Source organism: Nicotiana tabacum, chromosome 23 (assembly GCF_000715075.1).
Source record: "Nicotiana tabacum cultivar K326 chromosome 23, ASM71507v2, whole genome shotgun sequence".
Taxonomy (NCBI): Eukaryota; Viridiplantae; Streptophyta; class Magnoliopsida; order Solanales; family Solanaceae; genus Nicotiana; species Nicotiana tabacum.
The window spans coordinates 2937115-3009203 of NC_134102.1; the positions used below are offsets into that span (position 1 = coordinate 2937115).

Below are 72089 nucleotides of genomic sequence, written 5' to 3' on the forward strand. Positions count from 1 at the left end.
CCACCGTACCACATAAAGTTTTGCTGGACCATTAAAAATGACCTATGGAAAAATAGTCACCGCCTCTCTAATTACTCGCTTTTGGCATTTTAGGGCCATAAAAATGGAATTTCGTTCGATTGTTAGATTTTCGTGTGCTATAGCGCACGCCTTCTGCATGGAGCCGGGCCACCAGACCGCCTAAAAATTTTTCGGACTATAAAAATAGACCTAAGTAACAATAGTCACCGCCTTGCCATGAACGTTCCTCGTTTTTATGCATTTTAGGGCTATAAAACTAGAATTCTGCCGAATTCCTAGATTTTCGTATGCTATAGCCCACACCTTCTGCATGGGCCCAGAACACCGGATCCGGACCGCCTAAAATTTTGCCGGACATTAGAAACAACCTTAAGGAACAATATTCACCGCATGTCCATGACCATTACTCATTTTTTGGCTAGGGCCATCGGACCCAGACCACCTAAAATTTTGCAAGATCATCTAAATCGACCTAAGGATATATAGTCAACACCTCTCCATAACCGTTAATCGATTTTTGCCGTTTTAGGAGCATAAATTTGGAATTTCGCCCGATTTCCAAATTTTCGTGTGCCGTAGCTCACGCCTTCGACATGGGCTTGGGCCACCGGACCTGGACCACCTAAAATTTTGCTGGACCATAAAAACGATATAAGTAACAATAGTCACTGCCTCGCTATAACCGTTATTCATTTTTTGGCATTTTACGTTCATAAAACTGGAATTCCGTTCAAGTTCCTAATTTTCGTGTGTTATAGCCTACGCCTTCTGCATGGGCCAGAGCCACCGCACCGGACCGCCTAAAATTTTGTCGGACCATCAAAAATTACATATGGAACAATAGTCACCGCCTCGCCATGACCGTTACTCTTTGTTTGGCATTTTAGTGCCATAAAACTGGAATTTTGCCCAATTTTCAGATTTTCGTGTGTTATAGCCTACGCCTTCTACATGGGCTCGGGCCATAGGACCCGGACTACCTAAAATTTTGCCAAACCATCAAAAATGACCCAAGAAACAATATGCACTGCCTCACCATGACCGCTACTCGTTTTTTGGCATTTTACGGTCATAGAACTAGAATTCTGCCTCATTCCCAGATTTTCGTGTGCTATAACCCACGCCTTCTACATGGGCCTAGGCCATCGGACCCGGACAACCAAAAAAAATTCAGAGCTTCAAAAACGACCAAAAGGAATAATAGTCATCGCCTCGCCATAACAGTTACTTTTTTTTGGCGTTAGACTGCCTTAAATCTAGAACTCCGTCTGAATCCTAGATTTTCGTGTGCTACAGCCCACGCCTTCTGCACGGGCCCGTGCCACCGGACTGGGAATGCCTAAAATTTTACGGACCAACAAAAATGACCCAAGGAACAATAGTCACCTCCTCGCCATGACTGTTCCTCATTTTTTGGCTTTTTGGGCCACTAAAACTGAAATTCGGCCCGATCCATATTTTCGTGTGTTATAGTCCTCGCCTTCTGCATGGATGTGGGCCACCGGACCTGGATAACCTGAAATTTTGTCGGACCATCAAAAACGACCTAAGAAAAAATATTCACCGCCTCGCCATCACCGTTACTCATTTTTTCGCGTTTTAGGATAATAAAACTAGAATTCCGTACTATTCCCAGATATTTGTGTTTTATAGCCCACGCCTTCTACATGGGCCCGGGCTACCTAATATGGACAGACTAATATTTAGTCGGACCATCAAAAATGACCTAAGGAACAATATTCACTGCCTCGCCATAACCGTTCCTCATTGTTTTGGCGTTTTAGAGCCACAAAACTGGAACTCCGCCCGATTCTTAGATTTTTATGTGCTATAGCTCACGTCTTCTGCATGGGCCCGAGCCGTCTAAAATTATGACGGGCCATAAAAAATGACCTTAGGAATAATAGTCACCGCCTTTCCATGACCGTTACTCATTGTTTGGTGTTTAATGCCATAAAACTAGAATTTCGCCCGATCCTAAGATTTTACATGTGCTATAGCCCACGCCTTCTATATGGGCACGGGCCATCAGACACGGACCGCCTAAAATTTTTTTGGACCATCAAAAATGACCTAAGGATCAATAGTTATCGCCTCACCATGACCGTTACTCATTTTTTGGCGTTTTAGGGTCATCAAACTAGAATTCCGCCTCATTCCCAAATTTGCGTGTGCCCATTTGGGAATGAGGCGGACCGCCTTCTGCATGGGCCTAGGACACCGAACCCAGACCACCTAATTTTTTGTCGGACCATAAAAAATGACCTATGGAATAATTGTCACCGCCTCTCCATGGCCGTTACTCATGTTTTGGCTTTTTAGGGCCATAAAACTGGGATTCCGCCCGATTCTCATATTTTCGTATTCCATAGCCCAAACCTTCTGCATGGGCCCGGGCCACCAGACCCGGACCACCTAAAATTTTGTCGAACTGTCAAAAAATACCTAAGGAATAATATTCACTGCCTCGCCATGACCGTTACTCATTTTTGGTGTTTTAGGGCCATAACGTTTGAATTATGCTCGATTGCGAGATTTTTGTGTACTATAGCCCACACCTTCTGCATGGGCCCTGACCACTGAATCCGGACCACCCAAAACTTTTACGGACCATAAATAATGACCTATGGGACAATAGTCAACGCCTCGCCATGACCGTTACTCAATTTTGGTGTTTTAGGGCCATAAAACTAGAATTGCACCTCATTTCTAGATTTTTGTGTGCTATAGCCCACGCTTTCTGCATGGGCCCGGTTCGCCTAAATCTTTTGACGGACCATCAAAAATGACCTAAAGAACAATAGTAACCTCCTCACAATTATTGCTTCTTGGTTTTTGGCATTTAGGGCAATATAAATGAAATTTCGCTCGATTTTCATATTTTCGTGTTCTATAGCCCACGCTTTCTGTATGGGCCCGGGCCGTCTAAAATTTTGCCGGACAATCAAAACTGAAATTTTGTCCGATTACCAGATTTTCGTGTGCTATAGCCCATGCCTTTTGCAAGGGCTCGGGCCACCAGACTCGGACCGCCTAAAATTTTGCCGGATCATAAAAAATGACCTATGGAATAATAGTCACCACCTCGCCATAATCGTTACTCGTTTTTTGGCATTTTAGGGCCATAAAACTGGAATTCCGCCTGATTCCCAAATTTTCGTGCGCTATTGCCCACACCTTCTACATGGGCTCGGGCCATCGGGACCAGACCGCCTAAAATTTTTAGGGACCGTAAAAAATGAACTAAGGAACAATAGTCACCGCCTTTCCATGACCGTTACTCATTTTTTGGCATTATAAGGCCATAAAACTGGAATTCCACCAGATTTCCAGATTTTCATGTGTGTTATGCATGGGCTCGGGCCATTGGACCCGGACCACCTAAAAATTTTCCGGACCATAAAAAATTATCTAAGAAACAATAGTCACCGCCTCTCCATGACCGATTCTCATTTTTTAGCGTTTTAGGACAATAAAATTTGAATTCTGCCAGATTCCAAAAGTTTCGTGTGCTATAGCCCACACCTACTGCATAGGCCCGGTCTACCGGACCCAGATCGCCTAAAATATTGTTGGGCAATCGAAAATGACCTAAGTAATAATAGTCAATGCCTCGCCATGACTGTTCCTCATTTTTTGGCATTTTAGGGCCATAAAACTGGAATTCCACCCGATTCCAAGATTTTTGTGTGCTATAGCCTATGCCTTCTACATTGGCTCGGGCCACCGGACCTGGACTGCCTAAAATTTTTCTAGACCATCAAAAATTACCTAAGTATCAATATTTATCGCCTCGCCATGACCGTTAATCATTTTTGGCATTTTAGTACCATAAAACTAGAATTCCGTCTCATTCCCAAATTTTCGTATGTTATATCCCACGCCTTTTGCATGAGCGCGGACCACCGGACCCGGACCGCCTAAAGTTTTGATGGACAATAAAAAACAACCAAAGGAACAATAGTCACCGCCTCGCCATGACCGTTACTCATTTTTTGACGTTTTAACGCCATAAAACTAGAATTTCGCCCGATTCACAAATTTACGTACTCTATAGCCCATGTCTTCTGCATGGGCCAGGACCACCGGACTCAGACGTACTAAAAATATTTTGGACTATCAAAAGCGATAAAAGGAATAATAATTACCGGCTCGCCATGACCGTTCCTCGTTTTTAGTGTTTTAGGACCATAAAACTGGAATTCAACTTGATTCCCAGATTTGCGTGTGTTATACCCCACACCTTTTGCATAGGCACGAGCCACCGGACCCAGACCGTCTAAAAGTTTTCCGAACCATAAAAAATGACCTAAAGAACAATAGTTACCACCTCACCTTGACCGTTCCTCATTTTTTGACGTTTTAGGGCCATAAAATTAAAATTTCACCTGATTCCTAAATTTTTCGCGTGCTATAGCCCACGGCTTCTGCATGGGCCCGGGCCACCGGACCTGGACCTCTTAAAAACCTTAGGCTATGATACCAAGTTTGTCAAGCCCCAAATTCGGAAAGTGCGACTAGCGCCCAACCGAGTAAACCTGGTCAAGCAAGCCTGTTAGATGCTTTTTACCCAACGCACACATGATCAAGAGAAGACATAATTTCGTTAATTAGACAGTAGGGAGATCATGTACACAATACTAAATCATTTCATTAGTTACTCCAATTTTAAGTCTCAAAATACACACTCTTATAGTTTGAGTGGAACAAGTCATCAAAATACAACATAACTTGTTTGACTTTTCTAGCACCCATGTACAACCCACATAGTGTCTACGGAGCCTCTAAAAGATACAAAAGAGTGTTATGATAGTGCCGGCAACAAGGCCCCGGCTATACCTCAAGACCTCATAATAATATGAACAAAAGATACAATACATGACCCCGGGATGAAGTGGGGCTCACCAAGTCTGCTGGGAAGAGGATGTACCACTATCGCTGATCAACACTGCCTGCTATGGAACCACCTGCATCCATTTAAAGATGCAGCGCCCCCGGCAAAAGGGACGTTAGTACTGTCGAATAGTACTAATATGTAAAACTAAACACCATCACAATAGAATGAATAATAATACATGGGGGAAACAATCAAGAAATCAATAATAGCTTCAAATAATACTAAAATATCAAGTTAAGGATCACATAAGTTTTCAAGTCAATTTACATGTTATTAGGTTGGGTAATCTTTAGTGTCCATATACCATAATTCACAATACCACCGTATTCTTACACGGAGTCCGATCACACCCGATCGGCTAGGTCGTCTCATTTGAGACATCAACCATAACCACAATTTCATTATAATTTCCAGCACAGTCACCATCATGTGTCCAACATGGCATCCAATCACGGCCCGATCAGCTAGGTCGTCTCAACCGAGACATTACCTTTTTTAGTCAATCATCTCACATCATACTTCTTTCATATCCTTTTGATTCATTGGCACTAGTGGCCACAATTATAAAGTCATTCTTGGCACTTGGCCGTATTTCATAATTTCAGTTTCCCTTTCCTCATTCAAACATCATTATCATTATCAACAATAATAAGGCTTCCCATTCAAGACATTAAATTCATACATGAGCAATTTGGGAATCTTAGGCACATAGAGTATTTTCATACAATTTGGCATAACAACTTTTATTTCGATCTTGACTTGAAGTCTTAACATTTTAAACACATATTCCATATTTTGAACACATCCTCAATGATAAAGTGATATGGTAAAGCATTTACAATACATATTGAGCATATATCCTTCAACACAAGCACATTCGGAATAGCCAATTCTATTATGATTAATTTGGGACTTACACCAATTACATGAACACCATGGGATTCGATTCTAAGAAGAAGGGGGTTTAGCCAACATACTTCAATTGAGCTTCCTTTAAACTCTAAAACGTTCCAGAATTCTTAGCAACTTTGATCTATTTTAGAAATATAACAAGTTGGACCAAAAATAGGAAGATGGTCATGATTCTAGCTTATTTGAGCACATTATCAAACATTAGGTGTGCATTAATATTTTTAAGGCCCTTTTGTGAAAGATTCCAACATTCCCCAACCCATTCTCTACCATTTTTAGTTCACAACCTACCCACATTCTTTGATAACACACGCATGCAAGATAACAACTCTCATACCCAAGAATTATCTTGCTAATTACCCACTCTTAGATAAATCTCGAAATTAAGGGCTAGGGTGTAGAATCTTACCTCTAGGATGAAGACCTAGTGAGTTTTCCTTGTTAATCTTCAAAGATTCGAGCAAGAATTGAAGAACAAATTGTTGAAGATCACTCTCCCACTCTAGGGCACTCCCTCACCATCAAAATATCAGATTTTACCTCAAAAGTGGTACAAATCGTCTATTTAACGAAGTAGGGTTGGGTTATAAAAACCCAAAAATGAAGCTCCGGAACAGGGTATGCGGTCGCATATATGACCGCATAATGCTTATACGGTCCGCAGAATAGGCCGCATAATTGCCCTCCAGAACTGGGAAAATCTGACTCGGTTTACGGTCATTATGCGGCACGCATACCTGTTCTGCGATCACAGTAATGCGCCGCAGAACCTCCCTCCAAAAAATCCTAAAGTTGCATATGCGTTCAGAGTGCGGCCCGCAAAATAGTTTTGCGGTCGCACAATGGGCCGTGAAAAATGACATAAAAAATGGCCCAAAAGACTGTCTTACTTTGCGACCATTATGCGGTCTGCAAAGTGATTCTGCTGCTGTATAATGGGCCGCAAAAGTGCATTTCTTCTGTCCAAATTTTTTTCCTTTACTTTCTAGTGTATTTCTCAACCTAAAAAGTCCGAGCTTGTGAACTGGTTCACAAGCTCGCCGCGAAGAATTTATACAATCCTAAAAAATATAAGCCCAGTTCGGCACCATGAAACATTATTTTCCTTTGAGAAATCTTTCGGGGCCTTACATTTTCCCACACTTAGGATCATTCGTCCTCGAATGAGGGTCAAAATCTATCATTAGCATCAAATGTGCCCCAACTGTTAATTCACACTTACTAGTAGTTTTATAATTTGGCTAACTCCCTAAATTTCCAAAACTTTCGCCAGAGTTACCCCTGTAACTGGGCTTATCCACCTGCCAGAGAACCTGAGAAACACATCCTAACAATATATACATAATCTAACAACGTAACATAAGACCAAACAACACCAACTGTGGCCTCACATACAATATATTTAGAAAGAAGCACCTTTACATTAACTAAACAAGTGATACAAGAATCCATAGGCGACAATTTTATAGAAAGGTTACATAGCTTATACAAACAAGTAAGGATACTTCTTTTTCATCTCTTCCTCGGCCTTCCAAGTAGCCTCTTCAACCTGCTGGTTTTGCCACAACACCTTCACATATGCAATTTCTTTATTCCTCGGCTTTCGGACTTGCCTATCAAGAATGGTAACTGGAATTTCTTCATATGACAGTTCTTCATTAACCTCAATGGTCTCAATCGACACAATAGCTGAGGGATCTCTAACTACCTTCTTCAACATAGACACATGGAATACCAGGTGCACTAATGACATCTCATGTGGTAGCTTAAGCTTGTACGCCACCTCACCGATCCTCTGAATGATTCTGTACGGTCTGACATACTTCGGACTCAATTTCCCTTTCCTTCCAAACTGCATTATACCCTTCATGGGAAAAACCTTCAAGAATACCCAATCATCTTCCTTGAACTCTAAGTCTCTGCGACGAACATCCGAATAGGATTTTTGACAACTCTGAGCAGTCTTCAACCGCTCCTTAATGATCTTAACTTTTTTCATAGCCTGATGCACGAGGTCTGGCCCTATCAACTCTGCTTCCCCAATCTCAAACCACCCAATGGGAGATCTATATCTCATACCATATAATGCCTCAAATAGTACCATTTGAATACTAGCATGAAAGTTGTTGTTATAAGCAAACTCTATGAGTGGCAAATGATCATCCCAGCTACCCTTGAAGTCAAGAATACAAGAACGTAACCTGTCCTCAAGTGTATGAATAGTCCGCTCTTCCTCCCCGTCGGTCTATGGATGGAAGGTTGTACTAAGATTCACCTGAGTACCCCAACCTTGCTGAAATTTCTTCCAAAACTTTGCCGTGAATTGAGCCACTAGATCGGAAATGATAGAAACTGGAGTGCCATGTAGCCTGACTATTTCCTTGATATACACCTGAGTATACTGTTCCGTTGTGTCGGTAGATTTAACTGGCAATAAGTGTACTGATTTCGTGAGTCAATCCACAATCACCCAAATTGAGTCAAACTTGCATGGAGTGCATCGTAATCCTATCACAAAATCCATATTAATTATTTCCCACTTCCATATTGAAATTTCTATGTTCTGTGCCAACCCACCAGGCCGTTGGTGTTCGGCCTTCACTTGCTGATAATTTGGACATCTCGCCACAAAGTACGCTACATTTCTTTTCATATCATTCCACCAATAGACTTCCTTAAGATCATGATACATTTTTGTAGAGCCGAAGTATGAGCCGAAGTCATGATTCTTTACCGGAGACCATTTATATTTGGAATACATAGACGCCATTGGTACCTTAGTGTACCATCATCCATGCCAAAAGAAAAGGACATGGTCTTATGTTTTTGAATCCCCTCCTTCAGTTGTACCAACAATAGATCGGCGTATTGCTTCTCTTTGACTTCCACAACAAGTGATGAGTCATCCCTATTTTGTACAATCATGCCTCCTTCACTAGAGTCCGCAAGACGAACTCCCAAACTAGCCAATCGATGAACTTCATTGTCCAATGGCCTTTGAAATGCCTCCAAGTGTGCTAAACTACCCATAGATTTCCGGCTAAGAGCATTCGCCACAACATTGGCTTTCCCCGGGTGATATAGAATATCGATGTCGTAATCCTTGAATAACCCAAGCCATCTTCTCTGCCTCAGATTCAGCTTATTTTGTTTGAAAATATATTGAAGACTCTTGTGGCCCGTGAATACATCCACATGGACCCCATACAAATAATGACGCTAAATTTTCAATGCAAAAACCACTACCGCAAGTTCCAAGTCATGTGTTGGATAGTTCTTCTCATGATTCTTGAGTTGCCTAGAAGCATATGATGTAACCTTGTCATGTTGCATTAACACACACCCAACCCCGATCCTTGAAGCATCGCAATATACCACAAACCCATTTGTACCCTCTGGCAGGGTCAACACCAGCGCCGTAGTCAATCTTGATTTCAACTCCTAGAAGCTCCTTTCACAAGCATCGGACCATTGGAACTTAACCGCTTTTTGAGTCAATTTAGTCAACGTAGAGGCAAGAGTAGAGAAACCCTCCACAAATTTTTTGTAATACCCTGCTAAGCCCAAGAAACTGCGAATTTTGGTTGGCGTTGTAGGTCTAGGCCAATTCTTCACCGCTGTAATCTTTCGAGGGTCAAACTTAATTCCTTCTCTAGAGACAACATGACCTAAGAATGTGACAAACTCGAGCCAAAATTCACATTTTGAAAATTTCGCGTACAATTGGTGTTGATGAAGAGTTTGCAAAACTGCCATAAGATGATCGGCATGGTCCTCTCAGCCTCGTGAATACATAAGCATATCGTCAATGACTACTATCACAAAGGAAACGAGAAAAGGCTTGTAAACCCGATTCATAAGATCCATGAAAGTCGCCGGGGATTTGTTATCCCAGAAGACATTACCAGAAATTCAAAGTACCATATCGGGTCCTGAAAGTTGTTTTTGGAATATCCTGCTCCCTGATCTTCAATTGGTGGTACCCGGACCGTAAATCAATTTTGGAGAAGTACCTAGCACCATATAACTGATCAAACAAATCATCTATTCTTGGTAATGGGTATTTATTTTTGATTGTGACTTTGTTGAAATACCGGTAGTCAATACACATCCTCAGTGATCCATCTTTCTTCCTCACAAAGAGAATCGATGCGCCCCATGGTGACACACTCGGTCAGATGAAACCCTTCTCTAACAAATCCTTCAATTGTTCATTTAGCTCCTTCAATTATGTTGGTGCCATCTTGTAGGGCGGAATAGATATAGGCTGCGTGCCTGTATCACATTAACCCCAAAATCAATCTCCCTGTCGGGCGGAATCCCAGGGAGCTCATCAGGAAAGACCTCTGGAAATTCATTCACAACTGGCACATACTCGAGTCAGGTGCCTCAGCATCGGTATCCATAACCCGGACCAAATGATAGATACAACCCTTATTAATCATCTTTGTGGCTTTAAGGTAAGAAATAAACCTACCTTTTGGCATTACATTATCCCCCTTTCACTCAACAACAGGCTCATTTGGAAATTCAAACCTCACAGTTTTAATTCGGCAATCGAGCTTGAAAACACATGAATAAAGCCAATCCGTTCCCATAATTACATCAAAATCGACAATCCCCAATTCAATGATATCGGTCACGGTGTCCCGACCACACACCGTGACAACACAACCCCTATAAACCCATGAGGCCACAATAGACTCGCCAACCGGAGTAGATACAGAGAATGGCTCAGGAAGCTGTTCAGTTTTATCCTACATTCCATAGCAACTTAAGGGGTAACATAGGACAAGGTGGAACCGGGATCAATAAGAGCATATACATCATGAGATTGGACAGTCAATATACATGTGACAATATCTGGAGAAGCCTTTGCACTCTGGCGATCACTCATAGCATAGAAACGGTTGGGTCCTCCTGAATTATACGCACCACACCTAGTTGCACCACACCCTGCCGGTGTTGGAGTGCCTTGAGCTGGAGGGGGTGCTGAAGATGTACCAGCTGCAGAACTGGATGGTTGTGTTGTGCCTCTGCCCACACCCTAGTGGGATGAATGACACTCCATTTGAATATGACCCCTCAATCCGCACCCGTAACATATAGGTAGGTCCATGTAGCAGATCCCCAAGTGCATCTTCCCACACCTAGGGCATGGGGGCCTCTGCTGCTACTGGAATCTCCCTCCTGATCGGCCCTATTGGTAGGGTTCCCTGCTGACCTGATTGGGCCTTAAACGACTCCCCTACTGCTGACTGAGCCCTGTTGGCGGTGCACTGGCTAAAGACTGAGCAAAGAACTGGGATGGCCCTGATGACCCTCCCCTAAAAGCTGATCTTCCCTCACCAAATGACTCCCCAAATTTCCCCGCGGACCGGGCCTTGCTGGTACCCTCTCGCTCCATTATGTTCTTCAATTAACGGTTCTCTTAGCTTGATAAAATGTTACCATCTTCCCATAGTTCATATCTGAATTCAAGGCAGCTGTAGCGGCCTCATTGATAACCAAGGGGCTAAGGCCCTGCACAAATCGGCGCACTCTAACCTCCATAGTAGGCAACATAAAAATGGCATATTTAGACAGACGCGCGAACTCCATGTGATACTCCCACACACTCTTACTTCCTTGCTTAAGGTTCTCAAACTCTGCGGCACGAGCTGCCCTAGTCTCAGCCGATAAGAAATAGTCCATGAAAGCGTCAACAAACTCACTCCACCTCGCTGGAGAGCTCCCCTCCTCCCGAGAGTCCTCCCACAACTCAAACCAAGAATAGGCCACCCCTTTCAGGCTGTAGGCGGCCAACTCCCCTCCCTCTGTATCAGTAGCGTGCATAACCCAGGGAGTTTTATGCATCTTATCAATGAATTCCTGTGGGTCCTCCTTAGTATTAACACATGTGAACACCGAAGGATCCAACTGAAGAAACATGTTCACCCTGGAACCACTAGAATCCCCTTGTTGGTTAGAAGATGTGGGTGCAACATTTGATCTCTAGGCTTGAGAAGCCACTATCTGTGTCAGCATCTGGATAGCTCCCCTAAGATACCCGTCCGAAATACTAGAACCAGAAGCTGGGGCTGGAGGTGGGACCGGAATATCAGTTGGAGGAACCGCTGCACCCTCAGTAGGTGTAGGAATTGGTGTGGCCTGGTCAGGTGTAGTGGAATCGGGCAGTGTAGCAGTCGAGGGATTATCCCCACCCCTCGGGTATTCACCAGCATCACCAAATAAAGGGTCAACTGCCACTCCTAAGGTGGGATTGGCTCCTTGTCCAGTTCTTGCTCTCTTCTTAGGTGCCATGTACTGAAAGTTAAAGGAATGCATGAGTTAGAGGAGGAACATTTTCACAATCAGTTTCATAGCATGATCCAGAATATCAAAGAAGGGTATTATTCCTAAATGTCCAAGTAGCATCCAACTTATAGATGTGGTCGACAACACACAGATAAAAAGGATTCTACTAGACACAACTCCGAGACATCCTAGGACACTTAAAAACCTTAGGCTATGATACCAAGTTTGTCAAGCCCCAAATTCGGAAAGTGCGACTAGCGCCCAACCGAGTAAACCTGGTCAAGCAAGCCTGTTAGATGCTTTTTACCCAACGCACACATGATCAAGAGAAGACATAATTTCGTTAATTAGACAGTAGGGAGATCATGTACACAATACTAAATCATTTCATTAGTTACTCCAATTTTAAGTCTCAAAATACACACTCTTATAGTTTGAGTGGAACAAGTCATCAAAATACAACATAACTTGTTTGACTTTTCTAGTACCCATGTACAACCCACATAGTGTCTACGGAGCCTCTAAAAGATACAAAGAAGTGTTATGATAGTGCAGGTAACAAGGTCCCGGCTATACCTCGAGACGTGATAATAATATGAATAAAAGATACAATACGTGACCCCGGGATGAAATGGGGATCACCAAGTCTGCTGGGAAAAGGATGTACCACTATCGTTGATCAACACTGCCTGCTATAGAACCACATGCATCCATTTAAAGATGCAGCGCCCCCCGGCAAAAGGGACGTTAGTACAGTCGAATAGTACTAGTATATAAAACTAAACACCATCTCAATAGAATAAATAATAATACAAGGGGGAAACATTTAAGAATTCAATAAGAGTTTCAAATAATACTAAAACATCAAGTTAAGGATTACATAAGTTTTCAAGTCAATTTACATGTGCCGATATACCATAATTCACAATACCACCGTATTCTTACACGGAGTCCGATCACGACCCGATCGTCTAGGTCGTCTCATTTGAGACATCAACCATAACAACAATTTTATTATAATTTCCACCACAACCACCACTATGTGTGCGGCATGGCGTCCGATCACGGTCCGATCGGCTAGGCCGTCTCACCCGAGACATTGCCTTTTTTAGTCAATCATCTCACATCATACTTCTTTCATATCCTTTCGATTCATGGGCACTAGTGGCCACAATTATAAAGTCATTCTTGGCACTTGGCCGTATTTCATAATTCTAGCTCCCCTTTCAACATTCAAACATCATTATCATTATCAACAAAAATAAGTCTTCCCATTCAAGACATTAAATTCACATATGAGCAATTTGGGAATCTTAGGCACATAGAGGCTTTTCATACAATTTGGCACAACAACCTTTATTTCGATCTTGACTAAAAATCTTAATATTTTTAACACATATTCCATATTTTGAACACATCCTCAATGATAAGGTGATATGGTGAAGCATTTACAATACATATTGAGCATATATACTTCAACACAAGCACATTCGGAATAGCCAATTCTATTATGATCAATTTTGGACTTACACCAATTACATGAAACACCGTGGGATTCAATTATAAGAAGAAGGGGGTTTAGCCAGTATACCTCAATTGATCTTCCTTTAAACTCTTAAACGTTCCAGAATTCTTAGCAACTTCGATCTATTTTAGAAATATAACAAGTTGGACTAAAATTAGGGAGATGGTTATGATTCTAGCTCATTTGAGCACATTATCAAACACTAGGTGTGCATTAAGGCCCTTTTGTGAAAGATTCCATCATTCCCCAACCCATTCTCTATCATTTTTAGCTCACAACCTTCCTACATTCTTCGATAACACATGCATGCAAGATAACAACTCCCATACCCAAGAACTGTCTTGTTAATTACCCATTCTTATATAAATCTCGAAATTAAGGGCTAGGGTGTATAATCTTACCTCTAGGATGAAGACCTAGTGAGTTTTCCTTATTAATCTTCAAAGATTCAAGCAAGATTTGAAGAACAATCATTGAATATCACTCTCCCACTCTAGGGCACTCCCTCACCCTCAAAATATCAAACGATTAGCTCAAAAGTGGTACAAATCGTCTATTTAACAAAATAGGGTCGGGTTATAAAAACCCAAAAATGAAGCTTCGAAACAGGGTATGCGGTCGCATATGCGACTGCATAATGCTTATGCGGTCCGCAGAATAAGCCGCATTATTGCCCTCCAGAACTGGGAAAATCTTACTTGGTTTGCGGTCATTATGCGGCCCACAGACCTGTTCTGCGATAACATAATGTGCCGCAGAACCTTCCTCTGAAAAATCTCAAAGCTGCATAACCCGCGAAATGGTTTTGCGGTCGCATAATGGGCCGCGAAAATGACATAAAAATGGCCCAAAAGACTATCTCAATCTGCGATCATTATGCGGTCTGCAGAGTGGTTCTGCGGCCGCATAGTGGGCCGCAAAAGTGCATTTCTTCTACCCAAATTTTTTTTCTTTACTTTCAAGTGCATTGTTCAACCCAAAAAGTCCGAGCCGCGGTTCGCACCACGAAATATTATTTTTCTTTGCGAAATCTTACGGGGCCTTACGGAAACAATAGTCACCACCTCGCCATGACCGTTACTTGATTTTTGGTGTTTTAGGGCCATAAAACTAGAATTCTGCTTTATTCCCAAATTTTCGTGTGCTCCTTCTGCATGGGCCCGGGCTGCTGGACCCAGACCGCCAAATTTTTTGCTGGATCATCAAAAATGACCTAAGGAATAATAGTCACCGCCTCGCCATGACCGTTACTCATTTTTTGGCATTTTAGGTCATAAAACTAGAATTTTGCCCGATTTCTAGATTTTCGTATGCTATAACCTACGCCTTTTGCATGGGCCTGGGCCACCGGACCCGGATCGACTAAAATTTTGTCGGACCATAAATAATGACATAAGGAATAATAGTCACTGCGTCGCCATAATCGTTCCTCATTTTTTGGCGTTTTAGGACCATAAAACTAGTATTCTGCCTGGTTCCAAGACTTTCACGTGCTATAGCCCACGCCTGCTACATGGGTGTGGGCCACCGGATCCGGACCACCTAAAATTTTGCTGAACTATCAAAAACTACCTAAGGAATAATAGTCACCGTCTCTTTATGACCGTTCCTCGTTTGTGGCGTTTTAGTGCCATAAAACTTAAATTTCGTCAGATCCCCAGATTTTCATGTATTATAGCCCACGCCTTTGGCATGGGCCCGAGCTACCTAAAATTTTATCGAACCGTAAAAAATGACCTAAGGAACAATATTCATTACCTCGCCATGACCGTTACTCATTTTTTGATGTTTTAGGGCCATAAAATTTGAATTTCATCTGATTCCCATATTTTCATTTACTATAGCCCACACCTTCTGCATGGGTCCGGGCCACCGAACCCGAACATCCTAAAATTCTGTCGGACCATTAAAACGGCCGATGGAACTATAGTCACCGCATCGCCATGACCGTTACTTATTTTTTGGCATTTTAGGGCCATAAAACTGGAATTTCACCCGATTTTCAGATTTTCGTGTGCTATAGCCCACACCTTTTGCAAGGGCCCGGGCCACTAGACCCAGAATGCCTAAAATTTTGCCGGACCATAAAGAGCGACCTATGGAACAATAGTCACTGCCTCGCCATAACGTTTCTCATTTGTTGGCATTTTAGGGCCATAAAACTGGAATTTCGCCTGATTCCCAAATTTTCGCGTGCTATAGGCCACTCCTTGTGCATGGGCTCAGGCCACCGGACCTGGACCGCCTAAAATTTTGTCGGACCATCAAAAAATACCTAAGGAACAACAATCACCGCCTCGCCGTGACCGTTACTCGTGTTTTGGCTTTTTAGGGCTATAAAACTGAAATTCGACCCGATTCCCAAATTTTCATGTGCTATATCCCACATCTTTTGCATGGGCCCGGGCCACTGGACCCAGACCGCCTAAAATTTTGTCGGACCATAAAAAACGAACTAAGGAACTATAGTCATTGCCTTGCCATGACCATTCCTCATTTTTGGAGTTTTAAGGCCATAAAACTTGAATTCCGCCTGATTCCCAAATTTTTATGTGCTATATTCCACGCCTTCAACTTGGGCCCAGGCCACCAGACCCAGACCGTCTAAAATTTTGTCGGGCTATCAAAAATGAACTGAGGAACAATAGTCACCGCCTCGCTATGATCGTTCCTCGTATTTTAGCGTTTTAGGGCCATAAAACTTTAATTCTGCTCGATTCCTATTTTTTCGTGTGCTATAGCCCACGCCTTATATATGGCCCGGGCCACCGGACTCGGACTGCCAAAAAATATTGCCGGACCATCAAAAACGACCTAAGAAACAATAGTCACTGCCTCGCCATGATCGTTACTCATTTTTTGGCGTTTTAGGACCATAAAACTAGAATTACGCGTGATTCTCTAATTTTTGTGTGCGCCTTCTGCATGGGCCCGGGCCAGCGGACCCGGACCGCCTAAAATTTTGTCGGACCATAAAAAAATAACCTATGTAATAATAGTCATTGCCTGATTATTATTCCTTAGGTCATTTTCGACTATTATTCCTTAGGTCATTTTTATGGTCCACAAACTTTAGTAGATTCAGAGCCGGTCGCTAGAATTCATACAGATTGCGTGGATTACATCATAAGAAAATCTAGGAATCGTCTTGAATTCCTATATTTTAGCCCTAAAACGCCAAAAATGAGGAATGGTCATGGGGAAGTGATGATTATTATTCATTAGATTATTTTTATGGGCTCGTAAAATTTTAGGCGATTCGGATCCGGTCTCCCGAATTCATGCAGATGGCGTAGACTATAGCACACGAAAATCTGAAAATCGTCTGGAATTCGTGTTTATGGCACTAAAATGCCAAAAAATGAGGAACAGTCATGGCGAAGCAATGACTATTGTTCATTAGGTCATTTTTATGAGCTCTCAAAATTTTAGGAGATTCGAAGTCGGTCGCCTGAATTCATGCATATGGTGTGGACGTACATGAAAATTTGGAAATCGTCCTAAATTGTTGTTTTATGGCTCTAAAAAGTCAAAAAGAAGGAACGGTCATTGCGAAACGATGACTATTGTTCATTAGGTCATTTTATGGGCCCGTAAAATTTTAGGAGTTTCGGGACCGGACGCACTAATATGCAGATGGCAGCAAAAGAAAATTCGAGAATCGTCTTGAATTCCTGTTTTATGACCCTAAAATGCCAAAAAATGAAGAACGGTCTGAAAATTGTTCATTAGGTCATTTTTATGGGGCCATTAAATTTTAGGAGATTCGGGCCTGGTTTCCCGAATTCATGCAGATGGCGTGGACTATAGCATACTAAAATTCGGGAATCGTCCTGAATTCCTCTTTTATGGTTCTAAAACGCAAAAAATGAGGAACTGTCATGGCAAAGTGATGACTGTTATTCATTAGGTAGTTTTTGGTGGGCACAAAAAATTTTAGGAGATTCGGAGCCGGTTGCCCGAATTCATGCAGATGGCATGGACTATAGCACACGAAAATCTAGGGATCGTCCTGAATTCCTGTTTTATGGCCCTAAAACGCCAAAAAATGAGAAACGGTTATGACCAAGATATGACTATTGTTCATTAGATCGTTTTATATGGGCCCACAAAATTTAAGAATATTCGGAGACGGTCGCCCGAATTCATGCTGATGGCGTGGACTGGCACACGAAAATCTGGGAATCGTCCTGAATTCCTGTTTTATGGTCCTAAAACGCCGAAAAATAAGGAACGATCATAGCGAAACGATGACTATTGTTCATTAGGTTTTTTTTTATGTGCCCGTAAATTTTTAGTAAATTCGTGCTAGCCAAAATCTCTATCCAGCCCCAAAGACTTAAATCTAGTAATAAGAACCACATGATGTATGCATTAGATGTACATTACGGGTCCGAACTCTACAATAGACAAAACTCTGTAGTTAAGTAAAGAATGATTAAGAGTAGCCAACAACTATCAATCATCGAGTTTCTAGCAGTACTTAATGGTATGATCAGTGGTCAAGTGAGCACAGTTATTTGTAGGAGTGTTGGTCGGTACGGTACAATATTTAGACATTTTGATTTGGTATTTTCGGTATTCGATTTCTTAAAATGCAATATCAATACCGTACCTAATTAAATTCGGTATGGTTTGGTTTTTCTCTTTTCGGTTTCGGTTTGGTAACTTCGATTTATTCGGTTTGAATACTAACTAGTGCATAGAAGCACATACTGTAATATTCTAAATTAAAGTACTCAAAAATACAAAACTAAAAATATTTGTTGACAAAAGTTTTGTCTAAAACTAGCAAATATCAACCCAGAGAGAGAAAACTATATATAAATGAATAAATTTGATCATTAGAAATGTCTTGTTACTTTTTAGAGTTAACTGATGAACTTAGAGAATAAAGAAAAGTAAAATTTTAAATTTTTATATTTATGTTATAACTAATAATATGTGTATTGTGTAATATAATATATATTTCGGTACGGTATCGGTATTTCGGTATTTTATTTTAAAATACCAAATACTATACCTAATACCAATATTTTTTAAAACTTAAACCAAATACCAAAATATTGAATACCAAATATTAAAATTTTCGATTTCGATACGATAATTCAATATTTACCAAATTATACACCGTCCTTGATAGGTGCAGCTGCACAGCGAAATAACACAAACTAGCATGGACACATCCGTCATACAAAAAAAAACTGACGCTACCTAAAAATAATCTTATTTATTATTTCCTTTCTAATTTTCCAAAGGATGCAAATTAAATATAAAAAAATAACGACACGTGTGTCTCAATTATTAATCTAGTACTAGTACAACCCTAGAGAATTCTTCTATAATAAAGAGTGACACGTTCAGTACGTGTTCTACTCATCTTCAACAAACATCTTCAGTGATTTGAGTTTCTTCCTTAAACTGTAAAAATGGAAACTAAGCCTACAGAAATCAGCAGCTCCAAGATGTTTGGAGGTTACAACAAGAGATACAAACACTTCAGCCCAACACTTGGTTGTTCTATGAATTTCCACATCTTTTTCCCCCCTCCTACTTCCCCTTCTCACAAGTTCCCTGTAAGTTTTCCACTTTTTTATCCATTTTTTCAAGAACCCGTTTTTGAATTATCGATAAATTTATTAACAACCATCTTGGATTTATGGGTTTTAGTTGCAAAGTTTCATTTTTTAAAGCTCAATATTGGAGTAAGATGGGCCAAATGTGCCTGAATTGAACAGTATGATAGTAAATGATTTATGTGACTGACCTCTAGGATAATTCTTGCTGAATAGAATCATCTTTTAACTACCCATTGATTAATTAGCAGCTAGGATTTATGGGTTTTACTTGCAAAAATTCATTGCTCTTAATTTATATTCTCAGTCTTTTTGTTGCTTTCCTCCGGAGGGTCTTTCGGAAACAGTCTCTCTCCCTTCTTGAAGGTAGGGGTAAGGTCACATACTATCCTCCCCCAAATCCCACAAGATCCTCCCCAAATCCCACAAGACCCCACTTGTGGGATTACACCGATTCTGTTGTTGTTGTTGTTAGCCTTTTTGTTGCTTTGTTGCACTAGTCAATGTCTTTGATTGATCTCTTCTTGTTACCTTATCAAGTGAATTCTTTTGTTAGTCTGTTCTTTTTTCTTGTTTTTTTGTATTTCGTCCAAATTTTTCTGACGGGTTTTGACAGGAGATGTAGTTTAAGAAAGAAAGAAGGATTTTTACAGACAGTTGTGTTGTTATAAATCATCTTATTAATTGTAAAATGTGAATTTTAAAGTTAAATTGCTTCTCAATATGGAAATGTGTCATTCCTTTTGGATAGACGAAAAAGGAAAGTGTGTTGCATAAATTACGACATCGGTAGTAAGGTTTTTGCTAGTGTATTATTTAGCTCAGAATTGGACTGAAATGGGCTTAAATAGAATGGAATGATTATTAAATGATTTATGTGACCGACCCCAACTAGCTTGTATTGAGGCGTAGTTGATTGATTGAATGTGTTCTTGATCCATTCACTTGGAATCAGTTTGATGTTTGTTTTTCTCCATTTGTTAAGTGGTAGGAGTGTATTTACAATTATTTTATGTGGTGCTATGTTAGCTGATGCCACATTGATTTTGTTTCATTGATGGACCTGTTTTATGTTGGTTATGAGTGTAATCATATTGGTTAGCTATGTTTACGGATGTTGTATGGCTGCACCAATTTTTAGGTTCTTTACTGGCTCTCTGGCTTAACTTGCACGGACGAGAACTTTATAGCTAAATCTGGTGCTCAACGTGCTGCTTCAAATGAGGGTGTTGCGCTGATTGTTCCTGATACATCTCCAAGTGAGCTTCTTGGCTTATTTGAAGTGTTTATTGGCTTTTAAGCACTTTTCTAGTTTTTGTGGTGTTTGGCAATGATAAAAAGTGCTTAAAAGCACTTACGTTTAGGCATGAAAAGTACAAAAATAAGCCATTACCAACTTTTGGCTTTTGGTTTTTAGCTTATAAGCTACTTTTTAAAAGTCAATCCAAACACCCTCTAAATCACTATATGATAGAGGTCATTCATTTTCTAACACTAATATCTTTTAGATGATGCTATACTTTTATTTGTGATTGTCAATGAATACAAATTTAAAGTTCTTACCTGGTTATTACATGTTTTGAAGCTTGTCAAGGTAATACAGAATTTGACTATACATGAATACTCGGAAAAGAAAAAAAACAGAAGCATTACTTTTACTTAAAATGTAATGCATTTATCCTGCTATTAAAATTGACTTTTGTTATGTTAAAGTTCATAGTGGAGCATGAGCATCAATAAGCTGCACTTGACCTAGAAGAAGTGTGTGCTCCATCTCCCGCTCTTTGCTTAATTCCCATTGGGCTTTTTTTTGGGCGTTTTTCACCTTTTGATTTTCTTAAAACGTTGTAGTTAAACTTTCCACATAAACTGGGAGGACTGGGGGTTTTACAAAAGAAGTGCTTATTTCTCTTTAAAAAAAATGTTTATTTCTTTTCCCTATATTTCTTTAAAAAAAAAGAATCTTGGATATTGTTGAACAAATATTTGTCTAAATATGGATGTTCTGAGCTTATGCCTAAGAATGATGTAGTGCTTTGACCAGATTTGTTGCTTGTTGCATCTAAGCTGTTAGATGAACAAGTCAACAGGGAATCATATCCTATTGAGAAACCCATTTTATTTTGTGTTATAGTATGTTTAGTCAGATAAAATCTATTGGTGAAATGTAAATTTGGATCTTTGAGACCTACGCTTTGTGCTAGTTAAGAAATTACATTTGTGAGGAACGGGATCATGCCATCCTAGTTTAGATGGTGGGGCCCAAGGGGTGGATTGTTGAGTATACACCATGTAGTCATATCACTTTTGTGCTGGAGTTCACCTGTCCTGAGCAGCAGACTATGTAATGAATCACAGAGCAGTAGATGTAGTCCTGTTGCAATTTAAACCTTATTAGTCAACTAGGCAAATCTTGAGTTAGGTGATGAGGCTGCAAGCTCTCATATATGTATGTGTGTGTGTAACTAAAACTTAGCCTTCTATGTGATGGTAATTATCTTAATCAAGCTATTCTTATTTCTTACTTTTGTACATATGGGCTATAAATCTAACTTGGTATTGCCTGTTCTTATTACAGGAGGCCTGAATGTGGAAGGAGAGTCAGACAGCTGGGACTTCGGTGTAGGTATGTGAAAAATATGTGTCCTTATCGATATATATAAATGATTGACAGGAAGTACATACTTATAAAGAGTTTGACATCTGACGACCACACGGACCATGTTGGAGTTTCAAGGCTTACCTTATGATATGTTTCTTCATGTCTGCTCTACATGTTTTCCATTGATGAATCAGTGATGGGGATAGTAATATGGACAATTTGATTTGTTCGCATATATTAGAACTCCCGCCAATATGATTTATATGCTTCCAAATCCTGTATTTTTCCCCTTCGTTCCCAAAGTTCAAGGGAAAAAAAAAAAAAAATACTACTAGAAACTAACAAGAACGGCTTGTCTTGGTGTGGACAGCTTTTGGCCTATATTGGTTATTGATGCCAACATCTCTCTTTGTGCCAAAATTTGTGGTTACTTAAACTAAAAGACCTCTAGAATCCTCACCTATAAGATCAAGCATGAAAATGCAATAGGATCACTTGTCATGATTCATGCAACTTCCACTTGTACTGATATTTTGATGTCATTGCATCTTGTAGCCTGTTGACCGAACTTTTCCTTTTCTTAATCAATTTCGTTACTCTTCTACTAAGGCTTAGGCTTGTTTACATCTTGTATTGTCTTTTCTGATGTACTTTTTTGTTCCCAATATGAACTTAACATTTGCAACCCGAAGAAGCTTGACTTGCGATATTATGTGTAACACTGGGAATAAAGGGTTCTAATTTCCTTAGAGAAAAGTGCCTCACATTTCCTTTTAAAATGCTGTTATGCTCCATTCGGGAAATAATGGTCAACCATACTATCCCTTAATTTTCTTACACTTGAATTACTTTTTCAGAAGGAATGGGTTATTTGCAGTGCCATCTAAGTTTATGATAACTCTTAGCTGAGATGCTTTGTCTAAATTTTCATAAGCTAAATTCGGCAACGTATGAGAAACTTCAAATTTATTTTTTGGAATAGGTGCTGGTTTCTATCTAAATGCTACACAAGAGAAATGGAAGAACTGGAGGATGTATGACTATGTGGTCAAGGAATTGCCGACACTTCTTCTTGAAAACTTTCCAGAACTTGATACATCACGCGCATCTATCTTCGGTCACTCTATGGGTGGGCATGGAGCGCTGACAGTGTACCTGAAAAACCTGGATAAATATAAGGTAGTTCTCTGTGAAAATTATGTCTCTACACATGAACTGAATTTTTGCCAGCAGCTGACTGATTTTATTTGCCGCTGAATCCTAAGGTTTGAAATTTTGAATATTTAAAGCTTCTTAAGACCTTTAGTTTTCATATGAATTCATGTGAGCATTCACACGTAGCATTTTGCTTGTTTTCTTTCCAGTCAGTATCTGCTTTTGCTCCTATTACAAATCCGATCAACTGTCCCTGGGGCCTGAAGGCTTTCACAAACTACTTGGGTGAAAATAAAGCTGATTGGGAGGTATGGTCTTCAAGTTTTGCTGCGTAAAATTAGACATTCTTGATGTGTCTTCATCTTATTGGGATGTTAAATTCTGAATATGCAGGAATATGATGCTACCTGTCTTGTATCAAGGTTTAACAATGTCTCTGCTACCATTCTTATTGATCAGGTACGGCTAAATCTCTAATATAACAGATGATTTTCTCGAATTGAGCCTTTGAGTAGTTTGTTGTTAAAATGTATCTCTATCTTCTATTTACAAAGTTATCAAGGGACATGAGCTTCCTGCAGTTGGTCATAGGCTTTAATGAGTACAATTGGGAATAGCATCTTGCTCAATTCTGTTGCGTGGAAGTCTTCCACCTTTACAAGTCTATTGAAAAAGAAAGGTCTTCCATGTCTATGTAGGACACCATTTGATGTATTATATAGTCTGCTCTCTGTTTGCAATAGTAGAATAGAATGATTCCTAGATAGCTCGTTATACGTCCTATATTTCCTATGAAGATATGACCTAACATACTTCTCAATTTATTTGAACTTCTGATTGTTTTATATTGTAGGGAGGGGATGACAAATTCTTGAAAGATCAATTGCTCCCACATAAATTTGAGGCGGCATGCAGAAAGGTTGGCGTTCCTTTGCTGGTGCGGTTGCAACCTGGTTATGATCACTCTTACTATTTCATTGCCACCTTCATTGATGATCACATTCGTCATCATGCCCAAGCCCTTAAGCTTTGATTTGGTTAAGCTTCTACTTCTGCTGAAGATTTTCTGGAAATGTAACGAGGGACAACTTAAGCAAGTTAATAGTGGTGCACTTTTCGTGTGGCAGGAAGTATGTTGAGGTACTTAATGAGTCTTTCCTGTTACTCTTGTTACAGTTTTTTCATTTGCTATAACTCATCAGTGGGCTGATGTAGTAGAGTTAATGATGTAGTATAAGTCTATCAAGTTTAGTGAATAGTGCAAATCCATCCTCTTAAAGCTTTAAAATTTTGATGTGGTCCAAGAACATCGAGTGCGGAACCAAAATGTGGTTCTTTTGGACTCAAAGAACCAAAATGCGTGGAAAAAACAATAGTGACCATAATATATATAACGCTCTAATATAAGGCGCTATACCTTAACGGCCGTTTGTCCGTTAAGGTATAGCGCCTTATATTAAGACGTTATATTTGAACTCAAACGAGCGGGAAGGTGTAGCGTCCTAACATAAGGCGCTATAGTATAACGCCTTCACGTAAGCTGCTATACTTACATAAATAATCGGTCCCTTCCCCTTCCCCAACAAAACAGAACGGGTCCCCTCCCATTAAAAAAAGAGAAACAGCGGTCCCCCCCACCATTGTTAACCAAAAAAAGCTCGAGTGGAGCCCACCGGTTTCACAAAAGTGTAGATTCTCGGTCCCACATCGTATCTAAGGTGTTATCTCGTAGTGGGTTGCTTGTTTCGACTCTAAATAACCAAATCTTCAACTTTTCAAAAACTTTAAATCGAGGTATTCCGACTTATTTTATGTTAAAACTCATGTATAAAAAATGCCTATTAGTTGTTTTTACTGTGTTGTATGTTATTTCGTGATTGTTTTACGATATAATTAATTTGTTATTTTTTGTCTGGATTATATTATTAGTGTGCTAAAAAATTAGTAAAATAGAGAAATTGTTATTAGTTGTTAAAAAAATGTTAATTGGTTACTTTTTATTGTGGTATATATTTTTTCGTGATTATTTTGTGATTAAATTAATTTGTTGTTTTTATCCAGTTTAGACTATTTATTTGCTAAAAGATTAGTAAAATAGATAAATTGTTATTTTAGGAATATTTAGATGTTATTGTTGTACATATATTAATATGTGACTTTAGTTCCCTGTAGTGGTATCTTGTGCCCTAATGTAGTGCTCGTATTTGTAATATAGTGCCCTTTTAGCGTAGTAAAATGTAGTGCCTTTAGCGTAGTATCTTTGTAGTTATTGAAATTAATTATTTAATTATCTGTTAAACCCAAAAATATCTGAAAAAGCTGATAGTTCAAACACAATTCTAGTCAACAAACGTAAGAAAATAACATGAGAAAACAACAATATTTGTCAAACTAAGTATTGTTATATGAATATTTAATAATTAAATCAATAATTAATTATTTAATTTTATTATAGTCAAAAATAGGTGAGTAACAAACAAACATATGAAATAATCAACTAACATATAAAATAACAGACCTGTTGAGTGGTAAAGTGGGGAAAGTTTCTCATCATGAACACAAGAACATTGGATTCCTTGGTGCTACTGGGCCTCAAATATCGAGTCCGGAACCAAAATATGATTTATTTGGACTCAAACTAAGTATTGTTATATGAATATTTAATAATTAAATCCTGTATAGTTATGAGACTTAATTATTTAATTTTATTATAGTAAAAAATAGGTGAGTAACAAACAAACATATAAAATAATAAACTAACATATAAAATATAAAATTATAATATAGAAAATGTATCAACCTAATTAACAATATAGTAAAAATATCGAATAAATTTTAATATTAAAGATATTACAATATATTTAAAGATGTTAAGCAATGAAAAAGAAAAATACTTTAGTTAATATTGTTCAATTTACAGTAGTCGTCATGGAGGTTCCGCATGTGCATCCCGGACCTGCCTCGCTAGAGCTACTGTTGCTACAGGCCGAGCATAGGTTTTCATACATATGGGAGGGGCAGTTATTGGCCCAGACGTTCCGTGCTAGACGAGTAGACGATATGTGAGACTTTCTCCTGGCCCACCATCTCCATTCCCCGTATAATCAGACGCCTTCAGGATATAGGTTTCTATAGGATTATTGAGATCGGCCGGTTGCAGCTGGATTGGTCGTTGATCACGGCTTTGATAGAGCGGGCGACCGGAGACGCACACATTTCATTTACCCATTGGCGTGGCTACTATCACGTTTCAGGACGTGGAGGTTCTATATGGGCTGCCGGTTGATGGCCATCCTTTAGCTTTACCGCATGCTATCAGAGATTATACGGGAGTGCAGTACCTGGAGATGTTGCAGCGGCTCACCGGTTTCCAGCCAGCGCATGATACTGCATTGAGTGGGGCTAGTCGTCTGCAGTTGACGCCCGTCCGGCTGCATGTGAAGGCGATGCATGTGGACATTACAGATGATACACCGGATCTTCATATTAACCGGTACACGAGATTGTTGATGCTGCTTATGTTTGGAGGGGTATTGTTCCCGAACACTTCGAGAAACCTAGTCAGCTTGAGATTTCTTCATTATCTTGAGTAGCTAGATGATTTACCTGGTTACAGCTGGGGTGCAGCAGTTCTTGGTTACTTGTACATGCAGATGTACCGGGCTAGCATGGGCACCCAGCGCGACGTTGCCGGATTTTTGCCGCTGCTGCAGGTGAAAACATAGTCAATTATTTTCATGATTATAACATACATAGTGAAAATATACCTTACATTTTACGTCCAAATTGTATATTAGGTTTGGGCCTGGGAGCGGTTCCTGCAGTTGCAACCACCTCTACCACCCATCGCTCCGAGTGCACCACCTCCACCGTTTCTCCCTTTAGCTAGGAGGTGGGTTGATAGGCGAGGCTACGAACGCGAGTTCCAGGCTCGACATAATCTCCCCTATTGCAGGGATTTGTTGGATTTACTAGAGGCTGCACAGGTAAATGTATACTTAACTTTACTTGGCCTAGCTTTATATGTGTTGCGTATTCTCACGATTCATGTTTTTACTTAATAGTTCATTTGGAGGCCATACAACGACGAGTTAATAGCTGGTTTGCCCGATTATTGCTCGACCGACCGACTTATGTGGAGCTCTTCCGTCCCGTTGATATGTCTCAATATTATCGAGTATCATGCCACCGAGCGAGTCCTTTGCCAGTTTGGTCGACCGCAGCTTGTACCTACTCCGCCCGTTTGGCTTAGGACACATTACCAGCGGGATGAGCGTTCCAGGGTTGACCAGACATAGATGGCCTGGCTAGAGGCGCAGATCGAGATTTGGGACCAGTGGCATGACCTTATTCCGCCACCCCATACACCTGAGTGTACGGATGGTGAGCATGAGTATATGGGTTGGTACCGCAGCGTTACCCGACTTTTCGTCGGGAATCCCATTTATCGCGCTGGCGGTCGGTACGTTCCATACGCCGGGAGGCATGAGGCACTGGTATGTTATTTGGTATACTTACTTATAACGTTAACCTAGCGATCCGTAATTTATATTTTACATGTTGTGCAGGCTATTGTCCTACATCTGTTCCACCAGTTGGGACCGCAGATGCAGCAGCATACCGACAAAGAAGCGACCGCTTTGCACGAGTATGGCTGGCAGGTTACAGATCTGGCTTCCCAGACATTGAGGCGAGCCCTAGATGATGAACGCTTAGGATACAAGGCTGATTATGTGGCGCCAGAGCAGTACCATCGTGGGCCAGCAGTGGAGCCTGAACGTGGTCGACGTGGCAGGCGTGCCTAGAGGTAGGGGTGTCCCACGAGGTCGTGGGGGTTGGCGAGAAGTTGATCCTCAGCAAGGGGGCGTTGAGGCACTTGTTGAGGATGTTGGAGTTGATCAGTCGGGTGACCACCCTGAGCCAGACCATGCTCCTAGTGATTTGTCGTCATTCAGCCTACAGCTTACTCCAAGGACTTCGCAGGTGACCCCGTCAGCTCCATTATTGATCACGGGCACGGCCATTACGCGACAGGAGTGGGATCAGTATTTTCCTGGTCCTCCAGAGTCATCGACGGTTGCTGATGATCGTCCGACACGAGATGTGGATAGCGGGCGCCGACTAAGTTATGGCTCATCATCGAGGGATGCTGAGGATCTTTCACAGGATTTGGTTAGCTTGTATTACTATTATTTATATTTGTTTTTATCTCATTGATTAGTCATAAATATCTAAAGCGTTTTTTTAAGGCATCATCCTCGCTCGTCACGGAGGCCACTTGTGCGATACTGACATGTCTGAGACAGATGATTATATTCAGGAGCCCGCCGAGACCATGGTAAGACAATTTAAATTTTTTGACTTAACACGTACATTACTAATATATATTTCATATACTAAAATATCTTATTATTCTGTAGGTTACTGCTGGACCGACGACCCATTCTACCGATCCTGCCAGCCTTACTGACAATCATGCTGCAGCGCATCCTCTGGTAAAAAGACGACGTGATGAGGATGATCCTGATAGTGTAGCCGGGCGGGATGGGATGCGCATCAGGCCAGCCAATACTTTAAAGCATACAGGTTGTGGGACACATTGACTTTTTTTTCATTTTTTGTACATATGACATTCAGTAAATAATAGCAATATTATTTATGGTTTACATTATATATGCATTATGTTTTTATTTCTCGGGTTCTTTGTTATTTTGATACTACAACACAAGAACAAACATAGCAACTTAACATAATTTAAATTTGATACAACTAATGAAAATACATGACACGGAAAAACATAAAGATAAAAAACTACACTCAACACATATATGTGTTTGTGTAGTCACTATCGCCCATTATTCTCTGCTTCAACCACTTAAATTTCTCTTCCAACCTATTTTTTTCTTCTTCCGCTTCTTTTAGTTTCTCCTTCACTACCGCAAGTTGTTGTTGTAGTTTAAAGATCTGGAGTTCGAATTCACCGGTCATATTCCAAACATAGTGCAAACAATGTTTGTAGTATTCCTAGTAAATGGGTTCATCATACCATTCTTCAAATCTACATTGATTTTCGTCCTACAAATGGGGATTATAACACAACACTATTAATTAACATGTTATATAAAGAATATTAAGAAACATATTTTCCAAAATAATAACTTACAAGTTGTTGACATATCCAGCGTCTGCGCCCCACATTACTATTTGACCAACATGGCTTCAAAATCGCACGTTTGCCACAATAACACCTTGGTACGTCATTGCGTCCAGACATTTCGTCATGCAAGAAAAATGAAAAAAATATGGAAAGTTTAACTATTTGTTTTTGTTAAGCGCAAATAATAACTAAAATGTGCTACGCTTTTATAGGCAAGAAAAAACACATAAAGTGGTATTTCACCGCGCTATGTTTCGCATGATAATGATTCTTTAGGGTACAATACAGCTTTTCCAGAAGATAGCTTTTGCAGAACAACATCTTTTTCAGGTCGACAAGACAATACACATAACGTGGTATTTCATCGCGTTATGTTTCGCGTGATAATGAATCTTTAGGGTACAATACAACCTTTCCAGAACGACAGTTTTTTCAGGTCGACAAGACAATACACATAATGTATATTGGTGGCGTGCTATGCTTCGCGTGATAATGATTTTTTCGGGTATAAGACAACTTCTTAAACTGAACCAAGTCATCTGTATTCAAAGATCATTTGAATAAACATTACAACATCCATTTAAAAAATGCCACTAACATTTAACAAGTGGTTCAAAAAGAGGCAAAAAGGTGAAGGTAGTTAAACAGATGCCCATGGAACACGTCTTAACACTATCGATCCCTACCTTGAAAAAAATATGCTAGGTTGCTACACTGACTTGGTTGATGACAAGTGGTGTGGTGTTCTGCGTACCTTGGAAAATAAGCCTATCAATATACGCACTGATCTCAAAGTTGTGGGGCACATTATTGAGGGCGAAACACATTCTACAAAGCCTGAAGGTATGCGAATTTGGGGCGAAAAACTACAATGGGTTCCCCTTTACTCAAAACGGTGTGATTAGGAAGTACTATGTCGTTGGCATGGGCTTGTTGTGCCACAAGCACTGTCTGCAACCTTCCAAACAAACACACACAAAGATGAACCAGAAGTGATTCGGCATTTGATGAAAGAGATTCTAGAGATGGAAAAGGCACTAGATGTTCATCATGCAATGGATGATCTTAACTTACTGGGAGGAACGGAAGATCAGTACTGGGATTTATTAGAAAATAATAAATTACATAGAGACAATGATTATCCTATTTTCCCAACAGTTGTCGAGTGGGAGGGACTACCTAAGTTTCTATCACAGACGTTGGACGTAGGAGTCCCATATTATTGTAGAAATCAAGCAAGTGGTCTTCTTGATGATAGCGATCAAATGCGAGAAATGTGTGTCAACTAGGGCCTAGATTATGATGTCCTCGGTCCCGAAGGGTACGTACACGATGTTGACGAAGAAGATGAAGATAGTGAAAATTAAATAATGCCAGACATCGACGATAATGGCGAATGACAATTGTTTTTTTTTCTTGGGGTGTTTGTTAAATTATTGTACTGAAGTATTAATGCTAAATATCAATAAGACTTAACACCAATGGAAACATAATTTTATTTCATACATTCTGCAAGATGAACATGTACATATACTTATTACAACAAATTATTGAAATAAAATACTATGGGTATCCTTGATAATTGGGCACACTGGATGAACTTTCACCGGGAGCTGGATTACCACCGCTACCCAAACCAGCTGAAGGACATTTACGACGATCGTGTCCTATTTGCGAGAATATGCCACATTTCCCCGTATAAACGGTATCACCAACATCCATTTGATTCTGTATACGCGTTCTTTTTTGCACTTGTCGTTGACGCAAATACTCCTTGTTACACACCATTTTAAATGGTTCCGGCGGCCAATAATGCTCAGAACCCACTGGCTGCAACTGTCCATTATATGTGTTTAAGTATGCAGCAACACTATATTCTTTATTAACGTAGCTGGTTGCCGCGAAACCTATATATTGAAAGCACCCCATGGCATGTGAGCACGACATGTGGTAGATGGACCATTTCCTACAAGAGCATAACCTTCTGGCTTCATTTACGATGTGTGTATTATTCTCCTGATTTTGATGGATAGCGGTGCGAACTTCAAAAATATTTCGCTCGTTGCAATACTATAAATATGAATACCAATGTGCTCGCCTCTTGTATTTCTAAAATCTTTTCATTGGTATTGGCATAAATTCAACACCCCTTTCCATCAATGACGATGCACCTCTAGCCCTTTCAACAAACCTCTCTGCCATCTGCTTGAATGACATCCGCATCATGGCAGTGACAGGCAATCCACGTGCAGATTTCAATAACCCGTTGAAAGACTCTGACACATTTGTAGTCAGAATTCTCCATCTTCTACCACCATACGCATGTAAAGTCCACTTGTCAAGCTCATGTCGCATCAACCAATGATAGGATCTTTGGTCTTCCTGCCTGATCAATTCCATGCACCTCCTGAATTTACACTCTTGGTGATCTATTGCAACCATCCACATTAAATCATGCAAATCCTTGTTGGGATGTGCCTTCTGGAAATTGACCTTCAAGTGCCTCACACAGTAACGATGGTGGGTATACGGTTCCTGCCATGCAGGCAAATTCTGTACATAACTTAAAATACCGCCATACCGATTAGATATTAGACAAATACATGAACGTTGTCTGACAACGTGCTCCTTCAAGTGGTTCAAAAATAGTGTCCACGTCTCTTGGCTTTCATTGGCACAAATAGCAAAAGTTAGGGGAAATATACTTCCATTAGCATCTACTGCAACGACGATCAATAACTTAGTATCATACTTTCCATAGACATGAGTGTCGTCTATGGATATTACCGGCCGGCAATGCACAAAACCATGTGCTGGTTTAAATACCTAGAACACATATCTGAATATACATTCTGGTATTCCCGGACTCCGCTCAAGCTTCCATTCAACAACAGTTCCGGGGTTAAAGTGTTGCAATGTGACTATGTACCTGGGTAGAGATGCAAAGGACTTATCCCAGTTACCATAAACAATTTCAAACGCACGTTTGCGCCCGAGAAAAGCCTTTCTTTTGGTAATGGTACACCCATATTTCTGGTAGACAGATGTTATACACTCTTTGATCTTGTACCTTATGAACGCTTCAATGTGTGGAATCAAGACAAGAGAAATCAAGTCAACATTCAAGTTAAAATGATTCCCACTAAATGTGTCCATTTCACAATTGTGGGTGCCATTGTATTTACCCATAACCCACATATTTGTTTTCTTCTTCCTCGTACGCAGCATCCAATTACAACCCGTAAACCATCTACGGCAAATAACCTTGTATACATCCGGAGATGAATCTGCTACAATAATCTCACCACACTCTTTTATGATGTACATTCACACCGCCCTGCTTATGCGCGCTTTATCAGGAAAAAGCATGCCCTTTGACAGCACCGTGGCTCTAGATTCATCACACATTGTTGTCCGAATTTCGTCAATATCCCTTGTGATGGCATCCATATCCGGCATACTTGGAAAATGGTCAAGGCAAGGAGTCTCCCTTGAATGAAACGACACGTGGGACTCGTACACTCTTGGTGTAACGGGAGGTGGAGCATATTCCCTTGTCAAATCAGGTTCAATATTCTCTTCCTCCTCATCATCACCCTCATCAGGGAAGGGTGTGTCATCTCCAGACTCATCGACATTGATGTCATAATCACTATTCTCTTCCTGACTCTGCGCATTTGCTAGATCCCGATTAAATATGTCGTCTTCGGGCAATTGAGTAAGGACAAGATTGCCCGTTTTCACTGCACAACCAATAAAATAATGAGTTACTCAAATTGATCCAAACTTTACATATAGCTTTACCACTTCACTTTACCACTTCACTTATAAATCATAATGTGTTGATATCCCATGATGGACATTATCCTATTGATGATGACTCCCGGATGGACCACAATGATCCAACACACCAAAACTAGGCATATTTCAAGTGGGCGTTGGTTCATAACTTGTAAATTTCATATCTGGCTGGTACGCCTTGTGGATATATGAGTGTTAATACAAATTCAATACATAAAAATAAACATCTTAACACAAAGGAAAATTGAAGTTTACCACTCGGCTTGTGGATCATGTAAATTAGGAGATAAATTATTTCCTCGCTCCTCATTCGCCCGTGGAGATAAGTTTAGATCATGCCAACCTCTTTCACTCGGAACCTGTTCGGCTAAAACTGCTCCAAAATAACCACTCGATGATTGACGGATATCACTACTTTGCGCAATCTCATTATTGCGAACGTCTTCAGCATTGACGTATATTTCTAACAGTTTTATCACAAGAAATTCCTGATATTCATCCGGAGTCCTCAAAAAATCTCTCAGAGTTTCATTGTCTTCGATGTTAAACTCAACATAACAAGCAACCCCTTATGGAGTGACAAAATACGGATATCTTGCGGTTACTTTAATATTCACCGAACGTTTGCTCACACTCATTATTTTTACATAACAACGATACCAATGTATCGTACTCCATTGTAAATGGCAACTTAACATGACACTGTGGAGATAAACTACAGCTTGCTGAGTTATTCGCCACCACAACCTCACCCCCCCAAAATAATGAAACCTTAATTCTTCGCTCTTCAGACATTATGACAAAATGCAAAATAACTTAAAGAGAAAATATTTCAGAAGACTTGAAAATATTTATGAATGGATTTTTACGAAATTCTTAACCTCTTTAAATAAGGAAAAAACCAGTCTGGGGGTACAATTATTTGAGGTATAGTGCCTTAAATATGGGCGCTATACCCAGTTGAATTATTGTTATGTCAGTTAAGCCCAGAAGAATTATTGGTGGGCCCACATAATATATATAGCGCTGTATGTTAGGGCTTTATATATGTAGCGCCTTATATTAGGGCGCTATACCATAACGGACAAATGGTCGTTATGATATAGCGCCTTATATTAGGGCGTTATATATATTATGGTTACCAGTTTTTCCCCCCACACATTTTGGTTCTTTGAGTCCAAAAGAACCACATTTTGGTTCTGCACTCCAAGAACATCCACTCTCCTGAAGATTCAGTCATAAAGTCTATCTGAAGTGCGTTATTCAAGAAACTGCTCTGAGTTTTAGCAAAAGCGACAACAACATAATGAGTATGAATAAGATCTTTTTCGATCTTACCGTCTATTATGAATAGGGGTGGCAAACGGGCGGGTCAGGTCGGATATGATCGGGTCGAAAACGGGTAATTCAAAAAATTGATAAATTATGTGACCCGACCCGTATTTGAGACGGATAAAAAATGGATTATCCAGCGGATAATATGAATGTCCATATTATCCATAACTTCTTGAATATGATCACTTATGGGAGAATTCTTAGTCTCCCAAACTTGAGGAACCCCCAATTTGAGGCTTTATAAATGTAAAAGTTAAACACATTAGTTATCCATTTGGTTAACCATTTTCTAAGTGGATAATATGATTCTTATCCATATTCGACCCGTTTTTAAAAAGTCCATTATCCAACCCATTTTTTAACGGATAATATGGATGGATAATTGTTTCCTTTTAACCATTTTGTCACCTCTAATTATGATTCAATTTTCCTTAATTTTATGTTAGGATGTTGCTGCGAAATTTTATTTTCAGCTTGTCTAAATATGGATACATTTTTTTCTAGCAATTATTACAACCAAAATTTGATAACATTTTAAATCACTTCAATCTAACACGGACTCTAGGGGAACAAAAAAAGTAGTAAGCATTTACTAACACCACTAAATGGTGTTATGAAATGGTAAAAGCTTCTTTTAACTAGAAATCTCGAATTCGAGTTACGGGACTGAAATCATATTTGTAGGAGAATTGGAAACCCCCCATAGTAGGCTTCCACGGTGCAAACTCAAATTAGTCGGGTAGTAAGGTCCGAACACTAGATGATGACACAAAAAGAAAAACTTTGCACGATAAAAATGTGTGCCCTACTTCAAAAAGGAGTTCAAAGCTAGCTGGAACAACCGTTTGTAGCGTGAGTTACAAATCGTCAAAGCATTGTGTCATGGCCCGCTATATCATCATGCCACGTAGGTGCCACTTGGAATGTATTTTTTACATATGGAAAGCTTACATATGAAATAGACTAGCACATGTGGGAAGGTTCTAGAGAAATATAGAGATTTCTCATGGAAGACCTTAGAACCCTATGGAATTGCTAGGAAAGTCCTTAGAAGATTCTAGCTATGTAGAAAATTATAGAGAAAGGACGTACTTGTAAATAATAAGGGCCTTGTGTAATAATTTTTATTCACTCACTAGCCCCTAGGAGACTAGTATATAGAAGGGGATATTCATTTATAACTCATCAAACAAAACAATCAAGTTCTCTCTAATACAAAAGTTTCCTTTGACAATTCTCTTGTGTTTTAACATTCCCTTAGCGATCTTGAGTGTAGTAAGGTTGACTTGGCATAGCAAGAATATGAGCAAGTTGTTCAAGATCGTGGGCGGGTTGTCAAGTGTCGCACGTGCGCTTAGTTTGAGACTAAGGACGTGACAACGTGGTATCAGAGCAAAGGTTGCAACTAAGGGAATGGCGAACGATGGAGAAATTAACGCTGCCAACACCCAAGCCAACATCATCCAGGATGCTGCTGGCAAGAACGACCGTAACAAAAAGAGGAATTCCACCAACAAGAGCTAGGAGGTGCCGCTCGAGGTTGTGCCAAATGAGGGGCTTATATGGCAAGAACCATCTTCCACTGTGGCAAGCGAGGATGAAGTAGAGGTCCTGCCGGAGGACATATCGCTCGGTAAAGAGTGGGTGATGAAGGTGAACGAGGGGATGGACGCCGTCGAGATCTTTGGCCAACGCTGGGGAAGATGGAAGGCACCCTTAGCGTTTTTTAGGGACACACTCTTGAGGAGATTGAGAGTATCCGAAATGACTTGGAGGGGCGCACGCTGACCGAGATGGAGCTAAGACAAACTATCACTACCTTGGAGTGCAGAATCATGGAGGCGCTGAGCACTATCGATGCCATGAAGGCTAAGATAAAGGCACTCGGGGAGCGTATCGATGCTGGCGTGACTGAGGCAGACAATAATGTTGTTGTGACGAGGGAGAACAAGATCAAGGCTCCCAAACCGCCGGTGTTCAAAGGTGTTCGTGGTGCACAAGAAGTGGAGAATTTCTTTTGGAACTTGGAGAACTACTTCAGGCACGGCAAAGTGAAAAACGATGAGGCCAAGATCAACACTGTTGTGTTGTACCTCTCAGAGATTGCCGCGTTGTGGTGGCGTCGAAAGTGTGTTGACATGGAGAAAGGGCTATGCAAGATTGAGACGTGGGAACAGTTCAAGAAGAAGTTGAAGAAGCAATTCTACCTGGTAAATGTGGTGTATGAGGCTAGGCAGAAGTTAAGGGAGCTCCGACAAACGGCCACAATTCGGGAGTATGTGCGCAAGTTCACTACCTTGATGTTGCAAATCCTATCATTGTCCGAGTAAGATTCCCTCTCTCTAATACAAAAGTTTCCTTTGACAATTCTCTTGTGTTTTAACATTCCCTCAGCGATCTTGAGTGTAGTAAGGCTGGCTTGGCATAGCAAGAGCATGAGCAAGTTGTTCAAGATCGTGAGCGAGTTGTCAAGTGTCGCACGTGCGCTTAATTTGAGACTAAGGACGTGACAATTGGCTTTAAATGTTAAGTACTTGGAGCAATGTGATGATAATGACCACAGTGCATATGAGAAGCATGAGTATGCAATAGATGATCAATATCATCTTAAAGAAGCAAACGGACTAATGGTTACAACTATAACCCTATGAACATCAAGAATTCTTCTTTTAATGGCTCTATAAGATCATTTCTTGTGATTACATTGTCAACAAAAATGTCCTCCAGGAGAAAATTTTGCCAACTATTGGCTGATTGCATTAACTTTTACTATTTAACAAAAAAAAGTACAAATGAGTGCCTACTGTACATCACCATGCTTCAAGTATAGTAACCAAGAAGTCTCGTGCTCGGAGTCCTATGAATATTCTGTACAACCAATATACAATTCTGCACTTCCTCCTCATTCTGCTACTGCGTTTTTCCAGCAGAACGGGTTTCTGCTGTCCAAGCCTGCACTTGAATCCCTCAGGGAAGAAAGACTCGGTAGCTCAACAAAAAATAAGACATAATAACGCATTTGTCATACTATCAGCCAGCTAACAGATTATTATGTCTTAATGCTTCTTCCTCAGCTCCTGCTCTCCCACCACTGGTGCTGATATCCGACATAGAATAGTTATGGTTCCCCTCTCGGGTCGTAGGAGGGGTGGCAGTAAATGCTGATTCAAGGTTCTCGTTGACGCTCTTAGTTGGCCTCTTCAGTCTTTTTGGCCTTTGTTGCATGTCAATGTTTTGTGGGGAGCCATCTATATCATCTTCCATCAGTGAGTTGGGTGATAATGATTCAAGATTTTTTGGATTCTTTTGAGGCCTCGATTTTGGGGTTTGCTTGTCGGTGGAGCCTTTCCTCTGCACATATAAGATTATGAATCAAGTCAAATTGAAAATTTTACTATGCAGTCGAGCTTGTTCATTGTGCAACAAGAAGAAGCTAAGGCAATTATTTTGAAATGAGTGTACTAGTATAACTTAGCCATTATATGCAGCAACTATAAACCGGGAGGTAACTTTAGGGAGTCAAAACTGTGAAATGCAGGAAAGAGTAACTAGACAACCTAAGTCCGTGAAAAGGTCAATATCAGAAACAATATTTGCATCTGAGAAGTAATCACCTTTTTACTACTTGATTTTGCTTTCCAGGGATCAAGAGTGTCATCCCCATTCCCAACAGATTCACCGTTTGTAAGATCTCCTTAGTTTGACCCAGCCTATGAGCTCTATCCATTGCCTGTAAATCTAAAGTTGGATTCCAGTCACTCTCATAGAAGATGACAGTGTCAGCAGCTGTCAAGTTGATACCAAGGCCCCAACTCTTGTACTCAGCAAGAACACAAAAATGTCGCTCCTATGAGGAAATCAACATTAGTCAGTACAAATATTAAAAAATGGATTATAAGTTCCTTCGAATTCAAAACATACCGATGCTGGAAATCTTTGACCATGTCTCGTCTATCCATTATAGTGGAAGATCCATCAAGCCTCAAGTACTTATATTTCCTGTAGTGCACGTAGTCCTTCAAAACAAGTGAAAATATTAGCAATCTCACAAGTGAAGAGTTGCTTTAGCATTGCAATTTTAGATCCATTACAAATGAAAACTTTCCTAGTCATGGGGTTATGTTGCAGTAGAAAACATACTCTGGTCTTTGCAAACTGAGTCCAATATAAGATGAATGAAGCAAATAGAGAAACCAATACAAGAGTCTCAACAACAGCTTCATATAACTTTTTCTTTAAGGCTTAACTTCATATAATAAGAACTATGAAGCATAAAGCATAGTTGTTAATGTTGTTATTATTGTTGTATGCTTAGCTTCACATAGTATGCTCAAGAAACTACTCCATGATTCAATCTAACCTAAGCTTGGTAGGAGTTAGAACGTCAAAAGAAAGCAACACTCAGAACTCATTGTTTATGCATAGGCGGGTCTAAGTATCTGTTATAAAACAGTTCTTCCAAGATGAGCTACAAACCTCTCCCACGCATTGATGGCGGAAGAGAACCTGTACTAAAAAGCACCAAAACACGGGAAAAGGTACTACATGACAAACATTATAGCAGTGCTTAATTTAGCAGCACATGGTTATTTTCGATCAATTTAATAGCTTCACAAAAGTTCTACATGCAAGCTGCATTTTGCATTTATACCAGCTATGGTTAGTGAACCAAAGCATGGCTGAGACTACCAGTAAACTTGCTTTCCCTCAGTCTCACTCTTTTCAACTCTCCAAAGCTAAAACCAAATACAAACATACAGTTGCATAGGCAGAGAAACTGCCACTGCTACTAGCATCATAGGATTACAAAAAGACAAATCTAAACCACCAAGGAGCAACAGAAAGATTCAAATACCTCTATAATATCCAACATTTTTGTCATTTGTGCAAAGAGAAGAACACGGTGATTCCCTGCCCGCAAGCGCTTTAATAATACGTCAAGTGTTTGAAGCTTCCCTGAGTCCTGTAATTACATAGGACATTTAGATACTGTATGTGCTTAAAGGCACATAGATGTATTAAAGAGGAAAGGAAAAGAGAAGGAATACATCATGGAAAAGATAACACACTGTTAGCATCTTTGCAGGGTCAAATGGTTGCACGGGTGGACATGACCCGAATATTTTGTATGTAAGCTGAAGAGCAGGTTGTGAGACAGGTAATTCAGAGTCTATCTCTTGTATTAAATGGTGTGTGACACCTGGCTTCCTAGGACCATTATATTCCGATGTGTGTGCAAACCCAACCAACAACCTCTTAACCCATGGATGGTGTAGTTCCTATTGCGGAACCCAAATATATATAGTGTGAATGAGTCACAATTATTATACCAAAAATTATGACAACCACTAAATAATAAATAAGATAATAAGACAACAATAAAAGAACACCAGAATTTACGAGGTTCGGCCAATTTTGCCTACTTCCTCGGACACAATTAATATTTTATTCCACTCCAAAATTACAAGTAAAATAATACTAAAGAGAGAAGATACAAATGCCTTGAGAAGATAAAAGGGCAAATGAGAGGTGTGTTTAAATCCTAAACATTAGGCCTCCTTTTATAGGGTGAAATTCCCATTCAAAAGTATCATCTACCGATGTGGGACTTTTGACAATTTCAACAAATCTCCACCTTGGCAAAATTCCACATCTTCAATTTTCTCTCAATAACAAATTTCTTCAATTTTCTCTCAATAACAAATTTTGGTTGTGTCTTCATCTTCAATCTTTAGTGTTCAACAATGTTGATCAAATCCAAACAATGTTGAAACTTGACCGCAGTCACCACTTTTGTCAGCATATCAGCAGGGTTCTCCGTAGTATGAATTTTCTTCACCGTGACTCCACCTTCTTCTATGATTTCTCGTACGAAATGATACCGAACATCAATGTGCTTCGTCCTTGCATGATAAACTTGGTTCTTCGCTAATTGAATAGCACTTTGACTATCACAAAAAATTATAATATTTTTTTGTTCAATACCAAGCTCCTTTAGCAACCCCTGAAGCCAAATTGCCTCCTTCACAGCCTCTGTAATAGCCATGTACTCTGCCTCTGTTGTAGACAAAGCAACTGTTGACTGCAAAGTAGACTTCCAACTAACTGGTGCCTTTGCAAAAGTAAACACATAACCAGTAGTTGACCTTCGTTTGTCCATATCACCCGCAAAATCTGAGTCACAATATCCAACTACAGACCGATTGCCTTCCTGCTCAAAAACTAACCCAACATCTACAGTACTATGAATATACCGTAGAATCTATTTCACAGCTTGCCAATGCTCCTTTCCTAGATTATGCATATATCTGCTAATAACTCCAACGGCTTGTGAAATGTCAGGTCTCGTACAAACCATTGCATACATTAAGCTACCAACAGCATTTGCTATGGTACCCTTGACATATACTCCTGTTCAGTTTCATCCTTTGGCGACATAGTAGTACTTACCTTAAAATGGGGAGCAAGTGGCGTACTAATTGGCTTAGTCTTCTTATCTATGCCAAAACGCTGTAGTACTCTCTTCAAATATTCTTTCTGAGATAAACAGAGTTTCTTTGAACGTCTATCTCTTATTATCTCCATGCCAAGAATTTTCTTTGCCTCACCCAGATCCTTCATCTCGAACTCCTCCTTCAGTTGAATCTTCAACTTATCAATTTCTTCCGAATTCTTGGAAGTTATCAACATATCATCAACATATAGGAGAAGATATACAAAGGAACCATCATTAAGTTTGCGCAAATACACACAATGATCGTATTTGCTTCTCTTGTACCCTTGCCGCAACATAAACTTGTCAAATCGCTTGTACCATTGTCTAGAAGATTGTTTCAATCCATACAACGATTTTTCAAGTTTGCATACCATATTTTCTTTTCCAGCAACTTTGAATCCTTCTGGCTGATTCATGTAGATTTCCTCCTCCAAGTTTCCATGTAAAAACGCAGTTTTTACATCCATCTGAACTAGTTCCAAATCCAACTGTGCTACCAAAGCCAACATAATTCTAATGGAGGAATGTTTTACAACTGGAAAAAATACTTCATTGTAATCAATTCCCTCCTTCTGAGCATATCCTTTGGCCACCAATCTTGCTTTGTAGCGAATATTTTCTTGGTTAGGAAATCCTTCTTTCTTTGCAAATACCCATTTGCACCCACTTGTTTTCTTTCTCTTCGGGAGATTGGCCAATTTCCATGTATGATTCTGATGAAGGGACTGCATTTCTTCATTCATGGCAATCCTCCACTTATCTTCTTCTGAACTTTGGATTGCGTCTTTATAAGTGGTAGGAACACCATTAGCTACAATTGAGGTTGCGCAAGCAACCGTCTCTATGAGATGAACAAGTTTCGTTATTGTCCTTTTTGGCCTGCTGGTTGCTATTGATTCAAGTTGTTGTCGAGGTTACTGAGTTGGAATCTCCCTCTCTACTGGCTCTTCTTCCAGAGGGTAATCTTCATGAGTTTCCTCCTCTGCTTCTTGTGTAGGAAAAATAAATTTTCCCTCAAACTCCACCTGCTTTGATGCACCACCAGTTTGTTTGACATCTTCAACTGTCACCTTATCTGTTATGGAAGATTCATCAAAGGTAACATCTCTGCTGAATATTGCTCTCGGATCCAATTTTGACTCTTTCACATGATAGTATGCAATTGAGCCAAACACGTGTAAAGAGTTATAATCTACAGCAGGTTTTTCATACAATTTTTCAAATGGTGTCTTGCCATCAATAACAGCAGATGGTAGACGATTAATGAGGTGGCATGCATATGTAATTGCCTCAGCCCAAAATTCTTTGCCCAAGCCAGCATTGGACAACATACAGCGTACCTTCTCCAGTAAAGTCCGGTTCATACGTTCTGCCACTCAATTCTGTTGTGGTGTATGTCTGACAGTGAAGTGTCGGACGATGCCATCATTTTCACAGACCTTATTGAAATGATCATTTTTGTATTCGCCTCTATTGTCTCCACCATCGTCTTCCATTTGAGAAAAATTCCCAACACTTCATCTTTCCTCTTCATTATATACACCCACACTCTTCGGGAAAAATCATCAACAAAGGTTACAAAATAGTGCTTCCCACCCAATGAAGTTGTTTTGGAAGAACCCCAAACATCAGAGTGTACATAATCCAAAATGCCTTTAGTATTATGGATCACTGTACCAAATTTAACCCTTGTCTGTTTCCCTTTGACACAATGCTCGCAAAACTCCAAGTTGCAAGTCTTTACGCCTTTTAACAATCCTTGATCAGATAGAGCTTTCAAGGATTTCCCTCCAGCATGTCCCAAGCGCATGTGCCATAGCCTGGTTGCTTCTGCCTCTTTGTCATCACTGGATGTCACTGTCGCTGTCCCAATAACTGTACTACCACGATAGCGGTACATGTTATTGTTCTTCCGATTGGACTTCATTACCACTAGTGCACCGGAGCATATTCTCATCACTCCATTTTCTGCAATGATTTTGAACCCTTTTGATTCTAGGGCTCCCACAGAGATGAGATTTTTCTTCAAACCCGGTACATATCGAACATCTGTTAATGTTCTGATTATTCCATCATGGCTTCTTAATCTTATTGAACAAATGCCATATGAGGTAAGAAGGCTGTTATCCGCTGTGTGGATGACTCCATATTCTCCTTCTTGAAAATTCACGAACCAGTCCTTGTTGGGACACATATGATAGCTACAAGCTGAGTCCATCAACCATATGTCTAATGATGTTGATAACTCTGTTATAACTAATGAGAAGTCTGAATCATCACAATCAGCTACATTTGAATCCATAATGGCCTTTCCATTGTTATGTCTGGCCTTATTCTTCAACTTCGGACAGTCTTTCTTCCAGTGCCCCTTTTCTCGACAAAAGGCACATTTATCTTTGCTGGCTCTAGATCTCGACTTGGATCTTCCCTTCTTAGTCCTCATTTGATTTTGAGGACGACCCCTCACAATTAGTGCTTCTCCTTCTCCGCCCTTCTGTTTTTCTCCCTTTCTTTGTTCATAGCTGTACAAAGCCGAACTGACTTCTCTGAGGGAAATTTTGTCATTTCCATGGAGTAGAGTAGTTTCAAGGTGCTCGTACTCATTAGGAAGTGACCCCAACAACATCAAGGCCAAGTCACCATCATCAAAAGTTGCATCCATATTTTGGCAAGATCTAGCCCTTGTTGAAAAAGAACATCTAGAACCTAGCCTTGCCACATCCCAAAATGTCCTGACCCGTCAAAAATTTCTACCGCAAATTTTGCATTTGACACAATTCTTGTCATAAGCGAAGATGCCAACGATGACGTATTATTGACACTTGATGTAGATTCTTCTTGTTTATTGTCTTCCATTTTGACACAAATATTATTTAGTAGTTGACGACACAAATCAAGATTATTTCCTTTTTGGTGTGGAAGATCAGACTAAGCTGCAACCACAGAGCATACTCAGACAGAACCTTGACTCAGTTACCAAGATAGATCTTTTCTGATGTGGAAGATCAGACTATGCTGCAACCACAGAGCAAGACAGTACCTTGGCTCTAATACCAATTGTTGCGGAAGCCAAATGTATATAGTGTGAATGAGTCACAACTACTATACCAAAAATTATGACAACCACTAAATAATAAACAAGACAATAAGATAACAATAAAAGAACACCAGAATTTACGAGGTTCGGCCAATTTTGCCTACTTCCTCGGACACAATCAATATTTTATTCTACTCCAAAATTACAAGTGAAATAATACTAAAGAGAGAAGATACAAATGCCTTAAGAAGATAAAAGGGCAAATGAGAGGTGTGTTTAAATCCTAAACATTAGGTATCCTTTTATAGGGTGAAATTCCCATTCAAAATTGTCATCCATCGATGTGGGACTTTTGACAATTTCAACAGTTCCTAGAGCATTTTGTAAGCAAAATTTCTATCCGAGCAATGAGCATTTATCTACAAGATACATCTTGTAGTTAGTAACTAATTGCTTATGCATGGAGAGCACAAAGTAAGAGCAAACAATGTAATACCACTTACAGGGGGTGCTCTTGTTCTAGGAATGGAGGAGTATATGGAATGTAAGAGATTAACATTAGATAAAAGCCTATCCTGATGCTCCATGACCAAAGCTTCAAATGGTGCATCACTAGGACCTGTGGCAAGTCGTGTTCTTAATAAATCTGTTCCTATCTTAGATGGAAGTTGTTAGTTTACAGCTATGTATATAGTGTAGTCCTGTCCCACATTGGAATAGAAGTAGTATGTCCTTGTATAGTATACCTATAAATAAGGACATCTTGTATTGTATTGATCATCTAATATCAATAACATATTTTCTTCTGTGCCTTCTCACATGGTATCAGAGCAATTGTGAGAGATTTATCGCTGTGCATAAATTTCAGCGATTCCGGGAAGAGAAATCAGTCAGCAGAAGTCTTTTCCCGGCGATTCTTTTTAAGGTTGTTTTGCGTCTACTTCGTCTCTGTCAGTGTTGTGCAAAATCCAACACTACCACAAAAGTCTTCACTGTCTGGCGACCAAACCCCAGTGAAAATCTCCGACAACAGCCTCCTCATGCGCCTCCACGCGCCACCAGAAGCTCACGTGCGTGAGCTCACGCGCCGGCGCATACGACCACTTCCGGCCATTTTTTAAAAAACTTCCTTCAGAATAGTTGGGTCGCCTGGTAATTCCGATCCTACCCCTACTGTTTTCATTTCATTCCGACTACTTTGAATTTTTTCCGGCAGCTACAGTACTATTCAAATAGCTACAGTAAGATTCCGGCAGCTACAGTATTTCCTTATTCTGTTTCTGTGTTCCCTTACTCTGTTTCAGTAGATTACAGTTGATTCTTTCTCTTATTTAGTAATAATTTGCAATGATGTCTTTGGGATTTGATGCTTTTGGGTCTAGAAACATGAGTTCTGGAAGCTTTAGTACTATTATTATCTCGGAACCTTTAATGGGAGGTTCAAACTACTTAGCTTGGGCTTCATCTGTCGAGTTATGGTGTAGAGGCCAAGGTGTTCAAGATCATCTAATCAAACAGTCTAGCGAAGGAGATGAAAAGGCAATAGCACTTTGGGCAAAGATCGATGCTCAGTTATGTAGCATCTTGTGGCGATCTATTAATTCCAAGTTGATGCCCTTGTTTCGTCCATTCCAGACATGTTATTTGGTTTGGGCAAAGGCACGCACCTTATACACTAATGACATATCTCGCTTCTATGATGTGATATCGCGGATGACAAACTTAAAGAAGCAGGAATTAGATATGTCTACTTAATTGGGTCAAGTGCAGACAGTCATGGAGGAATTTGAGAAGTTGATGCCAGTTTCTGCTAGTGTTAAAAAACAACAAGAGCAGCGACAGAAGATGTTTCTCGTTCTTACCCTCACCGGACTTTCTAATGATCTTGATTCAGTACGCGACCAGATTTTGGCTAGTCCGACTGTCCCGACAGTTGATGAATTATTCTCGATTATTTCGCCTTGCTGCAGCACCTAGTCACCTAGTGATCTCATCACAGATACTTGATTCCTCTGTTCTTGCATCCCAAACAGTGGAATTTCGGGCATCTCAAACTATGGAGCATAGACGAGGAGGAGGTCGTTTTGGAAGATCTAGACCTAAGTATTCTTATTGTCACAAACTTGGACACACTCGTGAAATGTGCTATTCCTTACATGGTCGTCCACCTAAAAATGCTTACCTTGCTCAGACCGAGACTAAAGGTAACCAGGGATTTTCTTTATCTAAAGAAGAATATAATGAGCTCCTTCAGTATCGAGCAAGTAAGCAGACATCTCCGCAAGTAGCCTCAGTTGCTCAGACCGATACTTCGATTACTGGTAATTCTTTTGCTTGTGTTTCCCAGTCTAGTACTCTTGGCCTATGGGTCATGGACTCAGGCGCTTCTGATCACATCTCTGGTAATATATCACTTTTGTCAAATATTGTATATTCATAGTCTCTTCCCACCGTTGCTTTAGCCAATGGATGTCAAACTAAGGCAAAAGGAGTTGGACAAGCTAATCCCTTGTCTTCTATCACCCTAGATTCCGTTCTTTATGTCCCTGGATGTCCTTTTAGTTTTGCATCTGTTAGTTGTTTGACTCGTGCCCTCCATTGTAGTATATATTTGTAGTCCTTCCACAACATGTCTAGTTACAGATCCTCCAGATCTAATCCACAGACATTTATGACATCCGAGTTTATCAAAACTTCAGAAGATGGTACCTAGTTTATCTAGTTTGTCTACATTAGACTGTGAGTCATGTCAACTTGGAAAATATACCCGAGCCTCCTTTTCACGTAGTGTTGAGAGTCATGCAGAGTCTGTCTTCTCCTTAGTTCATTCTGATATATGGGGTCCTAGTAGAGTCAGTTCAACCTTGGGATTTCGTTACTTTGTTAGTTTCATTGATGATTATTCAAGATGTACTTGGATTTTCTTAATGAAAGATCATTCTGAGTTATTTTTTATATTCCAGAGTTTTTGTGCTGAAATCAAAAACCAATTTGGTGCTTCTATTTGCATTTTTCGCAGTGATAATGCCTTAGAATATTTATCTTCTCAGTTTCAGCAGTTTATGACTTCTCAAGTAATTATTCATCAGAAATCTTGTCCTTATACCCCTCAGCAAAATGGGGTTGCTGAGAGAAAGAATAGGCACCTTATTGAGACTGCTCGCACACTTCTAATTGAATCTCATGTTCCGTTGCATTTTTGGGGCGATGCAGTTCTCACAGCTTGTTATTTGATTAATCGAGATGTCTGCTTTACATACAAGTGGTACTTGGGAGCTTGTTCCTCTTCCCTTAGGTAAATCTACTGTTGGTTGTCGTTGGGTTTATGCAGTCAAAGTTGGTCCCGATGGACAGATTGATCGACTTAAGGCCCGTCTTGTTGCCAAAGGATATATTCAGATATTTGGGCTCGATTACAGTGATACCTTCTCTCCCGTGGCTAAAGTGGCTTTGGTCCGCCTTTTTCTATCCATGCTTGCGGTTCGTCATTGGCCCCTCTATCAACTGGACATTAAGAATGCCTTTCTTCACGGTGATCTTGAGGATGAGGTTTATATGGAGCAACCACCGGGTTTTGTTGCTTAGGGGGAGTCTCGTGGCCTTGTATGTCACTTGTGTCGGTCACTTATGGTCTAAAGCAGTCTCCTCGAGCCTGGTTTGGTAAGTTCAGCACGGTTATCCAGGAGTTTGGCATGACTCATAGTGAAGCTGATCACTCTGTGTTTTATCGGCACTTTACTTCAAGTCTCTGTATTTATCTGGTAATCTATGCTGATGATATTGTTATTACTGGCAATGATCAGGATGGTATTACCAATCTGAAGCAGCATCTCTTCCAGCACTTCCAAACTAAGGATCTAGGCAGATTGAAGTACTTTCTGGGTATTGAGGTTGCCCAATCTAGCTCAGGTATTGTTATTTCTCAAAGAAAATATGCTTTAGATATTCTTGAGGAGTCAGGGATGATAGGTTACAGACCTGTTGACACTCCGATGGATCCGAATTCTAAACTTCTGCCTGGACAGGGGGAGCCACTTAGCGATCCTGCAAGCTATAGGCGGCTGGTTGGTAAATTAAATTATCTCACAGTGACTAGGCCCGACATTTCTTATCCTGTGAGTGTTGTAAGTCAGTTTATGAATTCTCTCTGTGATAGTCATTGGGATGCAGTTGTCCGCATTATTCGGTATATAAAATCGGCTCCAGGCAAAAGGTTACTATTTGAGGATCGAGGTCATGAGCAGATCGTTGGATACTCAGATGCTGATTGGGCAGGATCACCTTCTGATAGACGTTCTACATCTGGATATTGTGTTTTAGTAGGAGGCAGTTTGGTGTCCTGGAAGAGCAAAAAACAGAATGTAGTTGCTCGGTCTAGTACAGAAACAGAATATCGAGCAATGACTATGGCAACATGTGAGCTAGTGTCGACCAAACAATTGCTCAAGGAGTTAAAATTTGGTGAAATCAGTCGGATGGAACTTGTGTGCGGTAATCAAGCTGCCTTTCATATTGCATCAAATTCGGTGTTCCATGAGAGAACTAAACATATTGAGATTGATTGTCACTTCGTTAGAGAAACGATACTTTCAGGAGAGATTACTACAAAGTTTGTGAGGTCAAATGATTAACTTGCAAATATTTTTACCAAGTCTCTCACTGGTTCTCGTATTGGTTATATACATAACAAGCTCGGTACATATGATTTGTATGCACCGACTTGAGGGGGAGTGTTAGTTTACAGCATGTATATAGTGTAGTATTGTCCCACATTGGTAAAGGAGTAGTATGTCCTTGTATAGTATAACTATAAATAAAGACCTCTTGTATTGTATTGTTCATCCAATATCAATAATATATTTTCTCCCGTGCCTTCTCACACTTGTCATATTGCTAAATGCCTAGGTGCCCAAGCCAAAAACCATCATCTAACCTATGGTTGACTTTGATACTTCAAGAAGATCAGTTTTATGAAGCAATGTTTGCCTCATCAATATTTATAATAAAATTAAAAGTGCCTTACCAATAATGAATGTCAATGAACAAGAAGAATAGAAAATTCAGCTCAAGGATTATAGATCAATCAGCCTAATTGGGGTGTCTATAAAATAGCTGCAAAGTTACTGGCTATAAGATTGAAAGAATGATTGGGAAACTTATATCTGGAGATCAAAATGCCTTCATCAAAGGCAGACAAATCACAGACGCAGCCTTAATTGCCAACGAAGTTCTTGACTGGAAACGGAAGAGAGGGGAATCAGGCATCCTATGTAAGTTGAACATAGAAGAGGCCTTTGATAAACTCAAGTGGCAATTCCTCATCACAATGCTAAGGAAGATGGGATTTGGTGATAGATGGATCAAACAGAAAGGTATGAGGCAGGGAGACCCCCTTTCTTTATTTTGGCTATGGAAGGGTTAAGCATAATGCTTGAAAAGGAAAGGGACCTGTAATAGATAAAAGATATTGAAGTAGGCACCGGTCAAGGGAATGCTATTACAATCTCACAACTGATTTTATGAAGATGATACCCTCATTTTTTGTGGAGCAGAGGAACCTCGTGCTACTCTTAAATCTTAAACTGCTCATTTTTTAGGCACTGTCAGGACTACACATTAATATGATGAAAAGTTACATTTACCCAGTTATACGTTCAGAATTTGGAGAGACTGGCAGATATCTTGTGTTGCAAAATTGGTACTTTCAAAACAACATACCTTGGGCTACCACTTGGTGCTAAATTCAGGTTAACTGAAATCTGGAATGGTAAAGTGGAAAATTTTGAAAAAAGGTTGGCTACTTGGCAGATGCAATACCTCTCAATGGGTGGCAGACACACACTTATCAATAGTGTCCTGGACAGCATTGCCACATATTTTATGTCATTATTCTCCATCCGGCATGGTGAAAAAACAACTAGACAAGATTAGAAAGAATTTCCTTTGGGAAGGTAGCAGCGAAACACACAAGTTTCATTTGGTCAAATGGCCAAAAGTCACACAGCCTAAATCCCTTGGTGGTATGGGCATAAAAAGCCTAGCTATCCATAGCAAATTCATGCTTATGAAATGGCTTTGGAGATATGGCCAGGAATCACCTGCTCTCTGGAAGGATGTGGTGGCTCCAAAGCATGGTGTGCAGAGCCACTGGTGCACCAAAACCTCTACAGCTCCACATGGTGTAGGCTAATGGTAGAACATAACCAAACTGTGGGATGAATTTTACCAGAACTGCAGGTTCCTGGTTGATAATGGGACAAACATAAAATTTTGGAAAGACAAGTGGCTGTGGAATTCAGCTTTGCAAACTGATTATCCTAATCTTTTTCTGATCTCCAGTAATCCAGACTCCACCATCTCACAAAATAGAGCGGACAATGTACGGAACCAACAAATTAGAAGGAACCTACAGGAATGAGAGCTTGAAGAACTATGCAACTTACTTGAAAGATGGGGAAATGCAGAGCCAATGAGTAGATTTCAGACAGACTAAGATGGGGTGATAAAGCAAATTGTCTATACCCTGTTAAAGCAGGATATTCAACTCTTTGTGCCCAGAATGAGATGATGGATAATTGGCCATGAAAATTAATCTAGAAACAAAATTACCCCCTAAAATGATTTGTTTCAGTTGGATAGCACTCTATGAAGCATGTTTGACTCAAGACAATCTCCGGAGAAGGAACATACACATTGTCTACAGATGCTATATGTGCCATCAGAACATAGAAACCAACAACCATCTCCTATTACATGATATCTGGAACATGTTCTTTTCAGTTTTTGGACTCAGTTGGGTCATGCCTGAGAGGATTAAGGATGCCTTCATATGCTAGAGTTCATGGAAAGTTGGTAGGTCCATCAGGAAGATCTAGAAAATGGTTCCTTCTTGTATTTTTTGGTGTATCTGGATAGAAAGGAATCGAAGATGTTTTGATGGAATATCAACTCTAAATCACACTCTCAAGGCTAATTGTCTTTTATTTTTATATAGCTGGAGTAATCTCTTTCCTACAACCTCCATTGAAAAGTTTTTGTACTTCATTAGCTCCTTATCTTTAGAATAGGGCATATTGTAATGGAGCTTACAACTTACTTTTGAATTGACTATCATTGGTAGTACTTGCGGATTAATGATATCACTTTACAACTTGATGCCATTAATGATATCACTTCATCTAAAAACACAATAGCAAATTCAAGATCAATGAGGGAGACATGAAAGAACCAAAAGTGTAGGTAAGTCCACTACTCCTGTATTATGTATAGCAATAACCAAAGCCAAATGAAATTACCGTCGATATAGACGTTTTGGGTTAATATTCTTCCGAAGTACCATTCGCTCTTGTAACCCTCCCCAATAAGGAAGAGTTTTCAGATCGGGGCAGAAACGACCAATTTCATCAGCCCAGTTGTTCAAGACTGATGCGGGAGCAACAACTAAAAAGGGACCCCATATATTCTTGTCCTGTAGAGATCAATGAAGCCAAGTTACTAGACTTCTCTGCCAGAAAGATTTTTGTTTTGATAATTTACTACAAGACAGTTGATAAACAAAACATGAACAAATAGATCGCTTACTTCTGCCAAATGAGCCAAGAAAGCCATGGCCTGGATTGTTTTGCCAAGACCCATCTCATCAGCAAGAATACCATTTAAACCCTGACAGATAAAGTTGAATGTTATAAGCCAGCCAAGCAAAATCTCCATAGAGGTTGAGCAAAAAGATCAACTTTCAGGAAAATGACAACTTACCTGCTTGTAACTATTACAAGCCACTGGAGGCCTTTCAACTGATACTCTTTAAGAGTACCCTTGAATATTTCTGGCATCTGTACTGTTGATGCCATAGGCATGGTTGACCTAAAGGTACACTGAAACATAGCGAGCCAGTACCATCAGAGAGTGGAGCAACAAAATTGGTGCCACTACAATCTCTCAGCAAAAGAACAAAGACGATATCTTAGAGGAGCTCAAAAACTCATGGATGCAATAAGTCTATGTTAGCGGCTGCGACATCTTGCTGGGAGGGTTCAATTTCAGCAGCTTGCCGCAGCTTCAGACATTCACTATCAAATGCACTTGTCATCATTTTCTGCTTTGAAACTGCATCCTGTGCAGCTTTCAAAGCCTCTTTTCTTAGCTCAGCCTCTTCAGGATCCTCTTCCTCTCCAGGTCTAGCTTCACTGGAACTTAACAACATTTCTTGGTCATTTGTCATTTCATCACCTAAAGTCACAGCCTCAGAGGATAAAGTTGATCTATTTTGCATGAAATGGCTGTAAAGTTCAGTTTGAGATAGCAGAAAGTTGAGCCTCTGTTGTTGTCTCTTTGCTTCATGAAGCTCCTATTCACGCTTCAAAGCTTCTGCAACTTCTTTTTTCCTCCCTTTTCTTTACTTCTGCCTGCAACATTAAAAAATTTACATCTTAGGAAGTCCTCTAGTCAAACAGTCAACAACAGAAACTCGTGAAGAAGCATGTTCTTTTAGCATATTCAATCTTCTGGAGGAAACACAACAAAGGACATGCATCTTTATGAGTCCTTAATCCTTATAAATGTACACTTTCTTTTCTCATTAGTGTATCAATACTCCATTGCAAGCTTTAGTAGGTAAACCAACAAATAACCCAAAAACATATTGGCTGAAAAGAAACTCTTACGGCAACAATATCATCAATCTAACATGCCGTTATGATATAAAATAGGGACAGAACTAGAGAGCCAGAATAGGTGAATATATCTTTATCACCTTTCATTATCTTCTTCAGGATAGTACAGGCTAAGATGAACATACAATATGGTAATAGTCTTAAAACCATCAAAACAGAGAGCTGCATCTTGGCTAATTAAGGATGCAGTTATCAACAACAACAACAAGCCCAGTATAATCCTATATAGTGGGGGTCTGGGGAGGGTAGTGTGTACGCAGCCTTACCCTTACCTTTGTGGGAGATAGAGAGGTTGTTTCCACCTCGGCTCAGAGAAGCATAAGCACCACATTAAAAAAGAGAAAAACAAGAATCGCAACCGTGAGAAGCCATGTAAAAGAAGCATAAATAACAACCAAATAATCAGGAGACCGCAATGAGAGAGGAGACCGCAATGAGAGAAATGACAGTAGTCATAGAAATCTAATGCCAACATAATACTAATGTCCGTGCTAATACTACCGGTAAGACAGGGGAGAACACTAAACTACCTACCCTACTACCCTAATCTTCGACCTCCACACCTTCTTATCAAGGGTCATGTCCTCGGTCAGCTGAAGCTACACCATGTCATGTCTAATCACCTCATCCTAATTCTTTTTCGGCCTACCTCTACCTCTCCTTAGGCCTTCCAATGTCAACCTCTCATGCCTCATGACTGGAGCATCTGTGCTCCGCCTCCTCACATGTCCAAATCATCTAAACCTCGCTTCCCACATCTTGTCCTCAATTGGAGCCACACCCACCTTGTCTCAAATAACTTCATTCCTAATTCTATTTAACCTTGTGTGCCCGCACATCCATCTCAACATCCTCATCTTTGCTACTTTCATCTTCTGGACATGGGAGCTCTTGACTGGCCAACATTCAACCCCATACAACTAAGGATGCAGTTAACCATACTTGAAAAAAGAATGCAGTTAACCATACTTGAAAAAAGAATGCAGTTAACCATGGCTGACTTTCCTCCCTCCTCTCCAGCTGCTCAGGTTGCTCTCGAATAGCAACTTCTTATACATACCATAATAGCAAAGAGTTCACTATGAAATAATGTCAAAAAGGTAGAATTTAAGTACCATCTCCTTGTCAACTCTCTTCCAAAACACGAGCATGTCCCTAACAAGTTTCCTTGTACGAATTGCAGCACCTCTCATCACCTTAAGTGATCTGCTAACTTTCATTTTTACCTGAAAAAGGGAACCCACCACTCAAGTAAGAACGTCCAAAAGACAACTAGCATAGAAATTTGGAGAATCGCACACAAATTTGTTCTAACAAGATCAAGGCCGTGCTTACCTCTCTCTGACAAATTTCTGAAAACCTCTTGGCATCAGTCAATTGCTTTCTGTGGAAATTGATGAATATCTTATGATGTTTTGGGATTTCTTTTCTGACAAGGTTTATCCAATATTTTCCAATCTTATCCATTTATTCCTTCTCAATCACAGAAGGATCTTTCTTCAGTTTTGGCTATTTGGGTAGACTACGTTCAATAATCTGCAGCTCCAAATGACCACTCATATGTAAGCAACATGACTGATGCCCATATAGCTATAAGATAAACATAAACTGAACTGCAATGCTAAAGAGAATTACTGACCTCATATGTGTCTCCTTTCTCTAACACTTTCACATAATAAATCTGCAAGACACCACCCTCTGACTATATAGAATGCCGTATACCAACTGCAGCCCCCTCAGGGATGGAAGAAGCCTCTAATACAACTTTGCTGACTTGCAGACTGAATTTATGACCGACACTATTAGCTGGCTGGGCTCGCAATCGTGCCTGAAGAGATTCAAATTGGGGCTTGGGATCACTCATTCCAGCTTGACGTTTGGGCCCAAGTCTCTCATCAGAAGCCATCATTGCAGCCAAAGTCTCCAAATTAAGTGTACCCTTGAGGTAAATTTCATTAACTTGAATATCTGACATGGTTGGCAAATTCAATAATGTTGCCAGCTTTTCATAGGGTGGAGGGATCCTGTATATGATGTCCTCCCCGAGATCCAAGAAAGCAGGTTCATAAATAGATATGCAAAAATTCCAAACATTAGGTGACACACTTTACCTTTTGGGGGCTTAAAGTACAAAATAACTTGGGTAAACATCTTTATATTCATTTCAAATGATTAAGTGAAAGCAGAGTATGGTCCTGGAAAATCAGACTGAATATGGTTCCCTAACTTCTGAGTGCTATTGTTAAAAAAATTTGATGCAGAGTCAAGTTTGAGTGCTCCTCCTCTATGATCATTTGTTGATTTCTGGTCTCTTGATCCTCCACCACTTCTCATCGCAGGCATCCTATTACGAGTAGTTGCAGGGCTTGCTGAGGAATTACCAAGCCTCCTCTTATTCCTTTGAACGTGTTCTCCCAGCATTGCCCTATACCTTTCCTCTGAAATATGGGTATTATAACCTCTGTCCCCGTCCCCCTCTTTGTCACTACTATATGAAGTCCGCCTCTTTTTCTTCAACTCCCTACCAGACATTATACCATTACTCTGGTTCCCTGGTGCTCCACCTATCAACCAACATATGATGCGACTGATTATTATAACACTTCATTAGCTTAACTTTTCATTGCCTAAAAGTCAAATTTGCATTATAATAGGATAAAGAATGTGCATTTGCTAACTCAAGTATTTTCTTTCTTTTGGATCAATATTAGTAATAAGGATTTTTAGTGAAAATAATGTGTTATCAGTCACGAATTTGGTCCTAATCGGTCATACTTCTTTTTATAAGTACACAAATTTAGTCCTAATTGGTCATGCTCATCGACCCATATAATAAAGAATTCAATTTAAAAAGAAAAAAATAACAATGTCAAGAAAGAATGTCTACCTGGGCTACCTCTGCTCTCATACTGACTACTATTCCCATGATGATCAAAATCATCATCCAGTTGAGGCAACTGGAAGTTAATCAAAGACTATCCCCAAAAAAAAAAAGTTAAAGGGAGTAAAATAAGATCCACACTTCAAAAATCTCTAGAAACAAGCAAGTATAAATGGACTTTCTCGAAGAATACACCAAAAGAAATTCCCCACAAAATGTCCCAAAAGTAATACTAATTACCAGGATTTTATTAAGCAAGACACCATTTTGAAAACCCAACTGAAATTCCAAGAGAAACGCAGTTCATATTAAATTAAAAATCACTACAAACAAGCAAAAAACTAAACTCTCATGAAGAATTAACCATCAAATCCGTAATTTGTAACAAAATAATCCTAACACTAAGTACCAAGATTGTAACATCAGAAGAAACCCTTTTCAGAATAGAACGTATTAAATAAAAACTCACTCCAAACATGTCAAAAAAAAAAAATTCAAGACTTAACCATACCCTAATTTGTTATAAAATTATCCTAACACTAACTAGCAAGATCTTAATATCACAAGACACCATTTTGAGAATAGAACAAAAACTCGTATAAATCATAAATCACTACAAACATGCAAAAGAAAAAACTAAACCTGATACGATCCTAATGAAGCTCTTTCCAATTATAAAACACTCATCTCAATTCAGTTGCATTAGTTATTAGTTTGTTAGGTTAGTTACAACCCACGTGACTAGCACGCGTGCAAGAATAAACGAAAAAGGGGAATCCAAAAAGTTAGTTATAACTAACTTTCCCACCCCTTCCTATATAGTGGATGTTTTCTCATTTTGTAAGATCTCATCGGATGATTTGAAATAAAGAATCTCTTTCTTCCCTCTCGTTTGTCTCTCACTTCATCTCTGTTTTCCAGAACTCAATTAAGTTCTTGTCGAGCAAGCTGTTCAAAGACAATTCTTCCCATTTGTCCTTTAGGTGAGCTCATTGTTCTTTCCTTTTCCTGTTAAAACTGTAGAGGTCGTAACATTGGTATCAGAGCTTTTTGCTCCTTAGATCTATGAAAATAGGGGACCATAATACTCGTATGAAAAAGCTACGCAAGGAAGTCGATAATCTCAAGGGTTCGATGGATGCAGTCACAACTTCTGTTTCGAAATTGAGAAGTTTTTTGGATCATAAGGTGGTCCAAGATATGGAGGAAATTGTTGGTGAATAATTTAACTAATCATCACGTGGGTCCTGTTGAGAATGAAGGTCTAGAGGTGGTGGTTCCTCGACCTAGAGGTTACCAATTGCCAACTCGCGATTATCATGTGGAGTTCCCAGCTTTTGATGGCCTAGGGTTGAAGGACTGGCTGTATAAATGTGAGCATTTATTCACTGTGGATGACACTCCCGAGGATTCTAAGGTGAAACTGGCTTCGTGCAAGCTGGAAGGGAAGGCACTACAATGGCACCAATCTTACATGAAGCATTGAGTGACTAGAGACTAGCCTCGCTGGGATGAATTTGTAGCTTATTTGTATGCCAGATTTGGATCTGAACTGTTTGACGATCCCATGGGAGACTTCAAGGACTTGAGGCAGGTAAGCTCGGTGCAAGACTATGTTGACCTGTTTGATGAATTGCTTACTAGAGTAGAAGTATCAGAGGAGTATGTTGTTAGTTGTTTTGTTAGGGGGTTGAAACCAGAAATTGGTTTACTTGTCAAAATGTTAGCACCCAGAACTTTAGCTAAGGCAATTAGTCTAGCTAAAATTCAGGAACAAACATTGATAGTACAGAAGCAAGTTTTCATGGCCACCTCAACTCCATCTTATTCAACTAAAAACACTCCAAAATTTCCTTGTGTTAACTCTAAGTTCCCTCAACACACTACCCCAATGCCCTCCAAATTTAGCCAACCTTCTAGTAGACCTCCAAATGTTCATACCACATCTATAAAACCTACCTACAGAAATATCAAGAAATTAACTCCAGCTGAAATAGAGGAAATGAGTAAGGGACTATGTTACAATTGTGATGAGAAGTATAGCTTTGGGCATGTATGTAAGAACATGAGGCAATTATTTTCTATGAAGGTGGAGGAGGGAATATAAAAAGTTAAGTTGGGAGAGAAAGTGATGTTAGACCCAGCAGAATTGTTAACAATGATAGGTCAAATATTGGAGACTGGTGCTGAGGGGTCCATTCTACCTCATGTATCAGTCCATGCCATAAATGGACTGCATGATTTTAGAACTATGAGGGTAACTGTATCAGTCAAGGGCAAGGATGTGCAGGTTCTAATTGATATAGGGAGCACTCACAATTTCTTGGATCTTAACACTGCCAAGAAGTTGGGATGTGTTTTGACAGCTATATCTCCTTTTGATATATCTGTTGCTGATGGAAAGAAGGTGCAGAGCAACTATATATGGAAAAAGCTGGTTTGGAAAATGCAAGGTGTTTCTTTTGATTCTGATATGTTAGTGCTGCCAATTGGAGGGTGTAGTATGGTCTTGGGAATTCAGTGGTTAATCATATTGGGTGACATTATGTGGAACTTCAAGAAACTTAGAATAGCGTTCAGTATCATTGGACATAAAGTGTCATTGAGAGGAGTTCAACCTCCTACAACTAAGATGATTCAACAGGCCAACATGGACAAGCTATTAGCCAAACCTGCAGAGCTGTGCATGATATCTGTGGGTTTATTTCTTGAGAATCAACAACAAGGAGTGAAAATCAGCCTTTTTACATTGGAAAGCCTGCCAAAGGAACCAAGTATAAACTGAGATTTGCAGTCTATATTGCAGAAGTACAGTGATTTGTTTGAGGAGCCAACACAACTCCCTCCCTCTAGATTACATGACCACAAGATCACCTTGAAAGAAGGTGTCTTCCCCATCAACATCAGGCCTTACAGATATCCTAATGTTCAGAAAAATGAGATTGAAAAGATAGTGAATGAGATGCTAGTCTTTGGAGTTATTAGGCACAGCACCAGCCCTTATTCATCTCCTATTGTGATGGTAAAAAATAAGGATGGATCATGGCAATTGTGTGTAGATTACAGGGAGTTGAACAACTGCACAATGAAGGACAAGTTCCCTATTCATGTGATTGAAGAATTGCTGGATGAACTTCATGGTGCCAAATACTTCTCTCAGCTGGATTTAAGGTTAGGATATCATCAAATTAGGATGTTTGAACCAGACATACCTATGACTACATTTAGAACCCATCATGGCCTTTATGAATTCATGGTTATGCCTTTTGGCTTAACAAATGCCCCTTCTACTTTTCAAAGCCTAATGAACCAGATCTTTCACAAGTATCTCAAAAAATTCATCTTAGTTTTTTTTGATGGCATCTTAATATATAGTCAAAGTTGGTATGACCATCTGTTATATTTAGAGGAAGCTTTCAAGGTCCTTCGATCCCATGCATTGTTCATAAAATAAAGCAAATGTGCTTTTGGAGTCACACAGATTGACTACTTAGGCCACATCATTTCTGAACAAGGTGTGGCTATGGATAAAAAAAAAGTTCAGGGTGTGTTGGATTGGCCACTACCCACTACCATATAAGGGCTAAGAGGATTCTTAGGGTTGACACGCTACTATAGGAGATTTATCAAGGGATATGGCATCATTGCAAGACCCCTCAATGATCTACTCAAAAAGGGGAATTTTCAGTGGAATCCTGCAGCAACTGCTGCATTTGAAGATTTGAAATTAGCTATTACTTCAGCTCCAGTCTTAGCTCTTCCAGATTTTTCAAAGGAATTCACAGTGGAAACTGATGCTTATGGTGGAGGAATTGGAGTTGTTCTAGCACAAGTGTAACGACCCGGCCGGTCGTTTTGAGAATTAGAGCCCCGATCTCCTAATATCTGCTATCCCTATATTTGTTTCTGCTTTTTGGGACTTGCCGAAGTAATTGGTTATGAGATTCAGAGAGTTTTGGGACACGTAGTCCCTAGTTATGAGTTTAAGCCTTAGAGTTTGGACCGTAGTCGGAACTGTATAAAGACGGATCTGAAATGGAATTTCGTCGACTCCTTTAGCTTTGTTGAGTGATTTTGGGATTAAGTGCGCTTCCGAAATATGTTTTGGAGGTCTGTATTAGATTTAGGCTTGAATTGGCAAAAGTTAGTTTTTCGGTGATTTCGGCCGATAGTGAAAATTTTGATATCGAGCTCAGAATGAAATTCCAAAAGTGGTTGTAGGCTCGTAGTGTCATTTTTGACCTGTATGCAAAATTTGAGATCATTCGGACTAGATTTGATGTGGTTCGGCGTCGTTTGTAGAATTTGGAAAATTTAAATTTCTTAGGCTTGAATCCGTGCTTAATTCATGATTTTGGTATTGTTCGATGTGGTTTGAAGGCTCGACTAAGTTCGTACGGTATTTTAGGATTGGTCGGTATATTTGGTTAAGGTCCCGGGGGCCTCTGGTGTGTTTTGGATGCTTAACGGGGGAAAGCTTGGACTTAGAGGAATTTTTGAGTTGCTGGTTGTGGTGTTTTCGCACCCGCGGTGGGGAGTCCGCAGGTGTGGCCTCGCAGAAGCGAGGCTGGGATCGCAGGTGCACTTTTAGGTCGGGGAGTCAGTGGTTGCAGATGTGACAATTGAGCCGCAGGAGCGGAGCCGCATCTGCGGAAGGGCAGTCGCAGATGCGAAATGAGAAGGACCCAAGGTTCCGTAGAAGTGGACGATTGAGCGCAGAAGCACATCCGCAGGTGCGGACTCAAGTGCGCAGGTGCGTACCCAGCCCGGATAAGTGACCTTCGCACTTGCATTGATTTTTCCACAGGTGCGTGACCGCAGATGCGGCCCCATGCGCGCAGGTGCAAAAATCGCTGGGCAGAAAAGAGGATTTCGAGGGTTTGAAATTTCATAACACAAAATTCGATTTAGAGCTCGGTGGGAGATGATTTCTCGAGGGATTTTGAAGGATAACTATTGGGTAACTAATTCTAATTCTATTTTGATCATAATACATTAATCTATTGTTGTTTTTCTCGTCTAATTAAGGAAATTGAGGGTAGAAGTTTGGAAATGGGGGGAAAAGGTTCCCCAATTGAAAATCTGAGATTTGAATGGGAATTTGACGTCGGATTTAGATGATTTTTGTTCAAGTGAACTCGTGAGTGAATGGGTGTTCATAATTTATAATTTTTATCCGATTCCGAGATGTGGGCCCGAGGAGACCTTTTGGGCGTTTTTTCCTAATTTTACGCTTTAGCTTCGAATTAATTTGTTAAATTAGTTACTTGTAGTTATATTTACAATATGCAATTAATTTGAATAGATTCGGGCCATTTGGAGTAGGATACTCATGGCAAGAACATGATATCGAGTTGATTTGAGCGGTTCGAGGTAAGTGGCTTGCCTAACCTTGTGTTGGGGACTTTTTCCTTAAGATGTTTGATATTAATTGATGTGTGGGCGTCGTGTACGTGAGGTAACGAGTACGTACATGGGCTATTATTACAAAAACAAATCCCGTTTTTCCTTTCTAAATCATAAACTGTTTTCCCTTATTAAATTGCACTAGTACGTTTAATTGTTTAGTTTAGATTAGAGGAGCATGCTTACGTGTTTTAACTGCCTATTTGACATTTTGTGCGCCATGCTTAGTTAAGTCCCTATTTTTCTTATATATGTTCAGTATAAACCGTATAACTCGATGTCATACCTGCCATTTCATCTTGCATTGTTTATTTAAATTGGGACTACGGACGTATTCCGGGAGATCCCCCTGTCTTGCATATTTATTTTGGGACTACGGACGTATTCCGGGAGATCCCCAGCACTGTATATTTACTTTGGGACTACGGACGTATTTCGGGATATCCCCCAGCACTGTTTATTTACTTTGGGACTACGGACGTATTCTGGGAGATCCCCTTGTACTGCATATTCATTTGGAACTACGGGACGGTATCCCGGGAGATTTCCCACTGTGTTTACCTTGTTCTGAGCCGAGGGCTCCCTTAACTGTTAAATTTTCGAGAATTTCTTTAACTGTGTTACCATAAATTTTACTTATACCTTTTACTGTTTAATTTATTATATTTACTTTGGTAGGGCCTTGACCTGACCTCGTAACTACTCGACCGAGGTTAGGCTTGGCACTTTCTGGGTACCATTGTGGTGTATTCATGCCCTTTCCTGCACATGTTTTCATGTGCAGATCCAGGTGCAAGCTATCAGCCTCGGGGTTAGTGCGTGCTGCTGATTTTAGGAGACTTCAAGGTACTACTACTTGCGTCCGCAGATCTTCGGAGTCCCCTTCTACTCCCTCGCCTAGAGGCTTTCTTTATTATCTTCAGACTTTTGTATAGAGCTATATAGATTATAGCAGCTTGTGACTTAGTAATATTTCGGGTCTTGGAAAATTATTTTGTATATGTCGAATGGTACTACTCTTGGCTATTCACAATATGCTGTTGAAATTTTAAAATGTTATATTTTCTTTATATATTTTTTTTGTAATATTAGGCTTACCTAGTCGTAAAGACTAGGTGCCATCACGACACCTTACGTAGGGTTAATTTTGGTTGTGACAAGTTGGTATCAGAGCACTAGGTTCATAGGAGTCACGAGTCACAAGCCAATTTATTAGAGTCTCGCGGATCGGTACGGAGACGTCCGTACTTATCTTCGGGAGGCTATGTAACTGTTAAGAACAATCATATTTCTTTGATTTCCTTGTCGTGCGAGTTATTGACATAAAGAATTCTAAGATTCTCTTCTATTCTTTCTCACAGATAGTGAGGACCCGTACTGGGAGAACCGACGATCAGGCACCCGAGCCCCCTGCCAAAGCCGCTAGAGGCCGGGGTCGGGGTAGAGGACAACCACGCGGTGTAGCCCGAGCACCTGCGAGAGCTACGTCAGAGGAGCCCCCAGCAGTTCCAGCTGGAGGGCCAGCACCGGAGATCCCTATTGCTACTCCAGCCCTCCAGGAGACTTTAGCTCAGTTCATGAGCATGTTCAGTACTCTAGCTCAGGCTGGACTATTTCCGATAGCTCCCGCTACATCTCAGGCTGGGGGAGGTGTACAGACTCCCGCAGCCCGCACCCCTAAGCAGAGGGTCCAGGTTGATCAGGCCCCAGAGTATATTCTTATGCCCCTAGTGGCTCCGGTTCAGCATGAGATCAGAGTAGCTGCTTCTGAGGATGAGCAACTCAGACTTGAGAGGTACAAGAAGTACCACCCACCTACTTTCAGCGGACTAGCTTCAGATGATGCTCTGGGTTTTCTTGAGGAGTGTCATCGTATTCTTCACACTATGGGCATTGTGGAGACGAGTGGGGTTTCCTTCACTGCTTTCCAGCTGAGGGGAGCAGCATATCAGTGGTGGCGTGCCTATGAGCTAAGTAGTCCGGACGAGGCAGCCTCACTCACTTGGACTCAGTTTTCAAAGATGTTCTTACGTGAGTATGTTCCTCAGAACCTCAAGGATGCTTGGCGCGCAAAGTTTGAGCAGTTGCGTCAGGGTGCTATGACTGTGTCGGATTATGCAGTCCGTTTCAGTGAGTTAGCTCGTCATGCACCGGCTCTGGTTGCTACAGTCAGAGAGAGGGTTTGTCACTTCATTGAGGGACTCCAGCCCAATATTCGGACCAGTATAGCCAGAGAGTTAGAGATAGACATCACTTATCAGCATGCAGTGAGAATTGCCAGAAGAGTGGAGGGCATGTTTGCCCGGGACAGAGAGGAGAGAGAGGCCAAGAGGTCTTGAGAGACTGGTCATTATTCAGGAGCTCGTGCACCAGCAGCACACTATGGTAGGGGTTTTGTGAGTCGCCCTGTTCATTCAGCTCTTCCAGCAGCCAGCGGTGTTCCAACTCATCCTAGACCTCAGGAGCCCTATTATGCACCGCTAGTATCCAATATGCCTCCTACTCGAGGTGTTATTACCGGCCAGTCCAGCAGGCCAGGTTCGAGTCAGTCTCAGCCGTCACGTCCTCCGAGAGGTTGTTTTGAGTGTGGTGACACTCGTCACATGGTTAGAGATTTCCCCAGAGCCAGGAGGGGTATACCTTCATAGACTTATCAGCCTCCACATGCTCCACCGGGTCCTCTGGCCATTCTTCCAGCACCAGCTGCCACCCCACCTCCTCAGCCAGCTCGAGGTGGAGGTCGGGGAGGTGGAGGTTGCCCTAGAGGGGGAGGCCAGGCCAGGTACTATGCCCTTCCAGCCCGTTCAGAGGTCGTTGCTTTAGATTCAGTCATCACAGGTATTGTCCCTGTCTGTCATAGGGATTCATCAGTATTATTTGACCCAGGCTCTACGTATTCATATGTGTCTTCTTATTTTGCTCCACATTTGGGGATATCTCAGGATTCTTTGAGTTCCCTTGTTTATGTATCTACTCTCGTGGGAGATTCTCTCATTGTGAACCGCATATATCGGTCGTGTTTGATTGCTCTTAGTGGTTTTAAGACCAGAACCGATTTGTTATTACTTAGTATGGTAGATTTTTATGTTATCTTGGGTATGGACTGGTTGTCGCCCCATTATACAATTCTTAATTGTCACGCTAAGACCGTGATGCTGGCTATGCCAGGCTTGCCGAGATTAGAGTGGAGAGGTACCTTAGAGTATACTCCCCGTAGGGTCATTTCATTTCTTAAGGCTCAGCGAATGGTTGAGAAGGGGTGTGATGCGTATTTGGACTATGTGAGAGATGCCAGTATTGATACCCCTACAGTTGAGTCAGTTCCAGTAGTGAGAGATTTTCCAAATGTGTTTCCAGCTGATTTTTCGGGCATGCCGCCCGACAGAGATATTGATTTTGGCATTGATTTGTTGCCGGGCACTCAGCCCATCTCTATTCCTCCATATCGTATGGCTCCTCCTGAATTAAAGGAGTTGAAGGAGCAGTTGCAGGAGTTGCTTAATAAAGGCTTCATTCGGCCCTCCTGTCTTATTTGTGAAGAAGAAGGATAGTTCTATGCGGATGTGTATTGATTACCGCTAGTTGAACAAAGTTACAGTGAAGAACAGGTATACATTGCCTCGTATTGATGACTTGTTTGATCAGTTACAGGGTTCCAAAGTGTTTTCCAAGATTGACTTACGTTCAGGTTATCATCAGTTGAAGATTCGGGAGTCGGATATCCTGAAGACTGCTTTTAAGACCATATATGGTCACTATGAGTTTCTTATCATGTCATTTGGCTGACCAATGCCCCAGCAGCCTTTATGCATTTGATGCACAATGTGTTCCGACCTTATCTTGATTCTTTCGTCATTGTGTTTATTGACGACATCCTGGTATATTCCTGGTCTCGGGAAGATCATGATCAGCACCTGAGGACCGTGCTTCAGACTTTGAGGGAGAAGAAATTGTATGCAAAATTTTCTAAGTGTGGATTCTGGCTTGATTCAGTGGCATTCTTGGGCCACATAGTGTCTTGTGATGGGATCAAGGTAGATCCGAAAAAGGTGAAGGCAGTGCAGAGTTAGCCTAGACCGTCATCAGCTACGGAGATCCGCAGTTTCCTTGGTTTGGCGGGGTATTACCGTCGCTTTGTGAGGGGATTTTCATCCATTGCAGCACCTATGACCAGGCTGACCCAGAAGGGTGCTCCGTTTAGGTGGACCGATGAGTGTGAGGAGAGCTTTCAGAAGCTCAAGACAACTTTGACTACAACCCCAGTATTAGTATTGCCTACAGATTCAGGGTCCTACACTGTCTATTGTGATACCTCGAGGATTGGCCTTGGAGCGGTATTGATGCAGGACGGTAGGGTGATTGCCTACGCGTCTAGAAAGTTGAAGGTGCATGAGAAGAATTATCCGGTTCATGATCTCGAGTTAGCGGCTATTGCTCACGCCCTGAAGATTTGGCGTCATTATTTGTATGGTGTTCCCTGTGAGATTTACACTGATCACCGGAGTTTGCAGCACTTGTTCAGGCAGAAGGACCTTAATTTGCGTCAGCGGAGGTGGTTAGAGCTACTTAAAGACTATGATATCACTATATTATACCACTCGGGGAAGGCCAATGTAGTGGCCGACGTCTTGAGTCGCCGGGCAGAGAGTTTGGCATATCTTCCGGCAGCTGAGAGGCCCTTAGCCTTGGTTGTTCAGGCCTTAGCTAGTCAGTTCATGAGATTGGATATTTCAGAGCCTGGCCGGGTATTAGCTTGTGTGGTTGCTCGGTCTTCTCTTTATGACCATATCAGGGAGCGCCAGTATGATGATCCTCATCTTCTAGTCCTTCATAACAGGGTTCGGCAAGGTGATACCAGAGATGTGACTATTGGTGATGACGGTGTGATGATGATGCAGGGCCGAATCTATGTGCCCAATGTAGATGGGCTTCAGGAGTTGGTTCTCGAGGAGGCCCACAGCTCGCGGTACTCCATTCATCCCGGTGCCGCAAAGATGTACCAGGATTTGACACAACACTACTGGTGGAGGAGGATGAAGAAGGATATAGTTGGGTTTGTGGCCAAGTGTCTCAACTGTCAGCAGGTCGAATATGAGCACCAGAGGCCGGGTGGATTACTTCAGAGGTTAGAGATCCCAGAGTGGAAGTGGGAGCGGATCACCATGAACTTTGTAGTTGGACTTCCACGGACTTTGAAAAGGTTTGATGCTATTTGGATGATCGTGGATCGGCTGTCCAAGTCAGCTCATTTTATTCCAGTGTTGACTACTTATTCTTCTAAGAGGTTGGCTGAGATTTATATCAGAGATATTGTCTGCCTTCATGGTATTCCAGTATCCATCATTTCAGACAGAGGCACACAGTTCACATCACGGTTTTGGAGAGCCGTACAGCAGGAATTGGGTACTAGAGTGGAGTTGAGCAAAACCTTTCACCATCAGACGGATGGGCAGTCCGAACGCACTATTCAGATTCTTGAGGATATGCTTTGTGCCTGTGAGATGGAGTTCAGAGGGTCATGGGACCAATACTTTCCACTTGCAGAGTTCGCTTACAACAACGGTTACCAGTCCAGCATTCAGATGGCACCATATGAGGCTTTGTATGGTAGGCGGTGCCGGTCCCCAGTGAAATGGTTTGAGCCGGGAGAGGCCCGATTGTTGGGTACAAATAAGGTAATTCAGGAGAGACTTCGCACAGCCCAGTCCAGGCAGAAGAGTTATGCAGACCAAAAGGTTCGTGACTTGGCATTTATGGTTGGTGAGCGGGTCTTACTTCGGGTATCGCCTATGAAGGGCATCATGAGGTTCGGAAAGAAGGGCAAGATGAGCCCGAGGTTCATTGGTCCTTTTGAGATATTACGGCGAGTTGGGGAGGTTGCTTATGAGCTTACCTTGCCTCCCAGCCTAGCAGGAGTTCACTCGGTATTCCACGTGTCTATGCTCCGGAAGTATCACGGTGATCCGACTCATGTATTGGATTTCAGCTCAGTCCAGTTGGACAAAGATCTATCTTATGTTGAGGAGCCAGTAGCCATTTTGGACAGGCAGGTCAGAAAGCTCAGGTCAAAGAATATTACTTCAGTAAAGGTCCAGTGGAGGGGTCAGCCGGTCGAGGAGGCGACTTGGGAGACCGAGCAGGGCAGCCAGTACCCTCATCTTTTCACAGTTTCAGGTATGTCTTTATACTTGTTCGAGGATGAACGATTGTTTTAAGAGGGGGAGGATGTAACGATCCGGTCGGTCATTTTGAGAATTAAAGCCCCAATCCCCTAATATCTGCTTTTCCCATATTTTTTTCTACTTTTGGGACTTGCCGGAGTGATTGGTTATGGGATTCAGAGAGTTTTGGGACACTTAGTCCATAGTTGTGAGTTTAAGCCTTAAAGTTTGGACTGTAGTTGGAACTGTGTGAAGATGGATCCGTAATAGAATTTTGTTGACTTCGTTAGCTCCGTTGACTGATTTTGGGGTTAGGAGCACGTCCGGAATATGTTTTGGAGGTCTGTAGTAGATTTAGGCTTGAATTGGCAAATAGTTTTTCGGCGATTTCGGCCGATAGTGAAAATTTTGATATCGAGCTCGGAATGGAATTCTGAAAGTGGTTGTAGGCTCGTAGTGTCATTTGTGACCTGTGTGTAAATTTGAGGTCATTCGGACTAGATTTGATGTGGTTCGGCGTCATTTGTAGAATTTGGAAAATTTTAAATTCTTAGGCTTGAATCCGTGCTTAATTCATGATTTTGGTGTTGTTTGATGTGGTTTGAAGGCTCGACTAAGTTCGTATGGTATTTTAGGATTGGTTGGTATGCTTGGTTGAGGTCCCGAGGGCCTCGGGTGTGTTTCAGATGCTTAACGGGTGAAAGCTTGGACTTAGAGGAATTTTTGAGTTGCTGGTTTTGGTGTTTTCGCATCTGCGGTGGGGAGTTCGCAGGTGCGGCCTCGCAGAAGCGAGGCTGGGATCGCAGGTGCACTTTTAGGCCAAGGTGTCAGTGGTCGCAGATGCAACGAGTGAGCCGCAGGAGAGGAGCCGCATCTGCGGAAGGGCAGTCGCAGATGCGGAGGTGAGAAGGACCCAAGGTTCCGCAGAAGCGGACGATTCAGCGCAGAAGCGCATCCGCAGGTGCGGACTCAAGCGCGCAGGTGCGTACCCAGCCCGAATAATTTACCTTCGCACCTGCGTTGATTTTCCTGCAGATGCGGCCCCATGCACGCAGGTGCAGAAATCGCTGGGCAGAAAAGAGGATTTCGAGGGTTTGAAATTTCATAACACAAAATTCGATTTAGAGCTCGGTGGGAGACGATTTCTCGAGGGATTTTTAAGGAGAACTATTGGGTAACTAATTCTAACTATATTTTGATCATAATACATTAATCTATTGTTGTTTTCCTCGTCTAATTAAGGAAATTGAGGGTAGAAGTTTGGAAATAGGGGAAAAGGTTCCCCAATTGAAAATCTGATATTTGAATGGGAATTTGACGTCGGATTTAGATGATTTTTATTCGAGTGAACTCGTGAGTGAATGGGTGTTCATAATTTATAATTTTTACCCGATTCCGAGACATGGGCCCGGGGAGACGTTTTGGGCGTTTTTCCTAATTTCACGCTTTAGTTTCGAATTAATTAGCTAAATTAGTTACTTGTAGTTATATTTACATTATGAAATTAATCTAAATAGATTCGGGCCATTTGGAGTCGGATACTCGTGGCAAGAACGTGATATCGAGTTGATTTGAGCGGTTCGAGATAAGTGGCTTGCATAACCTTGTGTTGGGAACTTTTCCCTTAAGATGATTGATATTAATTGATGTGTGGGCGCCGTGTACGTACATGGGCTATTATTGCAAAAAAAATCTCATTTTTCCTTTCTAAATCATAAACTATTTTTCCTTATTAAATTGCACTAATACGTTTAATTGTTTAGCTTAGATTAGAGGAGCATGTTTACGTGTTTTAGCTGTCTATTTGACATTTTGTGCGCCATGCTTAGTTAAGTCCCTATTTTCCTTATCTGTGTTCAGTATAAACCGTATAACTCGATGCCATACATGCCATTTCATCTTGCGTTGCATATTTAAATTTGGACTACGGATGTATTCCGGGAGATCCCCCTGTCTTGCATATTTATTTTGGGACTACGGACATCTTCCGGGAGATCCCCCAGCATTGCATATTTACTTTGGGACTACGGACGTATTCCGGGAGATCCCCAGCACTGCATATTTACTTTGGGACTACGGACGTATTCTGAGAGATTTTCCTGTACTGCATATTCATTTGGAACTACGGGACGGTATCCCGAGAGATTTTTCACTGTGTTTACCTTGTTCTGAGCCGAGGGCTCCCTTAACTGTTAAATTTTCGAGAATTTCTTTAACTGTGTTACCGTAAATTTTACTTATACCTTTTACTGTTTAATTTATTATATTTACTCCGGTAGGGCCTTGACCTGACCTCGTCACTTCTCGATCGAGATTAGGCTTGGCATTTACTGGGTGCCATTGTAGTGTACTCATGCCCTTCCCTGCACATATTTTTGTGTGAAGATCCAGGTGCGAGCTATCAGCCTCGGGGTTTGTGCGTGCTGCTAATTTTAGGAGACTTCAAGGTACTACTGCTTGCGTTCGCAGATCTTCGGAGTCCCCTTCTACTCCCTCGCCTAGAGGCTTTCTTTATTATCTTCAAACTTTTGTATAGAGCTACATAGATTATAGCAGCTTGTGACATAGTGATATTTCGGGTCTTGGAAAATTATTTTGTATATGCCGAGTGATACTACTCTTGGCTATTCACAATATGCTATTGATCTTTAAAAATATTGTGTTTTCTTTATATTATTTTTTGTAATATTAGACTTACCTAGTCGTAAAGACTAGGTACCATCAAGACACCTTACAGAGGGTTAATTTGGTTCGTCACAACAAGACAACAGACTAATTGCCTTTTTTTAGCAAGGGATTATCAAACAAGAACAAGGCATTATCTGTCTATGAAAGGGAGCTGTTGGCATTGGTTTTTGCTGTACAAAAGTGGAGTCCTTATCTACTAGGGAGACCATTTATCATCAAAACTGACCGCCACAGTCTTAAATACTTGTTGGAGCAGAGGATTACCACTCCCAGTCAACAAAAATGGCTGGTCAAATTACTTGACTATGATTATTCTATAGCCTACAAGAAGGGGAAGGAGAACATTGTAGCTGATGCCTTGTCCAGAAAAGAAGAGTCCATTCAGCTTTACAGCATCTCTGGTGTCAACTCAGATCTTTTAGACACAGTTAAAGCCACATGGAGGCAAGACCATGCACTTCAACATCTTATCCAATCCATACAGGATGAGCATGTCAACAAACTTGATTACAAATTCCAAAACGGGATCTTGAGTAGGAAGAACAAACTGATGGTAGGAGCTGATGCCACAATCAGAGCTCAACTTATCTCCTTTTACCATGATAGTCCTATGGGTGGCCACTCTAGCATTACAACCACCTTAAAAAGGCTTAAACAAGACTTCTATTGAAAGAAGATGAAGCAGGATGTTTATACTCATGTAAGAGCCTATGATGTTTGTCAAAAATGCAAAAGTGAAAATGTAGCCTATCCCGGTCTACTATAACTTCTCCATATACCTGATAAGGTGTGGCAAGACATCTCAATGGACTTTATTGAGGGCTTTCCTAAGGCTGCTAGGAAGGAGGTGATATTTGTGGTGGTTGATAGGTTGAGCAAAGCTGCCCATTTCATAGCCCTTAAACATCCTTATACTGCTTTGGATGTGGCTCAGGTGTTCATGGATCAGGTGTTCAGACTACATGGAATGCCCAAATCCATAGTGTCGGATAGAGATGTTGTCTTTACAAGCAAGTTTTGGAAAGAGTTATTTAGATTGCAGAAGGTTTCATTGCTGACTTCCACTGCATACCATCCTCAGACAGATGGTCAAACAGAGGTTGTTAACAGGTGTTTGGAATGCTACCTTAGATGCATGACATTTGAGAAGCCCAAAGCATGGCCACAGTGATTGCCTTTGGCTGAGTGGTGGTACAACACCGCTTATCATTCCAACACAAACATGACACCATATGAGGCAGTGTACTGTTAGAAACCACCTCCCTTACTTCCCTACATGAGTTTTGATTCCCAATTGGATGCGGTTGATAGAAGTCTCCAAGATAGAGAAGCTACTATGAGATTATTGAGGTTCCAACCGGAGAAAGCTCAAAATAGAATGAAGGTGCAAACTGATAAATGAAGGACTGACAGGACATATGCAATAGGAGATTGGGTCTATGTCAAGCTATAGCCCTACAGATAACTCTCTCTCACGCAGCATGGTGTTCAGAAACTATCATCCAAATATTTTAGGCCCTTCAAGATACTTGCTAGAGTGGGATCAGTAGCATACACCTTGGACCTCCCTGTTGGTACCAAGATCCATCCTACATTCCATATCTCACAGCTGAAAAAGAAGATAGGGTCTCACTCGGCCACAGTCACTTTGCCTATAGTACTTTCAGAAGCTGGTCATGTGCTGCTACAACCTGAGGCCATACTTGATAGATGGATGATTCAGAAGCATGGGAGAGTTGTATCCCAAGTTCTAGTCAAATGGTTTAATGCCGCACCTGAGGACAGTACATGGGAAGACTACCACGACCTTAAGCAGAGATTTCCTCATTTCAATCCTTAAGGACAAGGATTATTTGAAGATGAGGGTATTTGATACGATCCTAATGAAGCTCTTTCCAATTATAAAACACTCAGCTCAATTCAGTTGCATTAGTTGTTAGTTTGTTAGGTTAGTTACAACTCACGTGACTAGCACGCGCACAGGAATAAACGGAAAGGGGGAATCCAAAAAGTTAGTTATAACTAACTTTCCCACCCGTTCCTATATAGTGGATGTTTCCTCATTTTGTAAGATCTCATCAGATGATTTGAAATAAAGAATCTCTTTCTTCCCTCTCGTCTCTCTCTCACTTCATGTCTGTTTTTCAAAACTCAATTGAGTTCTTGTCGAGCAAGTTGTTCAAGGATAATTCTTCCGATTTGTCCTTTAGGTGAGCTCATTGTTCTTTCCTTTTCCTGTTAAAACTGTAGAGGTCGTAACAAAACCTTCTCGAAAAAACTAACCATCAAATTCCTAATTTGTAACAAAATTATCCTAACACAAACTACCAAGAATTTAATATCACAAGACACCTTTTTGAGAATAGAGCAAAGCCCATCAAAGATATTTCAAAAGCGCTACAAACTAGCCAAAAATCTAAACTTTCTAGAATTTTTAACAATCAAATCCCTAATTTATAAAAAAGCTATC

General features: G+C 40.7%; 2 protein-coding genes and 1 pseudogene across 2 annotated transcripts; 2 read left to right on the forward strand and 1 right to left on the reverse strand.

Annotated features, from left to right (window-relative positions):
• The first annotated feature begins 18992 nt into the window (after window positions 1-18992).
• Window positions 18993-24241, forward strand: LOC107783972 (S-formylglutathione hydrolase). The gene is made up of 7 exons (XM_016605003.2): window positions 18993-19228; window positions 20370-20487; window positions 21807-21854; window positions 22813-23009; window positions 23195-23293; window positions 23379-23444; window positions 23839-24241. Exons 1-7 carry the CDS (start codon window positions 19082-19084, stop codon window positions 24016-24018), a joined length of 855 nt encoding a protein of 284 aa, XP_016460489.1. The 5' UTR covers window positions 18993-19081; the 3' UTR covers window positions 24019-24241.
• Window positions 24242-26103: 1862 nt separating this feature from the next.
• LOC142177014 (uncharacterized) lies at window positions 26104-28680 on the forward strand. Its single transcript, XM_075245446.1, has 6 exons — window positions 26104-26698; window positions 26783-26971; window positions 27050-27481; window positions 27554-28157; window positions 28235-28323; window positions 28406-28680. The coding sequence occupies exons 4-6, from the start codon at window positions 27717-27719 to the stop codon at window positions 28482-28484; spliced, it is 609 nt and encodes a 202-aa protein (XP_075101547.1). The 5' UTR covers window positions 26104-26698; window positions 26783-26971; window positions 27050-27481; window positions 27554-27716; the 3' UTR covers window positions 28485-28680.
• An 8498-nt stretch (window positions 28681-37178) lies between these two features.
• Window positions 37179-55842, reverse strand: LOC107765627 (chromatin-remodeling ATPase INO80-like; annotated as a pseudogene).
• Window positions 55843-72089: the final 16247 nt, after the last annotated feature.

Excerpts from the sequence above, each read along its gene's own strand:
- LOC107783972 (XM_016605003.2), top strand. The coding sequence starts at position 19,082 with ATGGAAACTAAGCCTACAGAAATCAGCAGCTCCAAGATGTTTGGAGGT. Across the intron at positions 20,488-21,806 it reads TGTTCCTGATACATCTCCAA|GAGGCCTGAATGTGGAAGGA; the intron begins GTGAGCTTCTTG and ends TTCTTATTACAG. Across the intron at positions 21,855-22,812 it reads CAGCTGGGACTTCGGTGTAG|GTGCTGGTTTCTATCTAAAT; the intron begins GTATGTGAAAAA and ends TTTTTGGAATAG.
- LOC142177014 (XM_075245446.1), top strand. The coding sequence starts at position 27,717 with ATGTGGCGCCAGAGCAGTACCATCGTGGGCCAGCAGTGGAGCCTGAAC. Across the intron at positions 28,158-28,234 it reads AGGATCTTTCACAGGATTTG|GCATCATCCTCGCTCGTCAC; the intron begins GTTAGCTTGTAT and ends CGTTTTTTTAAG. Across the intron at positions 28,324-28,405 it reads AGGAGCCCGCCGAGACCATG|GTTACTGCTGGACCGACGAC; the intron begins GTAAGACAATTT and ends ATTATTCTGTAG.